The sequence below is a fragment of the Vicia villosa genome, linkage group LG3 (genome assembly GCF_029867415.1).
Source record: "Vicia villosa cultivar HV-30 ecotype Madison, WI linkage group LG3, Vvil1.0, whole genome shotgun sequence".
NCBI lineage: Eukaryota > Viridiplantae > Streptophyta > Magnoliopsida > Fabales > Fabaceae > Vicia > Vicia villosa.
In genome coordinates this window covers 73,519,400-73,591,488 of record NC_081182.1, presented here as the reverse complement: position 1 = coordinate 73,591,488, position 72,089 = coordinate 73,519,400, and the positions used below count along the sequence as shown (strand labels likewise).

Genomic DNA, 72,089 nt, shown 5'->3' with positions numbered 1-72,089 from the left:
CTCCATATAAAATTTCAAATCAAACAGAACAAGTTTGGTCCTTCAAAACATGATTAGGTCAACAGTCGATCCTCAAGGGCAAAACAGTCATTTCAAGTCAAGATACAGTCAAAATTCAAGATATTTGGTCAACAACATCCCCATAATCCTAAAATCACCATTTGATCAAGGGTTGATCATGATGATGCAAGGAAAAATCAGAAAAGTCAAAAGTCAAAAGTTACTATTTTTGGCATGAACTGAAAAAGTCAACCAAACTTTGAAAATTCACCAAAAATTCATACTTCATCAGAAAAATTCCCACCAAAGCTCATTTTGAAGGGAATTCACTCCTCTATCCAATGGTACAAGAATCAAAGCTCATAGGTCAATGGTTTAAGAATTATGGCCTCAGACATTACAGGTCCTTTTCAAAAGTCAACAAAAAGACATTTTTTTAAAAAGGCCATAAAATAAAAATGGAAAATGATTTTGATATGAGACCAAAGGCATTGGATAAAGGACTCTCCAAGGTTTCCAAAATGCCCTAGAACACCTCAATACCTCAAAAAAATGAGGAAGATAGACCTTGTCAAAGTTAGGCTATTTTGGAGGGAAAAATGTGAAGGAATTCAAAAAAATTTACAAGTGGGCCTAAGTAACTTTGAGTCAATCTTGATCCACAATCCATCTAGAACCCATAAATCATTTGCCACGAATTTATGTGATTTTAATTAATTTTATAGGAATTTTATTCACTTAAAATTCAATAAAATTAATGAAAATTAAAAAGATTTGAAAAGAATTTGTTTTCAATCAAATCCAAATCACAATCATGCTCCATTATATATATATTTTCGTGCAAAATAAGTGTGAAGAGGAAAGATTGAGATTAGAACCAAATTTGGAAGCTTCTTGAACAAAATTCTCAATCAAATTTTCTCTAATGGCAATCTTTGATTCAATTAGATTCCTTCTATAATTGTTGACCTAACTCCTTCTAGTATATATACACAAACAATTCAGATCACAAGGAGATGTTTTGGCAGCCTCAAAGAACCCTAATTCGAGTTCATAAAATCTCAAGAAAAGTGAGATTCGGTTTTGGAGTTTGAGGCTAATTCAGAGGTTCCAAAGCATTGCAATACATTCCTTGAAGGTAACTGGAGGTGTTTGGATCATTGAACGCGATCATTACTCTCAGAATCAACCTCTCAAAGCCACGGTTTGCATCATTCAAAATTTACTCGATTAGCATTACTCATGCATCATCATCAATTTTAATTCATGTATTCGTGTTTAATATTGTGTATTGATCGTTTCTGGAGAATTTGGCGTGTTATTATGCTATTATGAATGTATCACCATGTTAGGGTTCGAAGATCCAAATTAGGGGTTTGTAATACAGGTAAAATTAGGGCATGTGATTGACATGGACAGATTCGTGAGGTCAAGACGAGTTGGACTGGACCCTCGCGAAAAATTTCTTGTTTCCCTAGATGTTATTCGCTATTTTTCAGGTGTGGAAGGATGGACTTTTTATAGCGCTTCGAAAAGAAGAACGCTGTAAAAGCGTTTCCTGCAATTTTCCAAGGAAGGAGACGATTAAGTGTCTCCCCCAGACTGGCTAGTTTGCGCGCGCGGGGGAGTTTCAAACTCTAGGGATCTGGCGTGTTAAGAAACACGTGATAGCATGGTCCCTCATCATCTCGGCCGTTCAGCACAATCTCAGATTCATCCCACGCTCCAGAGGCTGCGCATCTACCATGGACTTCCTTGAGCGCGCAACACTGGATTCAAACGCTAAGTTTTCCAATTTTTTCTTTTTTTTTATTATATAAATTGTTTATTTATTAATATATCTATATATGTTTGTTCTTTTAATTTTTTTTCTCTTTTCTCTTTTCTTTTAATTCATATTTTGTTTTCAAAAAATATAATAAACTTTTAATATTTATACTATTTGTTTGTAAATTTATTTTTAATATTTACACCTTTATTTTTTACAATTAATAATAAATTTAATAATAGTTATTAAAATTAATTTAATTCATATTTTAATTCATTTAAACTCCAAAATTCATAGAAAATTATTTTTTGATCCCGATTTAATTAATTAGGTCGCAAGACCAATAATTAATTAAATCATTTGTGTTTTCTTATTTAAAATTCGTACCCTGATCAGGGTTTACAAGATCATGCCATACACTGATTTTATTTTATTTTTTTTTTTATTATCAGGGTTAGCCATATAATTCGCCTCGAGTGCGCGCCTTCAACAAACCTCGAAGATAAGTGTGCTGCTTTATTCAATTTTATTTATCTCTTAAATTGATTTATTTTTAAGGTTTGCCTTGCGTTCACTTCTTGTTCTGCCTTGTCTTTTCAGGGTTGCCTCCGAGGTTTCCTCCGACTCTAACCATATCAGATCAAATTTCAATCGAAGCTAAGTATTCTCTATTTTTTTTTTTTCATTATTAATTTATTTATTTATTTTTTTTTTAATTTTTTTTTTTTTCTTTTATTTTTATTAATCCTGAGTACCTTCGGATTAGCCATACACTCACCCAGTTTTTTTTTATTTTCTTTCTTTCAGGGTTTGTGGATTGCCAAAGCTACGAGTTTGGTAACCCTAAAATTTTACCCCTTTTATTTTTCTTTTATTATTACTTGTATCAAACCCTGATAAGGGATCCACTGGTTACGATTTCCCGCCCCCTTTACTGCTTTATATTATTATGTACTGCGTGGTTAGTAAAATAGGGAGTGCAACTCTAAATTAATTAGAATAACTAAACACAAGATAATATAATCTGAATTGAATCACATGATTGGTGCACACACGCACGCTTTTGGGTAACCCTCTCTGTTGCCTGTTGCCCGTTGCCTGTTGCCTTCGTTTTTCTGCAGAATAAGCCATGTCCCTCGAATTCGAGGATACCTCAGCCGTGTTGCCTCGATAAAAAGGTCACGACCCTAATGATGCTGCCTTCGATACACAAATGACCTCGACCCTCGGATGTTGCCTACGGAAAAGGCTGAGGTATCTTCTGGCTGCCTACGAAAAGGCTTATTCTGATCCTTGCCTTAGACTACCTGCCCTTCTATGGCATGGGACAGTCTTATGGCAAAGGATATTTCGATGACCCTTAAACCTCCAAATGAAAGGCTTCCTGCCCTCTTATGGCAAGGATAGACCCTTTCGCTCTGAAAGGCTGAAAGAACAGATTTCTCAAATATAAGGTAAATTGCTCTTAAATTGCTTTGCCTTGCTCTAAATATTTTCAAATATTCTTTCTCAAAATTCTTCAATATGGCTACGCTCATTTACGAGCTAAAGTCCATATCTTCTTCTTCTACCTTTCTGAAACAAAAAGAGCAAATCAAGTTAAGAGCCCATGGATAACCATGGATGCAAAGGGTGCCTTACACCTTCCCTTTGCATAATTACCCCCCGAACCCTATTTTATTTAAAAGGTTTTTCCTGTTCTTTTAGCCTTTCTAATTAAATTTGGATAAAATAAAAGTCGGTGGCGACTCTTGCTATCCGCAACATTTCGATTATAAAAGTCAGTTCACCGTATTACATAGAGCAACATGTCAGACAAGATGTCCTATGCAGAAGTCATTCGACATCATGACTGTTATGGACTAGGCTATTGGATAACATCAAGATTCAACAAATGCAAAATATTCTGGGAATATTACGCAGGTCTCTGTGGTGTGGTTTGATAGGTCTGGAAGATTCAAGTCAGAATCAAGAAGAATATTCACTTTTTAGTTATGGAGATAATTTATGAAGATTTGATAGAAGACCTATTTTTATGCAGAATCTTTTGCATATTTGTAGCAACTGATATGTTGTGATTTTGAAGCCCAAATCCAGTTGGGAAAAGATTATAAATAGAAGCATTGTAACATAGAAAAGACACGGGTCCAAGATGTAGAAATACCACAGCTTTATCATTTATACCACTCTATATGAGGGTTAGCTGTTTTTTAATCCACTAAGCACATGAGTTAGAATGTGTTCCTTGAGTTGTAAGGTTCTGTTATGCGTTCATAAGCTGTTAAGTATTGAATGTATGTGTGTCGCTTAGGTATCATTGATACAGTTATCTAAGTGTGTGTTGCTTATGTTTCAAGCTATTATTCTTGATCAAAGCTTTTAAGCAAGATCAAGTATTTGTTGATTAAGGGAGTCTTAATAGTGTATTGTTTGTGATTGACAATTATGGTCAAGGGCCGTCAATATCAGTAACGTGTGTCGTTAGTGTGAGACATCACTGCGATGATTAGAAGTGATAGGGGTTTCTCTGATCTAGGAAGTTCTTAGGTAGAAGTTGCACTGGGTAGGAATTAAGTGATAAGTTGTAAATCGCAGGTTGTTTAGCTTTGTATTGTACTGCTAATAGTGGATTTCCTTCCTGACTTGGTAGCCCCAAGAGTAGATGTTGTTGTACATCGAACTGGGTTAAGAATTTTGTGTGTTCAATTACTTCCCAGCATTGTTGTTAATTCATGAATGTCTGTCTGTTAAATGTTGAGTCTAAAGGCCATAATTTCAGCCCTTTAGGGGGAGGCTTCTCCAGCCCTTTAGGTAATCTGGTCGCCATGATATCTACAGATAGTGGGCCTCGAGGCTCTTCATCATTGCTTGAACTAGGAGAGCGGGCAGGAGACCCGCGATGTTTGCGGTCCCGTCAGGGAGACGGACTTCTTGAACGATATTTGGGAGGTGTTCTCCGAGTTTTTTCCCGGGGGTTATCTTTACTTTTCTTGGATGCCGGGGATAAATGATTATGGTGAGGACAGTTGCGGTCGCGCTTCTTGACTGTTGGGACCTCTTGCTCCCCTCGGTTTGAACAATGTTCCCTTGGCCGGGGAGAAGGACTCCGAGAATGTCTTCGGTGCCTCCGCGAGGGAGATCTTGATGGGCGAGTTCCTTCTAATGCCCTGATCCTCTCTTTCTGCTGGAGGATCAAAGAGTTCGTCTTGTTGATGGCTTCGAACAAGGCGGCCAGAACGGGGTCGGTGTTGGCCGACACAGGGATCTGCTGACAGGATTCTAGCATGCTTTTTGAGATTTTCTTGGCGTTGCTAGTGTTGGCGTGGATGGCACCAAGGTCGCGAGCATCATCTGATGAAGGAGATGCAGTGTCACCATCCCTTTTCCGAGGAATTACGTCCTCCAAGAAAGGGTTGATGAGGTCGAGGTCGAATTTACGCTCGGGAGATATAACGCTGGTATGAACATTGTGGTCATCATTGTGACTGACCATAATGTGATTGTTGAATATTGCTTTGGTCTTTGAATGCTAAGGAGAAAAAGACTGGGAGAGCAAAGTATTCCCACAAACGACGCCACTGATCTTACAGTTGATCAGAACCAGAAGGTGGGCCAGCGTCTCTGAGCATAATGTTGGGGATGAAGAGGTGGGGGTGTACCTACAAGGCACTCCGACGGTCAAGTAACTAAGAGCACAAATGCATTTTAGTTTTTTAGGTAAATAGTGTTACTATTGAGAGAATTACTATAACAGAAAACAGTTGGAGTTTAACAGAAAACAGTTGGTAATGGAACCAACTCAATGGAGAATTATATTGAATCTGTTAAAATCAGTTCACAAAGAGATGGTACATTGTTATATATATTGTGCTATCCTGAACTAATAACCAATGGATAAACCAGTAAATCTCATCCATTGGATAAGGAGCAATGTGAGCCACTAGATAGTATGCAATATCTCAATAGCCTCCCTCAAGCTGAGAATTATAGATGTCTATCATGCCAAGCTTGGAGATGAACATGTTGAACTTAGGATCTGCCAAAGCCTTAGTGAGAAAGTCAGCAAGCTGTTCTTGTGTAGAAATTGGAAGCAATCGAAGGGTTCCATCTTGTACCTTCTCTCTGACTAGGTGACAGTCAATGTCGAGGTGTTTGGTTCTCTCGTGGAATACAGGGTTGGAAGCAATGTGGAGAGCACTTTGGCTGTCGCAATAGAGAACAGGTTGTCTCGTGGTCATGATATGCAGATCGTGAAGTAAGTGTAATAGCCATATCAGCTCACAAGTGGCAGTGGAAAGCGCTCTATACTCAGCCTCAAACGAGGATCTAGAGATGGTTTGTTGCTTCTTGGCACGCCAAGATATTAAAGATGATCCAATGAAGAAGCAATAATCGGATATGGATTTCCTGGAATCAAGGCAAGCGGCCCAGTCAGAGTCTGAGTATCCAAGTAACTGAACTTCAGAATTCCTTGGGAATAGAAGGCCTCTGCCAGGATTATGCTTTAAATATCGAACAACTCTGCACCCAGCATTGAAATGAGTCATAGTGGGAGCGTGTAAGAATTGGCTTAATTGCTGAGTTGCAAACGTGATGTCAGGGCATGTGGTATTGAGATATAACAAGCGTCCAATAAGTCTTCTGTAAGTTGCTGTGTCTTCAAAGGGTTTGCCATTGTCATGGTGCAACTTCACAGAAGGATCAAGTGGACTGTTAGCAGGCTTAGATCCCAAGAGACCTGAGTCTTTGAGTAGGTTGAGGCAATACTTCCTTTGGGAAATTGTGATGCCACATTTGGAATGAGCAACCTCCAAACCCAAAAAATACTTGAGAATTCCTAAATCCTTGATTTTGAATTGATGGTCAAGGATGTCCTTGATTCTTTGGAATTCAACAAGAGAGGTACCTGCCATGATTATATCGTCTACATATACCAAGAGTGCAGTAAAATCAGTTGCAGATTTTAGTGTAAACAAGGAATAGTCAGCAGTGGATTGTCTATAGCCTTCCTTGATTAGAAGGGAGGTTAATTTCTCGTACCACTTTCTGCTGGATTGTTTAAGGCCGTAAAGGCTCTTGAGTAACTTGCAAGCCTTGTTTGGTTTATCACACTGCACACCATCAGGAATTGCCATATACACATCCTCTTGCAAATCTCCATGGAGAAATGCGTTATTAACATTCAGTTGATGGAGGTTCCAGTTATGAATGGAAGCAAGAGCTAGTAACATTCTAACTGTTGTGAGCTTCGCTACAGGACTAAAAGTGTCAAAAAAATCAAGTCCTTCAATTTGGTTGTAGCCCTTAGCTACCAATCGTGCCTTATACCTCTCAACAGTTCCATCAACCATGTGTTTGACTTTGAAAACCCACTTGCTGCCTATAGGTTTCACATGAGGAGGCAAATCAACAATTTTCCAAGTACCATTCTTCTCGAGGGCCTCTAATTCAGATTTCATGGCCATTAACCAACATTCAGACATACTAGCTTCTTTGTAAGTTTTAGGTTCAGTATGCTGAGTAATAGATGTGGAAAATGCATGATGTGCAGGAGACAAATGAGAGAATGAGTGAAAATCAGAAATAGGATAGAAAGTACCTGAAGACTTTGGTTCATGTGAATCATTTGAGACATTACACACATAATCTGCTAGATAAGAGGGTGGTTGTCTCTGTCTAGTAGATGGTTTACTTTGGGTGGGTGATATGAGGTCAGTGGCATTAGGGCAAGGTGGGGAAGGGTCTGAGTGAGATATTGAAACTGGTTCTGTAGGTACAAAAGGCAGAGGTGTGGGAATTGATGTGTCAGGAATGTTGGTGGGGGAAATCTTAGAAGGAGAATGATAAAGCCAAGTAGGTGGCTTAGAAGTAGGGTTGTATGGAAGGATGTTGTCATGATGTTTGGTGTTTCTAGATACAAATATTTCTCTGGTGTTTATATCAAATAAAATGGAACCTTTCATGCCCATTTTATACCCTAGAAATATGCATTTTCTGCCTCTAGGCTCTAATTTGGTTCTGTTAGCATGTAAAGTGGAGGCATATACCAAGGAACCAAAGACTTTTAGTTCATATAAATCAGGTAATTTTTGATGCATTAGAAAGTATGGGGATAGGTTATTGAGGAGAGGGCTTGACACTCTGTTCATAATGAAGACAGCATGTGAAACTGCGTAGCACCAGAATTGTTTAGGGAGATTAGAGTGGAAAAGCAAAGCTCTACCTATGTTTAAGATTTGTTGGTGTTTTCTCTCCACCCTACCATTTTGTTGGGGGGATTCAACACACATTCTTTGGTGGATTATACCTTTAGATTCATAGAACTGAGGCATCAAAAATTCCTGTCCATTGTCTGTTCTAATGGTTTTGATGGATGTGTTATGTTGTGTGTGGATTAAGTGGACAAAATTCATGACATTTTGTCGAGCTTCAGACTTAGATTTCATGAGGATTAACCACGTGTATCTACTGAAATCATCTACAGCAATGAGAAAATAAGAAAAACCATGGACATATTTTGAGGCAATAGGACCCCAATTGTCAAAATGAATGAGATCAAAAAGTTTAGAAGCTTTATTAAGACTTGTATGGTAAGGTAAGTTCCTATGTTTGGCCATGTGACAAACATCACATACACCTTTGTGATCTACAACAATGAAAGGAAATTCAGAATGTAACAAGGCTAATCTAGAATTGGAAATGTGTCCTAACCTAAAATGCCATAGCCCATATGGCATTGTCTGGTATAGTGATACTATTATGTACTGAAATTTGTGTTGCAGTCTGTGAACTCTTATCTTGCAGATTGAGGTGGTAAAGTCCTTCAATGAAATCAGTCGAACCAATCGTCTTCAATGAATGAGGATCCTGAATAAGACAAGTAGAATTTGTAAAATTTACAATACAAGGCATATCATGACACAATTTTGAAAATGAGATGAGATTCAAGGAAAATTGTGGGACAAAAAGAACATTCTTGATGCAAAATAGACGAGTGAATCTAATGGTACCAATCTGCTTGGCAATAGCAAAATTTCCATTAGGTAGTTTTATGTGAACAAGGTTTATGTCATGAATAGAGTGAAACTAATGGAGAGATCCACATATGTGATCACTAGCCTTAGAATCAACTAGCCAAGTATCAAGAGTAATGTTATTGACAGATGGTGAGGGGATAGAAATGTTACCTGTGTTAACAACAGATGAATGACCAGCTGAATGGACTGAGCTAACCTGATTAGAGGTAGGTGTGTTCAGATTTGAAGCCTGAAGAAGAGATACCAGAGTGTTATATTGCTCAGTAGTGAGCTGAGGAGGAGCTTGAGGTGCAGACTGGGATTCATCTGCAGATTGGATATTATCTGAACTATCTGTGTTGATATTATGGGCTGTGGAATTCGAGTTTCGTTGCAGATGAGGAGGAACTCCATGTTTTCGATAGCAAGTATCAATTGTGTGACCAGTTTTTCCATAAAAGGTGCACACCTTTTGTCCATATCTCGAATTTCGTGGATTGTGCTTCCTATTATCAGCAACATTGACAGAGATCTTGGAGTCATCAGATGAACTTTGGATAGGGTTAAGCTGGCGCTCATGTTGAATTACCATAGAGAAGATCTTGTTTAAGGATGGTAAAGGATCAAGAAGTAAGATTTGAGACTTAACCATATTGAATTCTTCATTCAATCCAGTTAGAAAACGGATAACATATAAAAGATCATGATTGAATCTAGCCAATCTCATAGCATCGCAAGAACATCTAATACGGCAACTACAGTTAGGAATTGGCATATATACTTCTAATTCCTCCCAAAGAATCTTAAGATGCGAAAAAAATTCAGTTACTGTGCGATTTTCTTGCTTCAGATTGTATATTTCTTGTTGGAGCTCTGAGATGCGAACAAGATCTCCTTGTGCGAATCTTTCTTTGAGATCGTTCCAGACATCGATTGTGTTTTCCATGAAAACGATGGATTGCCCAATGGATTCTGATACTGAGCGCATGATCCATGAGTGAATGAGCATGTTGTAACGTGTCCAAGCGCGAAAAACTCGGATCGAATGTATCAGTGGGAACAGGGATCGTTCCATCAACGAAGTCGAATTTCATCTTCCCTCCGAGAGCTCTGCGCATTGATCGTGCCCAACTGTGATAGTTTGAGCCGTTGAGAACTGGAGTAATGGATATTGAAGAAGGGTCGTCGCTGGGATGAACATAGTATGCGCTTGTTGGATCTGAAACGGAGTCGAGAGAGCCACCGGAGTTGACGGTGTTGCGAGGTGGAGCCATGGATCTACAGGCTCAATGATACCATATTGAGAGAATTACTATAACAGAAAACAGTTGGAGTTTAACAGAAAACAGTTGGTAAAGGAACCAACTCAATGGAGAATTATATTGAATCTGTTAAAATTAGTTCACAAAGAGATGGTATATTGTTATATATATTGTGCTATCCTGAACTAATAACCAATGGATAAACCAGTAAATCTCATCCATTGGATAAGGAGCAATGTGAGCCACTAGATAGTATGCAATATCTCAATAGTTACCTTTCCCTCTCAAATGAGAGTGTTTTTATATTGTCCCCAACGCTTGGCCATTGGTCCACGTATTGGGCTGGATCGAGGATCTAGGCCCAAAACGCGTGACTGCCAGGATTCTAGGAGTATATTTAGAAATTTTGGGAAGCTGCCCGATTCTAACCGTTGACCGAACAGAGAGGTACTTCTGGGAGGCAGAGGTGCCTAGTTGAGCAGAGGGTCGTTTGTCCCCGAGAGGGGAGCATGGTGGATGTCTTGCTGCTGGCACAGATGTAGATCTGGCCGAGGGCAATGACAGCATGCTGTCATCGGGCCAGATGGAGGCGTGTCCTCGGCAGAAGGGCAGAAAAAAAAGGGGCTTCCTTTGCCCTTAGACGATTGGGCCACGACTATTGGGCCGATCTGGTTGCAGAAGTGGGTTGGACTACGCCTAGTTATTGGGTTGACGCTGGTATTCGAAGCTTGTCACCCAAATTCTATGACCACGGTTGTTTTTAGGAACCGTGATGAAAAGTTTTTTAATAAAATAAAATAAATCAAATGCGTTAAAAATGAAATATTACTACGATGACAAAATGATTGTGGTAATATAGTGTTATCAAATGTATATTTTATAGTAGTGATAGAAGGTCATAAATCTTAGTAAATTCTTCCCAAATTAAAGAGATTGAGAGATTAATTAAATCATCGATGGATTTTATTTTCAAAATCCTATTTAAAATTGTCATGGCTAACTCATAAGTGACAAAAAAGATAGAAACCCGACTCAACTGAACCCCCCACATAAGATAAGAGATCAGATTAAAATTAACAATCACTCCTTATTTGAACATATTCTCTCTAAAAAGAGTCTATCTTGCAAAAGTTTGCAAGAAAAAACCACTATTTTAAAAGAGTTACAGTTGATCCAGATCATGAGACAAAGAAAAGGTAAGAATATTCAACTTAACATGGTAGACATAATTCACATAATTTCAATTCCAATTATATATCTCTATCTTAAGAGAGAATAAAACCATATAAAACACAGAGAAGACTATCAATCATAAATAACTCATGGAAAAAGAAAAGTTCTCCTCCACATAAGATTATTTAACTTCATCACGAGTCAATGACTTTGAAGTCTAAGTATATACAATCCAGTAAACCTTTCCATAATTAATTGTCTATGATATGATATAAATATATTTTGTCTTCATTTTAGTATTATTTTTTCAACCATTGAGTCCACTTTTCTTGCCGTTTAGATAAACAAATCGCTGTACTTATCTCTTTGAGACATACTACTTTTTAGCATAATTACAATGACGTCTCTGATTTGGCACCATATGCCTAATATTAATGATTTTTAATCATTTTTGTTTTATCATATAGTTGATCCATGTGTACTATATATAGAGAGAGAGCATAAATAACAAATGTTAAGAAAACAACAGAATAATACAACATTACATTAATTTAAATAGTACTACGTAGACGCATGGCTGTTGAAAATTCGATTTAATAATTAATGATAATGTCGTTTCTTAATCTGCTTCCAAATCCATGTGTGCAGGAATATTACATAAATAAATACTCCATAAGTAGATCCATAAACACATTTTTTCTTCGTTGTTAACTTGTACAAGCCACTTGTTATTATAGCTTAAGAACAAAGATTAGGTAATAATGTATTTGAATGACTTACTTGTGGGGCTGGAGTCTAAATTTATTTAGCGATATAGTCAGAATAAATAATCAAATTATATTAAATAAAATGAGCCATTTGCAATGATACTTCTCCCCACAAAAGTCGACCAAATATTTTTAAGAAAGAAACTGACAAATTTAGTACTTAATTATATATTTTGTATCAATAATTAACTCTGTATGATGTTACAGATAATTTGTTTGAAAACGCAACCACCGGATATTATTTAAATTTAATCATTCTTAATTAGTATCTGATAAGTTATATATATCGATACTTTCATTCAATACATTATGGTATTGGAGAAACCTTGAAGAGCATGATCAAACTTTTGAAAGACCTCTTAATCCCATAAGTTGTATTTTCAAGAGGAAACAAGAATATGATAATGCAACTATGGCTAATAAACAACACAATGATGAGGTAGGCAGTAATAAATTCATGGGGTGGAAGCCACCAACTAATGATATGTGGAAACTCAACACTGATGGGGCTTGCAAATGGGGCCAAGAAGCTGGATGTGGTGGAATCGTTAGAGATAGCAGTGGCATGTGGCGAGGAAGTTTTTCAAAATACTTGGGGAAATGCAGTGCTATTGTCGCTGAATTTTGGGGAGTGTTTGAAGGGCTAAAATATACCCTCGCAATGGGATTTCGAAGAGTGGAAGTGAATGTGGACGCGTTAATAGTTGTTAGAGCTATTGAAGACGGAGTTATCGGGGTAGTGGATTGTGTTACAATTCTAAGGAGGATAATAGAACTCATCGAGTTACATGAGTTGGTTATTATATCGTATGCGCCTAGATCTACAAATATGTGTGCAGATGCTCTAGCTAATAGGGGCTGTTTGGATAAGAGAGACTCGGTTCATTCGGCGACTCCTGATTTCCTCTGGCCTTTGTTGGCAGCGGATTCGTTAGGGATCAGTGGGATTTTTGTTGATCCCGTTTAGTGTTTTTCTTGTTTGGGCTTAGGCCCTCCATTGTACCAAAAAAAAAAAAAAAAATATATATATATAAAATGAGAATGTTTTAGATAAATAGTTTAATTGATGAAATGTTAATTAAATTACAATACAAAATAAAAAACAGTTATTTAAATTAAATACATTGAAATACTACTATGGAAAATACATATACTCATGGGATTCAAGCGTTGTTATGTAGAATGTTGTCGTAAATGCGTTACTTTCTATCACAGTTCTGGAACCATTTTAGTATATTGGAAAGTATGCACGCTATCACAACTATTAGTTAAATCAATTGTTGTGATAGACCTAGAGGTCCCTGGTTCAATTTTCAACAGCGACATTTTAGAACACAATTCATCACGGTTACATTAGATAACCGTTGTGTTAAGTACCCATGGTTTATTAGATAACCGTTGTGTTAAGTATCCATAGTTTATTATATACTACGTAGATTGCTTGTTTTTTCGTACACCTCATTAAAGAAATACAACCATTCAAATTGATGAAGAAGTGTTTTCCTAATTGCATGCCTCTCACCATTCATTTCCTGCTCTTTAACACATAAAATGTGGTTCAATGGTATAGTTCCTTCATTGCATCGATTCCTTCAATTCTAGTTTAATTTGAACAATATCAATTTATTGACTAGGATACCTCATTGTCGTTGCTTATCATCGTAATTGTTATGATAATTTATCATCATAACAATCACGATGATAAGTGACGACAATGAGGTAGACTCAGTCAATAATTAGATTTTACTCAAATTAAACTATAAGAGAAGATATCGATGTATTAAAGGAATCAGGTTATTGAATCACATTCTAAATGTTAAAGGACGTGAAATAAATTATGAGATGCAAGCAATCTGAAAAATATTTATTTATAAAAGTTGGTTTTCAAATATGACTTAATTTTCTGATTATAAGTTTCTATATCAATTTAAATGAATGTATTTTTCAGTGAAATGTTAATGAAACAAACAATCTACATAGCATATAATAAACTATACTTCATCTACTCTCAACCTGTATAAGAATTTAATGAACAAAACATTGGTAAGTCACAAGAAGCCTCTTTCTTGTGACTTAGCAATGTCGTATTCTTGTTTTGATCAGAACATTTGTCAACAACAACAACATACAACAACACAACAAAATACATGTATAAAAAACATACATTTTAGGACGCACCTTTTATAGAAACAAACAATCTACATACAATATAATAAACTCAAACAACATCATACAACAGAACCATATATTATAAATTTGTGAGCAATGAAAAAGATATATTATAAATTTCCAGGACGCACCTTTTATTGAAACTAATTGTGGAATAGGAATCAATTCTGAAGTTCATCTAGTTTATGAAGTAATGAAAAAGAAATATAGGGAGGAATAATCTTACACAACAGCTTCATACTTCATATATTTCTTCTCATTGTATCTCAAACTAGATGAAGTTTGTTGCCGCTGTTGTTTCTTCATTAACTAAAATGTGTTGTTCTTGTTGAATGAAGAAACAACAAGAAGTTTGCTACCGCTGTTTGTTCATTAACTAAAATGTGTTGTTCTTGTTGAATGAAGTAACATGTGAAAACGCAAATTTATTTTTCAACAGAGTATGAAAAACATCTTGTTTGTAAAGTTGTGAAGAAGAAGTACAAGGTGGATGAAGTTTTTATCATAACTTCATGCTTCTTGTACTTTTTCCCATAGCTACACAAATAATATGTACCGTAGCCAAAGTATGATCTTTGTTAAGGTAGTGAAGACGAATCTGAAAAAATGAGAATAATTAATCAACAAAAACAATATGCAACAAACGAGATAATGAGGAACTATCTAAAAATAAGATGTAAGAAGAAGAATATCTTAACGTATGAAGCATGAGATTCACGGCTAATGGTGAAGTAGAAGAGAAAAAATGGGTGTTAGGGTTTCACTGTGAATAAGTTAGAGTTAATTCGCTTATATATGAATAAATTATTTCACAACGGTTATCTACCAAGCGTATTGATAAGTATTTATATATTATAAATATATCCAAACGGTGGAACGTACCAACCGTAGTCATATCCCTTTAAGTTTTTATTTAAAAATAAATAAAAAAGAAATGACGCACCTTAACATTAAAGGAATAATATATATGATGACACAGAGGTTCGAACTCATGAAAGCTTTATGGTTTTACCATGATTGGGTGCTCAACCATTGTTATATACAATTAATTTTTAATCAAAAAACAAAAATAATATGGTAGCGCCTTATTTTAGAGATGTCACCACGGTGTAGTGAAGAACCGTGGTGACCATGGCGTTGTTGTTTATGCGTTTTGTAGTAGTGAAAGCTGTCATTTAATTTTATTAAAAAAACAATAAATCAGTTTCGTCAATAATATATTCTCTTATTGTTTCATCACGAACACTCCAAATAGTCCAAACAGTAGCATGCCAAATCATAAAGGTACCCCTAACCTCGACCCTACCACCTAAAGAGAGAATAAACTAAAAAAAAGCAAATAATTCCTAGGGAGAACCATCTACCACCTCAACCATTTAAAGATTCTACATTACACAGACGAATTCTATTTCAAAAGCAACAAATATATGAGAAACTGACTCAACCAGACTCCCACTAAAGAGACAAGAGAACCCAACTAGAGCAACTATCACCCTCTGCTTAAACAAGTTCTCTTTAGAAGGGAACATGTCTTGCCAGAGTTGTTAAGAAAAAACCACCACACTAGATGGAGTGCAACTAATCTTATTGAAGGGTAGGATCCATTTTTAACCGGATAAGATAAGGTTGGAGAATTATTATAATATCCATTTGATTTTGATAAGAAGAGGCATTAATCGTAAAGACACTATCCCTAGTGTGATTCCAACATCATTTAATTTTATCTAGGGAAAGAGTGAAGCCTTGGAGGATAGAAAGTAGATTTACGACTACTAGTTCCTCATGAACGAAGAAATTCTCTTTCACCTCAAATACCAAATAAGATCCACATCTACCCGCCGACCCATCTCTCCAAAAATATCCTTAGGTTAATGGTAACAAGTCTATGAAATCTAATCTTTATAGGGATTTGTCCAGCCCAAGGATCCTCCCAGAAAAAAATCTAAAGACCCGGTCCCATTTTCTTAAAGGTATCATCCGCAGACAAATTAGAGCGGTTTTCTTCTTTGGACCCTATGAGAGACCCTCATTTCCACCAAGAGGAAGCATAACAGAAACCCAAAAGCACCATAGAGTAGCGTCCACCTCTATTTCTCCAAAAGTGCTAAGTTAACGAAACAAAAATCCCTAACTCCCAAACTACCTTTATTCTTATGTCTACACACATCAGACCACTTGACCCAAGAGATATTAAAGTCTCTCTTTACACCTCCCCAAAGGAACCTTCTACAGATCCCAACAATCTTCTTCCAAACATTGACAAAAGAATTAAAAAAAGAAAGAAAAAAATATTGAGATAACATGAAACACATGATTAAGGAAGATCAATAAATCCCTCAAACTAACATACATGTGCTTTCAAGAATTGAGCCTCTTGGACAACAAGCTAACTAGAATTTCCCAGTAGCTTCAAGGTGAGAATTATCCCTGGAAACCCTGTATACTTAAACGGAATAGACAGAAGCTTACAAAGGAGATGTTGAATTGAAAAATACAAGATCTACATTAATTCCTATCAAGCTACTCTTAGAAAAATTAACTTGAAGGCTCAATGCTATCTATAAAACGCATAAGGATAGCCTTAATACTCCGCAAATTCTCAACTGATGGATAAACTAAGATAAGGATATTATTTGCATAATGAAGACGAGATACCACCAAACTAGAAAACCGTATCGTTAATTCGAAAAGAAAATCTAACTCAACAACTCTACTTATCAAACACTAAGACCTTCTATCACAAGTAAGAAAAGACAAGGAACTGGAGGGTCACCTTTTGTTTCAAAACTCTTAAAATACTAATCTCTTAGGTTGGGAAACCACTCACCAACATCACAAGATTTCCAGTAAACACACAAGCTCTCACAAGATCTCCATTTATCATTAAACTCAAATATGATAAGCATGTAATTTAAAAATCTCTAACTAACCGAATCATAATTCTAAGTCGGCTTTAAAAGCAAGACATGATTTTCTATCTTTTTTCGCCAAGTTAATCACCACATTCACTGTCACGACACCAAGAATCAATAACCTTTCTTTAAAGAATGCAAATTGGTTTGAAGAAATAAACTTATCCATTATCACCCATAGTCTAAACACCCATAGCCGCCAACTTGTATAAAAATTAAAGACATAAGTTATTTAATGTATTTAAAAAAAAATTTATAATAATGATTAGGTAAAAGTATTTTTTGTGTGTGTAAGATATATTTATAGAGAGAATTAAGGGTTTTCCAACCCGATTACACATAGAAACGAGAAACCCCGACAAAAAGATAGATTACAAACCAATTAAACTTATGAGAGAAATAACAACAGGTCCTTACTAAACTCGTAAAAAGAATAATTGAAATGTGTAATTTTCCCGCAAAATGACCACTTCCATACCAAAAGCTTTATATTCCAAGCGGTGTTGTTAAAGTTCCAAACATCATTCCGGAAACAAACTCCGTTCCTCACCAACCATAACGTCCATAAAATGGCTAGCCAAACTACTCCTAACTTACTTTCCTTAAGCTTTTTAAATCGAAAAAACAAGTGTCAATCCATAAAATGCGATAAACAATCTTCCTCCATCCTATCCAATTTACCGACCCAACAAGTATTGATTTACATTATATTTATTAATCAATAATAAATGCTATAAAAAAAATTTTAAAAAAAACTTTAAAAATAATGTTATTATAAAAACATAAACTGATTTTTTTAAAGGATAATTTTATAAAAAAAAAAATCAATTATCAACAAATTTAACATCATTTTTAACTTTTTTTTTTTAAATTTCAGTGATTTTCTCAAAAGGATCCTATATCTAGAGCTACCTAATATATTTTTTTCAGTGTTATTAAAAAAATTAATTAACTTGACTAAACATTATAAAAAAAGGTATGTTTAGCTTTCAAAGTTGAATTCTTTTACCCTGTCTATATTTCTTATACAAAAAGCAACACACAGATTAAATCCATAATCAATTGTCATTTGACACATAAATTTGACTTGTTAGCTCAAGATTAAGGAAAAAATACAATCACTACTCTCTAAAATATGACACTTAGCTACTCAATAAACTTAATTAATATTTAATATACCATTTCCTCATGGACCACAGAGAAAAGAATAACTTCAACACTTTAAATATTGTTCATTATTCATTGAATTGAATTATTTTGTTGCTGTTGTTGTGAAAGTAATAACTTGACACTTTCTTATTTCCCTTCAGCCATTCGTTTATTGTGTCTCCTGCATGCTTAGGATCAGAAAACAACACAGTTTGTTCTTTATTTTACTTGAGCACTAAATTCAAATTACCAAGCTCAGAAGAAAGAGTGTAAACACGTTTTCTACGTACTACACTACTACTACTATAACAAAAAAGCAACTGTAGTGAAACAGAAATGCTAGATACAAGTTTATAGTACAATAGACATGATTTTAATTATGGCACACATAGTACATACCAAATAGTTGAAGTTGAAGTTACACTACCAGACAGTAGTAACAGACTCTAACAGTATTATACCATATGGACCTTGGTGGCAAAACTTCAGATAAACAGTTTATATTACTAGTATTATTTTTATCATAACCGTTACCATATATATATATGCACATGCAAAATAGTTGTATTGTATTGGACCCCCACAAGAGCCTGTGTAGCAAGCAACCAAGCAAGCAACAAAACAACAGAAAAAGTTCAGTACTAAAAGCAAGATACAGAAGCTTATAACAACACCTTTCCAGCTACTCTTTTTTATTATTTCTCTTATCTTATATAGATTCTTTAATTAAGTTTTTTTTTCTAAAGGACATGCAAATGAAACCCTAGTTAGAATAGAGACAACTGTATAGTAATTAATTCAATTCCCTTTCTAGTAATTTTTTTTCATTATATAAAGCTTAACTTCACTCACACCAGTCATGTTTCATATAACTAGATCTCATTGTTAATTAGCTTTATTACATACTTTAAGCACTTTTTTTTCTTCCAAGATGGAGGAATCTCAAAATTTGATATGGATGAAAAGGAAACAAGTCTTGAACAACAACAGCTCTTGGGAGGAAAAAGCTTTTGCAGAAGATGCAGCTAGGATACTTGGTGGATGTATATGGCCACCAAGATCTTACTCATGTCACTTCTGTAAAAGAGAGTTTAGGTCTGCTCAAGCTTTAGGTGGTCACATGAATGTTCATAGAAGAGACAGAGCTAGGCTCAAACAATCTCTTACCAACCCTAATGATTGTAAGTCGATCTTCATTATAATTATATGAAAATAATTACTAGTTTTCTATAAGCTAAATTGTTTTCTAACGTTGTATTTACAGTCACAACAAGTAGAGTTTCAACTACATCTACACAAGAAAATTGTTTTCAGATTCAGCCCAACGTGACGTCGATTAGATGGGGGAATTCGAATAGCCACATGGAGTTTCATGATTCTGAGTCAAAAGGGCTACTAGTTCATGCAAGGGAACAAATTTTCAAAGGCTATGGTTATAATGATTATGTTGAAACAAGTTTGTCTATGGGACAAAATAATTCAATGTTTGGCCAAAATTTGCAAACTGATGATTTATGTGGGGACAAAGGCATAAGTTATAAAAAACCAAAGACAGTAGCTTCTGTTTCTTCTTCACTTCCTGTCTTGCTGAAGCCATGTTTGAATGATAGATGTTTAACTTTTCAGTCAGCAGTTGGAATTAAGCCTGGAATGGAAGACTTGGATCTTGAACTCAGGCTAGGGAAATTAACACAGAAAGTTTAGCAGATAGGACAGATATAAATTGTAATGGAATATTAACTGTCACTGTTTTAATTTGTCCTTTTTCTCTTCTATTTTATTAGCTGGAAAGGTGTTGTTATAAGCTAGCTTCATCATATTTTCTTAATTATTTGTCTAATCAAAACCTTGAAGAGAATGATAAGATTTCATTCTTTTCATGAAATGTTTAACTTGAATACTAATTCTACCTCTAGTTACATGTGACAGTCTTATCTTATTTTATTTGTTGAATATGTATATGTGAATGTGATCACTTTGATTTTCCATTTTAGAGTTTTTTTGCAGTTATATATCTATCTGCATAAATTATACTATATCTCTAGTTACATGTGACAGTCTTTAGGCTAGGGTTTCAGAATGAAGGGGTAGGCACAGAAATGTATAAATAAATATATTCCGGTAAACCAAATTGATTTTTTTTTAATATTAAAATATTTCTCTATTATTTTTCTGGTTCTCAACTATGTCTTCATTGCCATATATTTGATGCCTTCAGTAAATTGCAAGTAAATTTAATTAGAGAAAAGGGAGGAAAGAGTGTTCGGAAAGAGTGTTCTGTTGGATTATAAATTTGATTTGATCCATTAGATTAATAAATTGTTAGGTTCATTTGTTGGTATTAGTGGTATAGTCTAAAGAAAGAGAGATATAGAAGTAGATTAATAGAATAATAATAATAATAAATGTAAATAGTAGAGAGAAGTGTGTATAACTCATGAAATATCTTGAATAATTTATAGATGTATGTAGAACTCTTCCTTGAATGCTATAAATAGCAAGAGCTTATTATTTGTAAACCAAGCTAGTAAACAAACTTGTAAAGTATCATTTCAATAGAAATTATTATCTCAAATAGTCTCTCCTTTCAATTCGTCACAAAATCTCAATATCGCTCTTTTCCTTTTCCACTAAGGAGGCATTAGAGCTTAGGTTTTTATAAGAGCTCTCTATATGGTCATGGAAAACAATGGAGCAACATCCTTCCAAGTTCCACTTCTCAAAAGAAGTATTTATGATAATTGATGTATTAAAATGAAAGCTCTTCTTGGAGCACGCGATGTTTGGAAGGTTGTTGGAAAAGATTATAAGGAAATACAAGATAAGGATTCTTTAACTCAAACTCAAAAAGATATTTTAAAGGATTCATGAAAGAGAGATAAGAAGCTTTTTTCCCCATCTACCAGGGATTGGATGAAGATAGGTTTGAGAAAAATCTCAAATGCAACAGCTACTAAGAAGGCGTGGGAGAAGCTCCAAACATCTTGCAAATGTGATGACATAGCAGTGTGTCTCCAAACTTTAATAGGTGAATTTGAATCCTTATATATTAAATAATTAGGGTCTATTTTCGAATATTTTTCAAAAGTTATCACTGTTTCAAATAATTTAAAAAGGAATAGTGAAAAGTTAGAAGATGTGAGCATTATAGAGAAGATACTCCGCTCATTAGACTTCAGATTTGAGTATATTGTTGTCACAATCGAGAAACACAAGAAGAAGAAAGACTATGACAATAGAGAAACTTCAAAGATCGTTACTAGCTTATAAGGAGAAACACAAGAATAAGAAAGAGATCACGTAAAAAATATTCAAGGTGTAATTAAAGGATAATGAAGAGACTCAAAGAAATAAGAGATGCCAACAGAGTCGAGGTAGAGGTCAAGGACGAGGTCGCAGTCGAGAAAATTTTGGACGTGGTAATTGGAAGAGCTTCAAATTTCACTAGCAATAGATATGAGAGAGGAAAAACCTCAATAAGAGGATGTGGAAGAGGATACATAAACACTAGGAGTCATAAATATCAAAGTCAATGTTACAATTGTCAAAAGGTTGACCATCAGGCTTCAAAATGTAAATATTTCAAGAATAAACTTGAGGAGAAGACCAAATTTGTGGAAGGAAAGAATGAGAAGTTTGAAACAATATTGCTAGAGAATAGAAATAATGAAGAAACTCAAGAAAATTCACGGTATCTTGACATTGGAGCAAGCAACCATATGTGTGGAAAAAGGAGCTTGTTTGTAGAACTTGATGAATTGGTCAAGAAAAACTTGTGTTTATTTTTAGAAGTAGAAATCAGAAGTATTTACTACCTTCAAGAAGTTAAAGCTATTGAGGAGAAAGAAAGTGGTTGAGAGACAAAAGCTATACGAACAAACTGAGGAGGTGAATTCACTTCAAAGGAGTTTAAAAAATTATGTGAGGATAATGGAGTTATACATTAGTTCCAAGACCCGTCCCTCCAACAAAATGGTGTTGCAGAAAGAAAAAATAGAACGATTCTTAACAAGGCTCAAAGCATGCTCAAAAGTTAGAAATTACCAAAAAGAACTTTGGGCAGAGGCGGTAACATGTGTAATATATCTATCAAATCTATCTCAAACTAGAAGTGTATTAAGAAAGACACCGTAAAAAGCATGGAGTGGAAAAAATTCTAGTATCTCACACTTGAGGTTCTTCGGGAGTGTATCTCATTTTCACACTACAAATGAGAAAAGAACCAAACTTGACGACAAAAGTGAGAAATTCATCTTTGTCAGTTAGGACCAAAGCTCAAAGGGCTTCCAGTTGTACAACCTAAACAATAACAATATTGTAGTCAGATGGTATGTGGTCTTTGATGAAGAAGAAGAATGAAAATTTGGTACTCACTGAAAGGAATATAGTCTCTTTCCAGAATTTGAGGAAGAGACATTTAGAGATATTCAACAAGAGTCTCGCTCACCAATGTCATCCATTTTTGAAGACAATACAGACGAAAGGAACATGAAACATACTCAAAATCTGCAAGATATCTATGAAAATGCATAGGCATTATCATCGGGAAGGATTAAATATCTCTATGAAGAAATTGAAGGTACAAACAATCCCACATTATTATCTTTCTGCAAATTATGAATCAATGAGTTTTGAAGAAACTCTAAAAGATTAGAGAACAAAAAAAGAAATGGAAAGGGAAAGAAAATCCATGTAGAAGAAGGATTCATGGGACCTCTTTTCACTTTTGAAAGAGCATCATGCTAGGAGTGGGAATAAAATTTGCATGTCAAGTAGGAATTTCAAGAGAAAAGTCAAAAGATATTGGACAAGACTAGCAAAAAAAGACTGCATTAATAACGCTAAGATCGACTATAATAAGGAGTTTTGTTTTTTGTAGTCCGTATGGATATCATAATTTCTCCAAGATTTAAGCATAAGATAAGAATTCATCAGATATGTGTGGAGTGTGCTTCTTTGGATGGAGTCCTCGAGGAAGAAGGGTAAATCGAGTAACTATTGAGAAACAAGGTGAAATGATACAAAGATAAAGAATTCAAGATAAGGAATAAATTTTATGGGAAAATCAAGTTTAAGACAGTGGTGGGGTTGGATTATAAACTTAATTTGATCCATTGGACTAATAAAGTGTTAGGCCCATTTGTTGGTATTAATGGTATAGTCCAAAGAAAATTATGGAGAGATGTAGAAATAGATTAGTGGAGTAGTAATAATAATAAATGTAAGTAGCAGAGAAGTACGTAGAACTTTATCTCTCTCTCTCTCTCTCTCTCTCTCTCTCTCTCACTACTACAAAAAACACATCTAACATCGAACGTGAAATACAATTGACCTCGGCTACGGAAGCGAGGTAACAAAGGGCATCATGAAAAGCTACCACTTAAGACCTAGGTTATTTAAACTCCGAGGGGTAAAGTTATCTGCACGCGGGTTTGATCCCCAATATCTACAGTTTTATTATTTTCAAAAATGGATGGTGCACCCAATATTTGCACTCGGTGTTTTGTAGAACCGAGGTAATATCTCAATGTTGTTAGCTCAGTTTTATGGTAAAACCGAGGGATTAAATTTTTTTTGGTACTGTCGTTTGCACCTGTATTATAGAACCATATTACAAAATATAGAACCATATTTTACAGATTCCTGAAACAGAAACATTCTACATTTTTCCAATTTCTCAATTTGAAACATTGTATCACAAATATTTATTGATTACACCAAATGCAAACCCAAAATGACACACACTTTATAATGTTACATCAAAACTAAAACAAATGATTAACCAACAAAAGCAATAACCAAATGATTAACAAACAAAAGCAATAGCTAAAAACTTTACTTATTATTTTTTCCATATCCCCTCTTTATGATCACGACTAATGGCATGCACATCATCTAAATAATTTTCTTCAGATGATTGACGTACATGTGTTGCTAAACAAGGCGTCTCATAGTTAAAATCTTGATTTTCATCAGTATTAATGGGAAGATGTTTTCGTTGAAGAATAATTGACCATCTAGTGTTAGAAGGATCAGTGACATAAAAACTTGTTTGACTTGGGTTCCCATGATGAATGGGTCATTCTTATAAGTTGCCTTTCGAATATCAACCCGCCTAATTCATTGGTTTCTACACCAGTGTTATTCTCAATCCGCTTGCACTTAAATAATGACACTTTAAAAGAAACATAGTCAATCTTCAAAATCACCTCAATGACCCCAAAGTATGCTCTAGATGCTAGTACAGGATTGTTATCTTTGGAACTAGAAAAGTACATGGATTCAGCCTTAACCATAACCCCACTATTTTGTATGGTGCTACAGTCATTTTTTGATTTTGTATAGAATAAATATTTACTAATGTTGTAGGAACTCCAAGTAATTTCATTAAAATTAAGCATACATGGCAGCCATTTGCAAGTATCTGATGCATTACTCTCTTTAGAAATGCTTTCATTAAATCAAGTTATGAAAGTTTTGTTATGCTCTGTTAACAACCATTTTTCATTCCTACGGGGGAATTTTTCCTATATAAGACTTTTGTGACTAGTCAAGTAAGGTTGAACTTCACTAAGGTTGTTCAATATATACAAATGTGCTTGAAGAACTACTCTTTGATCAAATGTCTTAACATTTAAACCTTGAACACCACTACCATCATAAAATCCATCATGACGAGACTCAGGAACTTTCCTATAAAGTTCGCTTCTGACAAATAGTTTGTACAAAACTCAATAGCTTATTTTGTGATGTACCTTTCTACAATCGAAGCTTCTGAATGGTGATGATTCTTTGTATACTCTTTAAAAACTATTCATGTAACGCTCTACCTGATAAATCCACCGTAAATAAATTGGACCACAAATTATAATCTCTCTTACTAGATGAACAACTAAGTGAACCATAATGTCAAAGAATGACAGAGAAAAAAACATCTCTAATTGGCACAAGATAATTGCATATTCTTGTTCGAAGTCATCAAAATTTCCAGGATCAATAACTTTACTACATATAGCATTGAGGAATAAGCATAATCTAGTTATAATTACCCTCACATTTCTTGGTAAAATGCCATGGATAGACACTGGAAGAAGTTGTTGCATCAAGACATGACAATCATGAGATTTTAAGCCAACTAATTTGTGATCATTCTCTGACACAAGTTTCTTCACATTTGATGAGTACCATTGGGGAACTTTGATACTCTACAAACAATCACAAAAACTTTTTTCTTCATTTTTAGACTGAGTGTGACATGTTAGGGGAAAATCGGTTTTATTTCCTACTTATTTTGGTGCTAACTCTTGTCGTATACCCATCACAGCCATATCTTCACAGGATTTCTTAGTATCTTTTTTTCTTGCCTTTAATGTTTGAGAAGTGTTCCAATCAAATTATCACATACATTTTTTTCCACATGGATCACATCAAGACAATGTCGTACATCAAGACTAGACTAGTATGGAAGATCAACGAATACTGGCCTCTTTTTCCAAATATTTTTCTCTAAGAGCTTCTTTTGTTTCTTTGCAAAAACAAAATTAATGTATTGTTGTCTTTTATAAATTTTCTTCTCGATTAAGGGCTTTGGAGCAATATCAAACTCTTGCTCTAAATTAAAAGCCTTCCGCAATCTATGATATGGATGATTAGGTCTTAGAAATTTTTAATGCCCAAGATAAAATGTCTCTTTTCCATTTTTTAATTGGTGGTGACATGTACCAACTTCACATATATGACACACTTTATGTCCCTTGACGTTGTACTCAGACAAATTCCATATGCATGAATGTCATTGATTATGCAAAACAACATGGCACACAACTTAAAGTTATCACTTGTATACGCATCAACAACATTAACACCTTCCTCCCACAAAATTCTTAAAACTTCCATCAATGGTGTAAAGTAAACATCTATGTCATTCCATGGTTGTTTTGAATGTGAAATCATCATCGATAGCATCATATACTTGCGCTTCATGCACAACCATGGAGATAGGTTGTAAATTATGAGAAGTACAGGCCATGACGCATGGTTAGTACTCAAATTACCAAAAGGGTTCATTTCATCAGTGGCAGGTTCGAGCCTAAGGTTCCTTGTTTCAAGGGTAAAATCTAGAAACAAGGAATCAATTTTCTCCATTGCACTTAATCATCTACATGGAGAATTTTTCCATCACATGCTCTTTCAGCTGCATGCTATCTAGTATTCTTTATATCACTAACATTAGCAAACAATCTCTTGAACCTTGGAATTATCGGTAGATACCACATCACCTTGGCAAGAACACTCTTTCTAGTTACACCATCATTGCCATCGACACCATTGTCCTTATGCTTGTAGCGTGACTCCCCACACCTCGATCGCTCCTTCAAATTTTCAAACTCTTTCCTATATAAGATGCAATCAACCGTGCATGTATTTTGACATGGTCCAAATCCATTGGGAACAATATCTTCTTGACCTCATAAGTACGGTTCGACAATGTAATACCTTCGGTAAGCATTTCTTTCAACAATTCAAGAAATTAAGTGAAACTTTTATCCATCCACCCACATATTTCCTTATGATTAAATAGTCTTAACACAACTGACAATCTTGTAAAACTTTTACATCCGGGATATAACGAATCTTCCATGTCTCTTTGCAAAGTATCTACTACATTAGCTTTCTTGAAAGCATCGACTACAATATCATAAATCATCTCTTCTAGAGTATCATTCATAAATTCTTCATCTTCAACTGTACGTGACAGAAGTCTCTTTTCCGTCCCTTCACCATGCCATACCCATTTCGTGTAATTTTGAATAATTTCATCATAACCACAATGATTGAATATAACATCCCTTGTATGTTTTTTCGTATTATAATATTTTTTACAAGGACACCAAAAAATTTCATTATTGTCAGGACGATTTTTTTTCGTGAAATCAAGAAATTGTATCACTTTATTCTCATACTCTTTACTTAATATATTGGCTTTCATTAGACTACGATCCATAATCACATAAAGCTTCTTAAAATAAAATAAAAATAGTACACAGCCAACAACAAGAACAACAGTAATGGAGAATAACAAGAAAAACAAGCATAACATACCGGAGAATAATGGTGAGAGAATTTTTTCCTTCACTAGGGCTTTTGTCCTCCTTGGAGAATAATGGTGAGAGATATATTTCGTTGGTTGGAGAAGAAGTTTTCGTTCTCTAAGGCTTCCGTCCTCATTGGAGAATAATGGTGAGAGAGTTCTTTCGTTGACTCGAAAAGTGAATGAGGTAGACACTAAGGGAATAAAAAATATAAAGAGTATTTATCGTGGTTTTACTAAAAACCGAGGTAACATATCTGATATAAAATCTATAAAAAATAAATGAGCTTTTTTGGTTCCAAAAAGAATAAAAAAATTAGAGAATTTTTATCTCAGTTTTAAAGAAAACCGAGGTAACATATTCGATGTAAAATCTATTAAAAAATAAAGGCGCCTTTTTGTTTCTAAATAAAACAAAAAATTGCAAGAGCTGCAAATTGAACCATAAACCCTAAGCATATATTTATGTCGGTTTTTGATAAAACCAAGGTAACCGATTAATTTTTTTGAAAAAAAACAAGACGTTCCCATTACATATACCATCGGGTTTTTAGTCTTCGTGGTGAAAGCTTAATGTCCAGATTAATACCACTACACCAGTTAGTGAAGAAGTACCTCTAGATGACATTAACCTAAAAGGAAAAGAAGAAACTATTGTCTAGATTGAAGATCTTCAAGATGCAGACACTAGAACGGATGAAGCGATCAATACCTCACCATAAAATAGCACAATACATTAGTCCAGAAACCAAACAAATACATTAGGCATGGATCAACAAAATACTATTGAACTAGGCTCAAATCACATAAGCAATGACATCACCAGCAACTACTTAGTGTGTATCAGGAGTAAAGAAAGTATTCACAAGCCAAAGATACTTTACATTGGGCTAACTAAGACCTGCATAGACACCTTAGAACCTGTTACTACTAATGGAGGTCTTATAAAAGCTTTATGGAAAGAAGTTATGCATACTGAATTTGAAGAAATGACGTGTAATCACACTTTGACATTAGTACCCTATCAAGGCCAAGAAAGGAGGAAAATACGTCTAGTAGTAGTACCGTCAGGATCATTCTCTCAATTGCACTCCATCTCAACTAGGAAATAAAGCAACTAGACATCAACAATGCTTTCCTAAATGTCCATCTCAAAGAAACAATATTCATGCATCGATCAGAAGAATATATAGACTCAACCAAGCCAAAACACATATTCAAATTTTCTAAAGCAATATATGGACTGAAACAGACACCACGAGGAGGATTTTATAGCCCAAAAATGCACTACTTCATTGGGGTTTTTCAAAATACTAAAAGTGATTCATCTATGTTCATCCTCAATGGTAAAGATCATATTACTTACTTCCTTCATATATGTTGATGTTATCATTGTCGTAGTAAGCAACAAAAAATTTCTTCGGGCCTTCATCAAGCATCTCAATGTTGTATTTTTCAATAAAATATATAGATGACTTGCACTATTTTATACGAATATAGGTTCATAGAGATGTAAGCGGCATGCATTTCAAATAGTCTAAGAGTGTGTTTGGATGAGGCAATTAAGAATTTTCAAGAAATTTAAAATTCTAAGCAATTTAAATGATTCAATTGAAATTCATTCAATTTTAAATTCTTTTGTTTGGATGAAGTATTGAAATGATTCATTGTTAAATTTTTTTGGTCATTTTCATCAATTTTAAAACTTTTGGGTCAAATTTGAAATATAAAAAATAGGGACTAATTTGCAATTTTTGAAAATTTTAAGGGACCATTTTGTAAATTTTGAAAATTTTTAAGGACTTATTTGCAATTTTATGAAATTTTTTGGGATAAATTTATAATTTTAATAAAATATTGGACTATTTTGTAAATTTAGAAAAATTAATAATAAATAATTTAACACTCAAGTTATGGAGCAATTTCAAATTCTTTACTTTTTGGTGTCATTTGAAATTCTTTAAATTTAACTTGATTAAAATACTTCATAAATTTACATCATTTTAACAATTCTCCATATTTTTCATCCAAACAATGGATTTTGGTCAAATCATTTTCAATTCCCTCAAAAAATTACTTTCCCTCATTAAAATGCTCCATCCAAACACACTCTAAGTGTATATGTGAATTGATAGAGTAATTCCACGTGGAGAATGTCTCTTGTCCAACACATATGATCACATGGAAGCAGTTCACATTTGTGGGAGAAAGAAATGCAAGATCCAATTGTGTTTAGACAGTCTATAGGAAGAGGATTTCAATACTTGACAAACACAAGGCCTATCATAGCCTTTTCTATAAATAAACTCAGTCAGTACATCTGTTCACCAAGTATTGATCATTAGTAAGGGATAAAAAGAATCCTAAGGTGTCTCAAAGGCACTATCAATCATTGCTTGCACATTGGTCCATCCACTAACTTGGACTTAGCATGATTCCCATATACAAATTTGGCTACTAGTGTCAATGACAAAAAGTCTATGGTTGGTCAATGTGTCTTTCTTGGTGAAACACAAGTTTCTTAGTCCTCAAGAAAACAAAAAGCGGTTTCAATATGAAGTACATAATCAGAGTACAGGGCCCTGGCTGATTTAGCTGCTAAAATAACATGGACTCGGTCACTACTCACTTAGCTCAAACATCTATTACCTAGAAAATATATTCTATGGTGTGGCAACTTAAGTGCCAATGCATTAACTTCTAATGCAATTATGCACACACGTTTAAATTACATTAAAATTTCACTACATTAAAGATCAAGTATTACAAAATAAAATTGTTGGAGCATATGTTGCCGCAACATATTAGATTGTTAGTTGCCTCACTTATAAACTATTGAGCCACACATGATTCAGTCAACATACCGACAAACTTGACGTGATTCCCTCACATCAGTTTGAAGAGATGAATTAGACAATATCTCATGATTGTGGGATCATATCATTGACAGATTATGGAATTGATTGTACAGATCTGTAATTTACAAGTCATCTACTAGTATTATTAGTTCCTATATTGGAACACTATCATTATGGTTAACATAATTCTTATATCTTGATGACCAAAAAACTATTGTATATATGTATACATTGTCATCCGATAAAATACATAATCAATTTATACAAATTATTTACTTTTTAACTCTTTCGAAATAGTATTACTTCTTGCTATCACTATGCCAAATTTGTCTTTTAGCAGCACCCCTACGAAAGCGCTTTTAGGAAAAAGTCCTGCTATATGTTTCGCTAAAAACAAAATTAAAAAACACGGAAAAAAGCGCTCTTAAAGGGGGGGTTACGAAAGCGCTTTCAAAAAGCGCTGGTAAAGGCATGGGTACGAAAGCGCTTTTCAAAAGCGCTCTTATAGAGGGGTTATGAAAGCGCTTTTAAAAGCGTTGCTATAGGTGTAAGGCTACGGAAGCGCTTTTACCCTAAAAAGCGCTGGTAAAGGCATGGGTGCGAAGGCGCTTTTCAAAAGCGCTGTCATAGCCTTTTTAAAATTAAAATTTTAAAAACAAAATTATACTAACGCGTTTCATAATCCCTAATTCCTCTTTCTCTGCCATCGCTGCCCAGAAAACTCAGAAAATCTTTCACTGCCATCGTTGCAAACTGCAAACTTCACGCATTCAACTTCGAATCTGCAAACTTCACGCATTCACGCATTCAACCGTCATCGCCCTCACTTCGAATCTGCAGAAACCAATCTCCCACAACTCGCGCACAGAAGAAGTCAAGGAGAGAAGACGAAGGAGATATTGATTCTGAAGAAACGTACAGGTTTTTCCATTTTCATGTCAATTCTTCATTTACGATTGTATGCTGATTCTGTATGCTAATTATGATGTAATGGGGGTTATTTAGGGATTGACTGGGATTAGTTCTTGACTGGGATTAGGGATTGCGGTATTTCTGTAGTTCTTAAAGGTATTATAAGAAAATATAAAATAACAGCATTAAAAACAATTTACCAATTGTAATGATGTATGAACAATAAAATAAATAAACAACATTTCGATCAACTTCATCATATGCAGTTCATCATATGGATTGTAAAAGTAAGACTAAGGGCTTTCGGGTAGTGACACCACTCACTAAAATAAGTTTAGGAGTGAATTGTACTAGTTATTATGAGGGAAACCTCAAATGCAGTTAAATAATATATGCATATCAATATAAATGTGCTACAAAGACTACAGAAGTAAATAGACATGAAGTGAGAAGAGAGCATAAAAGCTGTATAAGAGATTCAACCTTGCTAAGCAATTAAAAACCATTCAATGATACAAGATATAAATACTCAAAATCTTATCAAAAACAAAATTTTAGAAAGAGGAAAACTCCTGTCTCAGCTATTACAGTAACCAAAATATTAATCCCAAATTCAAATACACTAAATTTAAGAACCTTTAAAATGACCAAACCCTTTAGGAATATATTTTCTAGATAGTGGTTATTTGTGATTTTATACTCTTCAGTTAACTCCTGTCTCAGCTATCCATGTCATTTTATACTCTTCAATTAACTTTTTTATTTTATATTTTTCAGGAATATCTTTACTAGATAGGGGTTACTTGTGAAGAGTGAAAGTTTGATCGTTTTCAAGAATCTTACATAGTGTGGGTCTAGAAGTTGCTTACTTTCTATACAGGTAATTAATTGTTCTCTCTCGCCAAAGTAATATGTTGCATTTTATTGCTTCGGACTCATTCCGTGTATACTTTGCGTTTTGACAGAAACGCATTATACCGTTTTGTGCCTTAATAATTAGTTGTTTCTGTTTAGCTTAATTAAGAAATGGATAAGACATGGATGCATTCAAACCGATTGTCGAAAGATTACGAGAAAGGGGTATGGAATTCGTTAAGTTTGCGGTTGCGCATGCTGAAGACCCGATTCGAATGACGTGTCCTTGCTTGGGTTGTTGTTATGGGGGTCAGGTTGACGGGGATCAGTTGGCATCACATTTACTACGGTTTGGAATTGATAGAAGTTATACATGTTGGAATTTGCATGGTGAGAAAAGTAACGGGAATGTTGAATCGAGGTTTAATACGACGTATGCTTCAAACGACGATTGCACAGACACATACGATTATGATCGAGTCGAAGAGATTGCAGAAGCGCTTGAAGAAGATCTTGAGGATTGTCCCAAAATGTTCGAGAGGTTGGTAAGCGATGCAGAGAAACCGTTGTATGATGGTTGTACAAAATTCACAAGATTGTCTGCGGTGCTAAAGTTGTACAACTTAAAGGCGGACAGTGGATGGTCGGATAAAAGTTTCACAAAGTTATTAGCCCTTATGAAAGATATGCTACCAGAGGATAATGTTCTTCCCGATCGAACGTATGAGGCCAAAAAGATGTTGTCCTCTATTGGCATGAGCTATGATAAGATACATGCATGTCCAAACGATTGCGTTTTGTTTCGAAACGAGTATGCAGCATTGAATGAGTGTCCTAAATGCGGTGCCCCTCGATATAAGAAAAAGTTGTCTCCGGAAAAAGTCTTATGGTATTTTCCTATAATTCCGAGATTTAGACGCATGTATCGTAGTGAAACCGATTCAAGACACTTAACTTGGCATGCAGATGAAAGAATTATTGATGGAAAGTTGCGACATCCGGCAGACTCACCATAGTGGATGAAAGTTGATAATGATTATCCTGAATTTGGAAAAGAAGCAAGAAACCTTCGCTTGTCATTGTCTATTGATGGAATGAACCCGCGTGGTATTCAAAGTATCTCGCATAGCACCTGGCCTGTGATTCTTATGATTTATAACCTACCTCTGTGGCTATGTATGAAGCGTAAGTACATGATGTTATCTATGTTAACTTCTGGGCCTAAACAACCAGGGAATGGCATAGATGTATACTTGGCACCCTTAATCGAAGATTTAAAGTTTTTGTGGGAGAATGGTGTGGAGGTTTACGAAGGGTATAGGAAAGAAAGTTTCAACTTGAGGGCGATGTTGTTTGGAACAATTAATGATTTTCCAGCATACGGAAATCTATCAGGGTACAACAATAAAGGTAAAAAAGCGTGTCCTGTTTGTGAAGATGAAACCGATACGACACGATTGGATCATTGTCAGAAGAATGTCTTTCTCAGTCATCGTAGATTCTTAAATTCTAATCATCACTACCGTGGATGGAGAAAAGCATTCAATAGAAAGGCCGAACAACGTACATCCCCGCCTTTTTTGACAGGTGATCAAATTTTTGAAAAGGTGAAAGATGTGAGCACTCAGTTTGGCAAGCCTTTTGCACATTTACTTGTCAAGGGTGGGTGGAAGAAGAGGTCAATTTTTTTTTGAACTTCCATATTGGAAGTCGTTGTACGTAAGACATTTCCTCGATGTTATGCATATTGGAAAAAATGTATTTGACAGCGTTATAGGTACGTTACTCAATATACAAGGAAAGTCTAAGGATGGCCTTAACATAAGGAAGGACATGGTAAACATGGGAATGAGAACTGAATTGGGACCCGTGACGAAAGGAAGACGAACATATCTTCCACCTGCTGTTTACACTCTATCTAGAAAGGAGAAGAAAACATTATGTAAGTTCCTCAGTGAAGTTAAAGTTCCAGAAGGCTACTCATAAGATATTAGAAGACTTGTGTCCATGAAAGACCTCAAGTTAAAGAGTTTAAAGACGTATGATTGCCATGTTATAATGGAACATTTTCTACCAATAGGTATACGTTCTATTCTGCCAAAAAAAAGTAAGAAGCGCAATAACTAAACTGTGTTTTTTCTTCAAGTCAATTTGCAGTAAGGTGATCGATCCCGCGATCTTACCAACATTGCAAAAAGAGATAGTTTTTACTCTATGTGATCTTGAAATGTATTTTCCTCCCTCGTTTTTTGACATAATGGTTCATCTAGTCGTTCATCTTGTGAAAGAGACACAATTGTGCGGACAAGCTTATATGAGATGGATGTACCCTGCTGAACGTTATATAAAAATATTAAAAGGGTACGTGAAAAACAAAAGTCGACCGGAGGGTTGTATTGCCGAACGATACGTTGTTGAAGAAGCGGTTGAGTTTTGTACTGAATATCTGTCAAATGTTCAATCAATTGGACTCCCCAAATCTCATATTGTCGAAAAAAAAGAAGGAAAAAGGCTAATTGGAAATGAAGTTGTGACAGTATCAATGGTCGAGCGGGATCAAGTGCATTTGTATGTTCTGCACAACGAGATTTAGGTTGAGCCGTATGTTGAAATGCACAAGGTTGTTCTCCGAGGTTTAAATCCGAATAGAAAGGAGAATTGGATAGTACGAGAGCACAATCGAAGTTTCATACTGTGGTTTAGGGAACATATTTATTCAAAGTATCGTTCAGATTCTGCTTCAGCAACAGAAAGGTTGATATGTTTAGCATATGGTCCAAGTATAGTTGTGTTTTCTTATAGCGCATACGCAATTAATGGATACACATTTTATACCAAAGAACAGGATGATAAAAGTACTATGCAAAATAGTGGTGCAACAAGTGACGCACCAAGTTCGTAGCGTACCGCCCAAGGAAAAAGGTCCTCCGAAGGCCGTGGCAAAAAGAGGTGCTTTTGTGCCTCGATACCAGAAGACGCTCGGAACACTTGTTGATATGTCAGATTTGACGACAGGTTGTATCCGTGAAATTGCTATGGATGAAGCTGTCTTTGGTATTGAATTTCCCGTGCATGACTAGAAGAAATGAAAGAGATTTTTACGCAAGACCAATTAGGCGTCAGTAATGTTCACTCATACATCCGGTAATTCGACTTATTATTTAGTTAGTTGAACAATTTATTTACACATTTCAATGAAAATAGTCTAATGTTTATTATGTTTTTATTTAAGGTTGTTGTGTGACAAATGGTTGCGCGGGACTGAATTGTCAAACAGATTTCATTTCGTGTCTTCCTCCCATTGCAGTGGACAGACAATTGCTACGAAACCGGATTCAGTTAGACAGCCCTTAGTCGATAGATTCATGAGGTCCGACAATACAGAAAGCCTGTATCTCTGGGCGTATAATACCCGACCAGTGGGGTTAGTTTTTCATTCTTGGTTCATCTAATCTTTGTTTCTTTTGCGTAGCAAAACTTTCATATAAACTTTTGTTTTAATTTATAGAGCACACTGGTTGTCGCTTGCTATCAACCCTATAAAAGAAGTGGTATATTTTCTGAATTCGGTAGATGGTAAGTGGACAAATTATCCGGCTATGAAGTCAACGATTGATACGTAAGTGAGATCGTTCTAAATATTAGTGTATATTTATATATTTAATTATTTGTGAGATTGATCTAAATATATGCTTCTATATTTTTGTTAGATCAATACAAGTGTTCCGAAGTCAAAGACACGCACAGGTATCCCGGACTAAATCAAACAACATTACTTGGATCAAAGTGCAGGTACATTAATTTTCACAATTTTGCTATTAATAGTTATGCTACTTGATAAAACAAGACTACTAAAAAATCTTATTTGTTTTTCTATGTAGTGTCCGCAACAGCGAAACAGTACAGATTGCGGATACTTTGTTTTGAGGTTTTTGAAAGAAATCCTTCAAACGAATTAATTAGAGATTCCAATCACGGTATGGATTTATAACTTAGGATAATTTCTTATAAATTACAGGTCGAACTGGGAGGCTTAAAATATAGGTTGCACTTTAAAATACTACATTTAGCAACGACAGCGCTTGTAAAAAACGCTCTTAAAGGCCTGCCTACCAAAGCGCTTTTTAATTAAAAGCGCTGCCTAAGATAAATAAAAAAGCATTAAAAATAAAAAAGCGCAACCTACGAAAGCGCTTTCTGAAAGATGCGCTGCTATAGGGGATACTACCAGAGCGTTTTTATGGAAAAAACACTGCTAAAGGGGGGCTACGAGAGCGCTTTTATGAAAAAAGCGCTGCTATAGGGGAGGCTACGAGAACGCTTTTGGCGTACCAAAAAGCGCTGTCGTTACCTACGACGCATTGGCTTTGGCAGCCCTTTTAAGCGCTCTAAAAGACCAAAATAAGCGCTGTAGTAACCTTTGTACGGGGTAGTGTATTTTTGTCTCCCATTACATGGAAGTGAGCGTTGTGGTTTTTGAGGATAATCCAACTTTAAATATAATTTTTTTCTTTGATAAATCTCTCTTCCTATTATTTTCTCACTTCAAATTATTATTAGTAGTAGTAGTGTATTATTATTATTAGTAGTAGTATTATATAAGTTCCTTTTCCGCATCTCTCAAATCCCAATAATCAATAGTACGATGTGAGAGGAACTTTACTTTAATAAAGGAAAAAAAAAAAAATAGAAGAAGAGAAGTGACAGTAACTGATAGTTATAAGTCACTTCAACTACGTATATTCCAGGTAACTAACAGTACTAACAGGGCACAAAATTATGAAAAACCATTTTTTACCTAGATTTATTCACTCACTTACTTCCTACACCTCATCATTCCAATAAATTCCAAAAACCAACCAATCAACCACACATAGTAATGAATTAAGTATAGAAAAGACATCACATCATTGGCTTTAGCAGCATGTCATTGTTTTTACTCTTGTTGTGATATATATCCATATCCACCTATGAGGATATCTTATTTTCAACCTTTCTTTCTAAGGAAATTTCATTGATGAAATGTATTGACTTCATGTTCTTTGCAGTTTTTTCCTTATATTATATTGAAATAGACACAATAATGTGGTCCTGATCTAACTCAAAAGTCAAAACAATGGTTCTATTTTCTCTCCTTTTTTTTAACCATTATAGAACTATAGGACACTGAAATTGTTCATAGGTATTGGTTTTGATTAATGTTTTTAATTAATGCAACATTTTAGCTTTGGCATTATCTGATTCTGGCACTATGTGATGCTCACATGGGGTGATGTATGTGTATTTATTATGGAATTCAGATAGGTATATTCTGATATATTAACTATTTTGCCTTATTTAGTGTTCTTTTATGTATGTAGTTAAGACTTTCCATATAGCTATTTTCATCTATTACCGACTTAAAGAGAGAGAGTAAAAGTATCTGGCTGGCTGGCACAAGTGTGTCTATGCATTAGGAAATTTTCTAACTCTTAGACCATGTAGAATGGTTTCAACACTCAACATCCACTTTTTCAACTCCCAACACTCCACATCATTTTCTCTTTCTTCCACCTAATAACTCAACACCCATTCAACTTTTACCCTCTCCAATGGTTTTTCACTCAACACCCTACCCCACCACTTTTTATTTTCATATTCTTATTTAAATTTTATTTTTATTTTTATGATTACATAAAATTATAATTATCGATTAAAATTAAATTAAAATAATAAGTACTTAATAGTTGGGATTTTGAAAATTGTTGGGATTTTGGTTAAATGGAAACTTAGCAGAATTTTGAGTGTTAAAATGATTATTGAGATCCATTTCACTAAAAAAAGACACTTAACTTCAAAATAAACACTAATAGAAAGATAATAATAAGATTAAGATAGTGAAAAACTTGGTTTTTTTTTCTGTGTCCAAATCAAATGAACCAAGTCTCTATTTATAGAGAAAAAAAATCATGAATTTTGGTAAAATAAAAAATAAAAAAAAATTAATTTGCAACGAAATAATTGAGTTCAAAGTATTAAATAGATAAAAATCTGGCCAGTCAATCAGCCGCTGCCACATGCGCCCCTGCGTCAGTGTACATTGTGTTGAGTTTTCTCAACATCTTTCTCCTCCAACACACACTCAACACTACTCTAAACACCCATTGCACATGATTTTGCCATGTTGAGTTTAAATAAACACACCCATTGCACATGGTCTTAGCAGTGAAAACTGTTGTAGAATTTGATCACCCATGTAGTTTGATTCCATTTTCTTGTAATCATTGATTTTTGACCTGCAAAACAATAAACAATTATATAAACCTGAGGCGTGTAAAAACACTGTCCTTAAGGATTTATCCGCCTCATAAGCGCAAATCCCCCAGGATTCAACAGGTTCTTCCCAGATTCTCATTTTAAATCTGAGGTATCAGAACAACAAGAACTACTCTTTGAGATGACCGGAAGATGTAATCCAAAAACAAAAGAGCAACAAAAGAAAAGGAAGAATAAAAGAGATTTGGTTAGATTATCACGTTAAAGTATTTTATTTTTCCTACCATTTCTAAAAGTAAGAGAGTAGACATATATACATATAAGAGAATAGTATTTTTTGGCTTGGAGTAAGTCAAGTCAATATTATAATAAACTCATTATGGACCACATTAATTTTGCTTTAAATTATAAATTAAATAATAATAATAGTAATTTTCTTTAAAAATATTTTATCTTATTTTTCACTTAAAATTGAGATACAAACTATTTAAAACTTTTGAAATATCATCAAAATTTACAACAATCCCCCACATATTTCAAAAGTTATTAAAAGTTGTATAAAAGAATTTCATGGATTAACATCATGGATGTGATGCATCAAACTAGTGTAGCAAGCTATATGAACTAGTCCTAGAATGATAGTACTTAACATACAGTGAAATTGGTGTAGCAAGCTATATGAACCAAAGACACTTTATGTATGTTAGAGGTCTACCACTCACATCACACCCCCACGGTTCTTGTTGTTGACGCTGTGGTGCGCTAATAGGCCGTGCCCGTGCCTGGTTATTTCATGAGTGCTCTAGAGATTTCGCCAAGATCTCATACAAGCGGCCCCACTCAACACTCACATAGGTGATTTCATCAAGTGTATGCTGCAAATCATACACCACCTATAAAGGATATGAAATTCATTAAAAGCTACATAAGCTTATCCTCTCAATAATGCAGTGTCTAGCACTTTCTCAATTTACACCATAGGAAAAAGACACAATCAAAAATTAATTATATAATTTTTGGTGCTAGCAGAACTAACAAGTGACTTGTTCTTACCCATATGAACCTTTTTCATGGGATCTCCAATCACAAAGGTTGGGTTCCCATCACTTATTAGTTTCAATTGGCTAAGTCCAATTCCCCTCGATGTGTCACAAATTAATTTCTTCCCAGGGGCTTCGTCAATGGATTGACCAAGATCATTCTGATCTAACTTCACATAAATTGAGAATATTATCTCATCTTTTAGTAGCTACTTTATACACAAATGAAGACACATATTTTTTCCCATAAATAAATATTGACTAAGACGTCTCTAAGTCAATCAATCTCATACTTTTACTCAATAAACTTGATATCCACAATTAATCTTATTCAAGTTTATAAAAGTATTTTGATTTCCACATTAGATTTATACAGGTCTGCTTATATGATCATTAAGCGACGCCACTATCAATAATAATAAATATAAATTTACTATTTAAATATTTATCTTACAGGTCTGTTTTCGAGCGTCAACTTTTCATCAGATTAAAAAATAAATAAATATACTATTAGAAGCATAATCAATTATCTACATTGTATTAATTTAATACAATTGTCCATCTCAATATAATATGATAATTAACATATTCTTTTCAAATATTTTATGTGATTAAAAATCATCATAAAAAATTTCACATAACTCATTAAATAAATTAAACACTAACCTTCCAATAAATTGAATTTCTTTTTTCACTCCCGATAGAAACGATAACTAGTCAACTTTAATTTTTAACCAGTCAAACCACAAGTGTACTCCTTCATTACACATTAACTCAATAGAAATGAAAAATAAATTACACACTAATTCAATACAAAAATATATTTATTCTCATATAATCAACTTTATTAAGCATTTTCATACTATGCTAAAATAATAACAAATATCATATGTAATAATTTATGATATCACAAATATTTCATGATCCTGTCAAATATAGATAATTTCATTTCTATTTCACTTGGTCTGTCATCAAATCATGTATATCTAAAATTACTTCATGATTTTTAGTAAAGTAAAACTAAATAAAATATGTCAAATATTACTATTCATACATATTTGAGTATATCAAATTAAGTTCCCATAATATAATTATTATATATATGCCCCCACGATAAAATATATTTTCGCAAATTAAAAATACACATATTAATATATTTTATTATCACAAAAATATATGTTATAACAAGAATATCTCAATACTAAGCAATTAACTCAATTAATTATTTATTTTAAATAGTATTACACTCTATTTAATTAATATAATTAAGAATTAAACACAAGATTCATCACTGAAATATAATAAATGAGTAAACAAAACTCCACAATCACAAATAGATATTGAATCCTCATTAAGTCACTATAGAAATAAAAAGACTTGTTTTTTCTTTTATTTTTACGGATCAAAACATCAATAACAAAGTATTCTACAAATAAATATTTTAGCAACTGTATAATTTCAATCAAAACTTATATTCATTTTCAACATTTTATTTTAAAAAAAAAACTCTAATAATATTCATTTGTAAAATAAAGTTAGATGCATATCGGCAAAATAATATATAATAATTATGCATTAGTGTATGTAATAATGATACCAACATCGTATTATTCCTAATGGCATGCTAATGGCATAAAAGAAAACATAATTTCTATAATCTCTAACGTAAAAGAACATTTCTATTTAGTAAAATTTAATAATATTATATTATATAGTTAAGACAGAATAATAGCTTATGATAAATGTTTAAGAAAAATAAATATTTTTAATTTAGTTACCACACATCATTCAAATAAATAAATGAATAATTATCACCAAATATTAACAATACTTTTTTTCTTTCAATAACAATACACACATACCATTAAATTATGTTGGCCATAAAAAATACTGTAATTAGTTCCAGTTAAACTAATTAAACACGAATTTATTTATATAATCTATATCATATATCATAAAAAGTAATCATTATTTTCGCATAAGAATTTTTTTTTTATTCACACAATTCTTAAGCAATAAAATAAAATTATTGAGGAAGAAAAACTTACGTGATTTTTACAGAGTCAAATATTAGAGTAATCCATTATGCCATCATTTTTTTTTTCACAAAACCAAATGCTCGTCAAAACTCTTTATGTCTTTTTGACTATTAACAAAGATAAATCCTTAAGATTGTTGTAGAATTTGATCACCCATGTAGTTTGATTCCATTTTCTTGTAATCATTGATTTTTGACCTGCAAAACAATAAACAATTATATAAACCTGAGGCGTGTAAAAACACTGTCCTTAAGGATTTATCCGCCTCATAAGCGCAAATCCCCCAGGATTCAACAGGTTCTTCCCAGATTCTCATTTTAAATCTGAGGTATCAGAACAACAAGAACTACTCTTTGAGATGACCGGAAGATGTAATCCAAAAACAAAAGAGCAACAAAAGAAAAGGAAGAATAAAAGAGATTTGGTTAGATTATCACGTTAAAGTACTTTATTTTTCCTACCATTTCTAAAAGTAAGAGAGTAGACATATATACATATAAGAGAATAGTATTTTTTGGCTTGGACTAAGTCAAGTCAATATTATAATAAACTCATTATGGACCACATTAATTTTGCTTTAAATTATAAATTAAATAATAATAATAGTAATTTTCTTTAAAAATATTTTATCTTATTTTTCACTTAAAATTGAGATACAAACTATTTAAAACTTTTGAAATATCATCAAAATTTACAACAATAAAACAACTTGACATGCATTATGTCAACATAATTAAGTGTCTCTGCATTAATGGTTGTGAATGACAATTCATAAGCTTATGTGTTCTCCTTCCTCTATTGTTTTTTTTTTCATCCTAGCTTACCTTATCCAAGTTAATATTTATATATCATGCTATGAATAGAGAATTTATTTGATATTCTTTTTAAAGGGAAAATAAGTAGATCTTTTGAAAAAATGGAAATAGGGATGGGAGAGAGGGTATATACACGTGAATCAAAATGAATTAGTCTATGTGATTGTAGCTTTTGTTGTTTTGTAGGAACCTATTTACCTAGACATGTGAACGTGCTGCATGATTGAAATTCCTACATGAATATGAACCACTATCTCAATTCAATTCAAAAGAGGAATTGCTAAATAAGTAAGCAAGTCACTCAAAAGAGAAAAATAAAGAGAAACTTTGATATTTTAAAATTTTGTTGGTTTCTTCATAAATATATTTTATTTTATTTTGATAAAAATAATATAACTTAAATAATTGGATATTGAATACTATATTCAATAAAATTTTAGGAGAATGAGGAAGCAATATTTTAAAACTAAATCGAATCGGCTGGTCGAATTAGGAATCAGAAAGATCACCGATCTGGTATGATTGTTGGAACAGAGAATAATTGAACTAGTAGGAACCTGTCAGAATAAGTGAAAATCGATAAAATTGGTGATCGACGATTTTGGAAAATCAGTTGATTCAATGCTTGCTTTTTTTCTTTTCCTCAGACAAAACGATGTTGTTTTGATACTTTTTTAATTAAAATTAAAATACATAAGAGATTGAAACTTCAGAAATTTCATTTTAGTTGAATTGGAAACGTTGAGACTGAGATTTTAAAATAAAAACCCTAGCCTCTTTGCTTCCTGCTGTCGTTCACGTACGACCTCTAACACTGTTTTTCTATTAGCCTCGATGAGTGCATCCTCTTCTTTTATATCTATTTTCTCTCTGAGCACTTCCTCTGCCTTAGATGATCGATGTTTTAAAATACTTTAGCAGTTAAAAAAAATTTCATTCTTAGTTTAGAGTTCTTATTACTTACTTTTTGTTTGATTTTAATATATTTAACGAATGAATTTGTGAAATTATGATATTTTCAAATTTTTTGGTGTCATGATTTTTTTAGAGGTCGAGTCATCTGTTTCGACCAATTTAATAAGTATATAGTTTTATTATAGAGATTAGTTTATTCAAATGAGATATAGCTTTATTCAATTTAGTCTTGTCGTTCGATCAACGACCTAGTGATTTAACCAATGAACCAGTGACCCAATATCATTATTGATTTGATGACCCGTCCAGTTTTTAAAACATTGAAAAAAAATGACTTAAATGATCGATAGATACACACAACATTGTATTTGCTCATTTATTGTCTACAAGTCACTCCATGATTCTTGCATTATGTTTATAGCTGTAAATAGGTGGCAAATAACCATAAATAGGTGGCACACTAATTACTTTCTTTAATTCAATTATTTGGAAGTAAGTATTTCATGGTATCGGCCATTTTTGCTTAACAACCACTACAAGAAAAGTTGGATGTAGCCATGTAATGTTGCGACGTGATTATCACGTGGCTCCAAAAAGATAGTTGCGACGTGATAATCACGTCACTATCAGGTTTTAATAATAAAAAAATAAAGCCAACGTTGGCACATGGGGTGTCAGAAATTTTAATTTAAAAAAAAGTTGCGAAGTGAAAAACACGTCGCAACCTTTAAATAAAAAAAAGAAAAATGTAAACAGATAAATTAGTCTGACAAAGGGGGGAATTCCAAAGGGGGGAATTTCAAATTTTCATATTTTTTTGTTGCGGCGTGTTTTTCACGTCGCAAACGTGTTTAGAATTCCACGCCAACAATTTGACTGACACATTAATTATTGTGTGGGTGTTGCGACGTGATTTTCACTTGGCAACCTAGACACGTGAAAATCACGTCGCTAATATTGATATAGGTCTTCGCGTCTTGCTCCTCTTCCCAGAACCCCCTTTCTGCTTTTCTCTTCTTCCTCTTCCCCCAAACCCTCTTCCTCTCTTCTTCCACTTCCTCCATAATCCACCATTTTCAATCCTCTATTTTTGTTACAATCTCCCATTTTCAGGTATGCAACCAATCTCCACTTGTTCTTGTCCATTTTTTTTTTTAATTTTTTTGTTAAGAAACTGATTTTGATTTAATATGTGTAGGTGAAGATTTTTGATTTTGATTCTAAGAACTCACTCATTCTTCAACTTCATTAAGGTATGCTTTTTTCAATTTTATTTATATAATTTTTCTGATTTTTTTTATGTGATTATATATATAATTTGTTATAGTTTGTGATTTTTTTATGTTTTTTTAGATGATTTTTTTTATGTGATTTTTCTGATTATATATATATATATATATATATATATATATATATATATATATATATATGTTATAGTTTGTTATAATTTGTGTTATATGCTATAATTTGTTATAGTTTGTATTATTTATAGTATGTATTATTTATTTTTTGATGTGATTATAGGTTAATTTGTAGTATAGTTTGTTATAATTTGTAGTAGTTTGTAGTATAAATTGTAGTATAATTTGTTAATTTGTTATAGTTTGTTAATTAATAGAATGTTATAATAATTAGAATGTATATTATTTGTAGTATGTATATATATATATATAGATTAATTTTTAGAATGTATATTATTTATTGAATGTTAATTTTTATGTGATTATATAATAATTTTGTAGAATGTAATATTATTTATAGTATGTATAATTTTTAGAATGTCATTATAATTATAGATTTTATAAAAACGGAAATATTATATATAATATGTATTATTGTTAGAATGTATATATTGTTAGAATGTTAGAATGTATATAATATTTTTAGATTGTTATAGAATGTATATATTGTTAGAATGTATATGTTGTTAGAAAATTATATTGTAGAAAATTATTTACTTATAGTTGATATAAGTAAATGACAGTCGTACACAAAAAGCTATGGTAAGTTATTTAAGCTATCGGTATTATTTTTTAAGCTATTTGTATTATTTGGTTAAGCTATCGGTATTATATTTGGTTAAATTATCGGTATTATTTGGTTAAGTTGAGTATTATATTTGGTTAAGCTATCCGTATTATATTTGGTTAAGCTATCGGTATTATTTGGTTAAAGTTGAGTATTATATTTGGTTAAGCTATCCGTATTATATTTGGTTAAGCTATCGGTATTATTTGGTTAAAGTTGGTATTATATTTGGTTAAGCTATCCGTATTATATTTGGTTAAACTATCAGTATTTCTTTAAGCGATGAATTGTGATGTATTTGGTGGTGATTGTGAAGTGCCGATAAAGTGTTGATATATATGAATCAAATTGGTGATCAAAGTTAGAATGTATGTGTTATAATGTATGAGTTAAATCGGGATTATTATTCTGATTTATTAATTAATTCCGACAGGTAGAATGTAAGTGTTATAATGTATGAATTAAATCGGTATTATTATTCTGATTTATTAATTAATTCTGACAGGTAGAATGTATGTGTTATAATTTTCATGTGGCATGTGACATGTTGTGGCGTGAAAATCATGTGGCAACTAAATTTGTGGCGTGAAATTCATGTGGCAACTAAATTATATTTAACTTTTTTTTTGTATGTGTAGGATGATTATCAGGCATTGCTTGTACAATTTCTGACTGCTAATCCTAAGTATACTCCAAGACCGGGAGAGCCGCTTCATCCAGATGTAGATTTTTATCTTTGGAGTAAAGTCATTGGTGGCAAGGGGCCTAACGGGTGTTTTTTTGGTGGTGGAAATTTGGCAGGCACCTTGAGATCTGATGATAGAACTCTATATCAAAGAGTTCTCGACGGGGAAGGAGGTTCACGTCCTGTAACTTTAACAGATGAACAGAGAGACACTGTAAGACAATTGGCGATAAATGAGGTGAGGCGTGAGGCGGCGGAACGTGAAGCGGCACTGAAAGCCCAAATGGAGGCCAAATGAGGGCAATGCGGAGTGAGCATCAGCGGGAAATGGAGGTCATGGCGAAAAGACAATCGGATATGGAGGCACAAATGCGACAATTTATGCAATCCTTTGGTGGAAACCAAAATATGGGGAGTTCTGCGCCGACTGATCAGGAAAATCTAAATGAGGATGAGTTTCCCGACCCGGATTGATTGTTGATTTAGTTTAGTTTTTATTTTGTTGTTATAACTTTTAATTTTGAATTTGTGTAAACTATTAATTAAATTATAATTACATTATTTAGTAATATTAGATTTATAATTTTACTTTCTTAATTTTAATATTAGATTTATATTTAGTTTATTGAATTAATTTATAAATTTTAATATATTTAGTTTATTAATTTAATTATATATATATATATATATATATATATATATATATATATATATTTATATATATTTGGTTTTTTCAAAAAAAAAAATATTAGTGACGTGATTTCCATGTCACTAAGTAGTGACATGAAAATCACGTCGCAACTTTACACATATAATTGCGCTTTTCCAACTACTCTAGGTAAATTTAGTGACGTGATTTGCATGCCACTAGGCAGTGACATGTAAATCACGTCACTAATAAAGATGCTTTTACTGACCCAATCCTGCTACGTCTGCTCTGACTGCAAAAGCATTAATAGTGAAGTGAAAATCACGTCACTAAAAGTTGCCACCTTGCCTCCTGCGACGTGAATTTTCACTTCGCAAATATTGGTTTGTGATGTGATTTTTTGGTTAGTGGCGTGATATTCACGTCACTACTGAGGCTTTTTTTTTGTAGTGAACATCCTTCAATCCCCAAAATATCATGTCTTCCTCCACCACATCTGAGATACAAATCATTTCCAGTACTGGCACTATTATTGAACACACATGCATCATTCAATTAGAACAGCTAAAACTTTCCTGCATGGCACGTTTAATTCAATGCCCTCTTAATATATATGGTACGATCTCATCGATTATGTCGATGGTACCATATCATGCACAATATAATCGCTGGAAAAGATAGGACCAACTAATACCCCATGATATAGTTTCATCAGTCGAACCAAGTGTCATAATCATGATTGGAAATCTTAAGACCTCAAAACAAGCATGAGATGTACCCAAAAAAATGTTAGCAAATAAAACGTGTGCTCGAATAATGCATCTCAAATAACATCTCTTTCGATTCACAAAAGGGTCGCAATCAATATATGAATACCTTAATGACATTAAGGCTCATTCAAGCCTCCCTATTTAAAATATTTGTAAATATACTCTATAAACTCCTACTCACTCACTTCATTTTTCAAATCTTTTTCATGTTCCAAATATATCTCGAAATTTTGTTGTGAATCTCTTCCTTATGCCAAACTTATTATATCTCCGTTGAATTCTTTTCTAATTATTTTCTGATAAAAGATTTGTAGACAAGAGCACCTTCTAAAAGGACAACATGACAATGATCTCTACCATATATTTCTCCCATTCACCATCATTACCTCAGATATTTACCGCAAAAGCTTCCACTCACACTTTATAGCTTCATATATAAGGGCATCCATCTCCTAGTATTATGAAACATCATCTACCTTCTTGCAAAATAAAGACTTCTAGTGAAACTTGCATTTCATGTAGCAATGTTAAATTCACAAGTTACATTTTTCTAATTCTAGTATTACAACAATCAAACCCCTTGAGAACATTTATACTGATGTTTAGGAACCGTCTCATATAAAATCTTTAGATGGTTTCTCCTTTTATCTCGTACTAGTTGATCATTTTACCATGTAATGTTGTATCCATTAAAAATAAAACAGAGATGTCTCTATTTATATTTTCTACCTTTAAAAATACAAATACTGTTGAAAAATATTTTAATATTCCTATCATTTCTCTCCCCTTCCATAATGGAGAAGAATTTGCTAAACTTAAATCATTCCTTAATAACCATGGAATTTCTCACTTCAAAACACTTCCACATACCCTAAATTAAATTCTCCATCAGAAATGTGTGATTGGCACATAGTTGAAATTGGAAAATCACTTATTCATTGGCAGAACTACGTACCCTCTCAATATTGGTCTCTTGCATTCAAAATTGTTGGATATTTTATCAACCAGTTACCAATTTGAATCTTAAATGAGGTCTCATTTTCAAGTATACACAATAAAGAGACTCATCTCTCTCCCATCTTCTTTCTTTTGGATACTTAATATTTCTATGGTTACGCCCCTATATGTCCAACAAACTCCATCCAAGATCAACATATTGCATCTTCTTAGGTTATGCCGACTCTCAATATAGTTACTTTTTATTTATATCCAAAGTCCTAAAATAATCTATACTTCTAGACATGTAACATTTTTATTACATTTTTATTTACCCCACCTTCTCACAATCATCATCAATTCCGCCAATAACTACACCTTTACCTAGCTTACCTCTTCAGACAACTATTTTGATAACCCCTCCCATTTCTATACCTCTTCCATCACCCGTTATGCAAGAGACCTCTATACATTTGGTTCCATTAGAAGAAACAATATTGGACTCTACGTATTTATCATGTAGTAATAGTAACAATCTCCCCTTGGGATATGTAACTTCAAATATCATAAAGAATCTTTGGTCTATGAAATTTTCCTCCTTCATTGAAATTCTCAATCTTGAACTTGACAAGAAACCTCGAACACATCCAAATAGAATAAGGGGCTTGCTCTCATGCCAATTGAAATTCTATTCCTTAGGGGGCAGATGTTAGACTAGATGTATAGGATAAATTGTCCAACTTGTTAATTCAATTTTAACACAATATGATAGCAACAATCATTTATTATAAAAACAATAAAGAACATAAATAAATATTGACTAAGTTCGGTGCAACGTATCCTACATCTGGGGGGCTTCCACCCTAGAAAAGAAATATATACTCTTCAATAAAATTAATACAAAGTATCTTAGATGAACAAGTATGTGTTTAATGCCCCTCTTCTTAAGTCTATCCTAGTGTCTTTCTATTTAGCACTCCCAAGAGAACTATTTCACTCTCAATAGGCAGAAGGCCATATGGACTTACTCTAAACTCTTCCATTTCAAGGCCACTTTCCTACTACTACCCATGAGACTTTGTTCTAGACTCCCCTTAAATATGAAAACTCTCTCACTTTCACTCAAATACTCTCCCAAGTGTTTAGACAATAACAATATGATTGATAAGATGAATCAATAAAAAACTACCACAAATACTTTGTTCTCAAGCTTATAGAATTAGTATCTATGAACAAAGTATTAAACTCAACTAACAAACCAAACTCTATGTCTTAAGATATGAATGCAGACGCTAGAGTGGTGCACAAACTATAACACAAACAAAGACTCAAAAGATAAATCCTAACACAAGGAATCTTTAATACTTGCACACCTCAAACGTTAAGTTTGAGTCTCCTTAAGTGGAAATGCTTCTTTTGGGATTTTCTAATGGGCATTAGCATCTTTGATCTCGTCCATAAATATAGGAGATTTTGTTTTGATTTGTTTCTTAACAGCCTCTAAAAAAATATTTGATTTGTTTTTATTTCAAATTTAAATCTCCAATTTAAATTTATTTGATCACGTGTAATATACTCAAACAAATATACATAAATGCATTGCTAAAAGATAGAAACAGATTTGATTGAAACCCAACCAGAAATTACATTCAGAATAACATCCATCATGGTCTACTGTCAACGGCCAAATGTTGCACACATGCTGGATCAGTCAGTTTAACATATGTCCTTATGACATAATTATGAATCTTGAACAAATAAAATAAAACCTTTATTTGATATGAATTATAATTTCAACTTCTCAAGTAAAGGATTTAGAATAAATCTCTTGCTAAAACGGAACCACGCCTTTAAATCTTGGATTGAAGATCTTCTCATTAGTTTAAATCCACATCTAGTAATTAAAACAAATCCAATCAAATCTCTTTCATGGAATATTGGGTTAATTAAATCTTTAGCATAATCTTGGATAAAATTAAACCAAGTTTATCTTCAAAGCATATCCAATTAAATCTTTTCTTCAATGCAAATCCAATCAAATCTTCCAACTCCAAAACTTTTTATTTTATTCATATCTAATTAAATCTTCTTCAATCTTATGGATTAATACAATCTTTTCAGCAAATTTTATTGAATAATATTTGCTAAAAGATACAACAACAAATCTTCCAGGAATCAAACATCAAAATGCATAGATTCACTCGTAAGTCTTGGTTTGCAGACTGAGGCCAGTTGTTCCCCACACATGCTGGAACATCTTATCCCACATGTTGCCTCTACACAAAGTTCATCTTGTACTTATGTTGTTTTACCTAATGTATCCAATCAAAAGAAACAACATGAGCCAATCGTACCTTGATACTTTCTTATGTCAATAGGAACACCGGATTGGGGTTGATCAACATAAGTGTTATAACCCATTGGTGTAGCAATCTCTTTTGCAATTTTCCCTAGAAAATTTCTTCAATAGTTCTTTGCAATATTTGGATTGATTGATGAAGACACCATTATTTGATTACTTGATTTGTAGTCCAAGAAAATAGTCCTGTTTACCCATCATAGACATATAGAATTCTCCTTACATCATCTTTTAAAATTATTCACAAAAGTCCTTATTTATTGATCCGAATATGATGTGATCAACGTAGATTTGAACAATTAAGGTGTGATCTGTGATCTTCTTGATGAATTATGTTGTATCAAACTTACCTTTGCCAAATCCTCATTCACATTTAGAATTGTTAAGTCTATCATACCAAGCCCTTGGTGCTTGTTTTAAGCCATAAAGAGTTTTCCTCAACTTATATACATGTGAAGGATTCTTGAAGTATTCAAAGGCAGAAGGTTGTTTGACATAAACTTCTTCATTGATGCATCCATTCAAGAATGCACTCTTGACGTCCATTTGGTATACTAAAAATTTAAAGAACACGCATAAGAAAGTAATAATCAAATAGCTTCTAACCTTGCAATCAGATCAATGTTTCGTCAAAGTCGATTCCTTCTTCTTTATTATATCTTTGGGCCACCAATCTTGACTTGTTTAGAACAATTATCCCATTTTCATCAAGCTTATTTTTAAACACTCATTTTGTGTCGATGATGTGTTTACCATTAAGTCTAGGAACAAGTTCCCAAATTTTATTTCTTTCGAATTAGTTTAATTCTTCTTGCATGGAAAGCATTCATTAGTCATCCTCTAAGGCTTAATTTACCTTTGAAGGTTCTATTTGAGAGACAAACGTCATGCTCAAGCAAGCATCCTTGAGATTGAGACTAGTATATACTCCTTTGCTCATATCACCAATGATATTGTCGATTAGCTGATCACAATAGGTCATCCAATATTAAGGAAGATCATTTTGGTTTTGATCTTGTTTAAAAAACTTCATCTTCATGTCTGGATTTTTCAATATCATAATCTTTGATATTGTCCTCAATTGGTACTTCTACTAAATCATCATCATCACAAACAACAACTTTATCCTCCTTAGAGGGGTTAGATTCATCAAAAGAAACATGCATATACTCTTAAGCAACTATAGTTCCTTTATTGAAAATTCTAAAGGCCTTACTTGTAAGAGAGTAGCCAAGAAATATACCTTCATCAGATTTTCCTTCAAACTTACCGAGATTATCTTCGCCATTTTTTTAAAACAAAGCATTTGCATCCAAAGACATGAAGATGATAGATGTTTGGTTTTCTTCACTTGTAAAGCTCATATGGTGTCTTATTTAAAATAGGTCTAATGATTACACGATTACTTACATGATATGTCCTGCATACCGCATTCGTCCAAAAATATATTGGTAGATTTGATTCACTAAGCATTGCATTTGAAAGTTCTTCTAGAGACATATTCTTAATTTCAATCACACTATTTTGTTGTGGAATATGCCATGTTCATCACAAAATTCTTCAAATGATGGATTTTGAAATTCTCTGTCACAGTCACTTCGAATTGACTCGATCTTCATGGATTTCTCGTTTTGCACCAACTTTGTATACTTTTTGAATGCTTTGAATGCATCACTTTTATGAACTAAAAATAAAGTCCAAGTAAATATAGAAAAGTCATCAATAATTACTAAGGCATAAGAGTTACCACCAAAGCTTCTTAACCTTGAGGGACCAATCAAATCCACGTGTATCAATTGAAGAGGCCTTGTAGTAGACACCAGATTCTTTAGCTTGAATGAGACTTTGGTTTGTCTGCCCTTTTAACAAGCATCACGCAACCTATCTTTGATAAATTTTATCTTCGATAATCCAATGACAAGGTCATGCTTGACTAGTTTATTCAAATGCTCCATATGAGTATGTGTTATTCTTTTGTGCCAAAGCCATGCATCATTATTGTTACTTACCACAAGACACTTAAATTTCAAAGATAAATCGTCCAATGATATCATGAAGATATTGTTGATTCTTTTTCCTACAAGCTTTATTTCATAAGAGACTTCATCTTCCATAATGCATTCATCTATGGTAAAGTTGATCTTGAGTCATTTGTCACAAAATTGACTAATACTTTGAAGGTTATGCTTCAAGCCTTCAACATCGAGAACATCATCAATTGTAGTAAATGAAGGAGTACCAACTTTGTCAATACCAATAATCATTTATTTGTTGTTGTCTCCATATGTGACATATTCTTTTGATTTTAGAGTAAAATTGTCTTGTTTCCGGTCATGTGCTTGAAGCACCACATGTTGGTAGTGGTATTCAAACACTCATCTTGGTCATTATCATCTAAATAGTGTGAGGCCATCAAAACGATGTTTGCACATTCTTTCATTTCCAAATTAAGAAAGTATAACTTAATTTGAGCCTAACTACTTCATTTTTTTTGGGCATAATGGGGTGACTCACTCACTCAAGTATTGAAAGTGTAAAATTTGAATGTGTCCAAAGATTCTAAAATTTAAGAACTTTTATGACTTTTCAGTGTGGTGAAATATCAACTCGAAGGGTGAGAAAAGTAATACCCTTTTATGGAATGTGTAACAGAGAGATGTATACAGAGAATTTCCTATATAAAAAAACAAAAAAGTAGTTAGGCCCAAATTTCACTACTCGAGTGGCCAGAGTGGAATTGAAGCATAAACCGCTACGTTTGATATCTGATAAACTAACACTACACACGGTCACCCTCCTCTCCCGACAAGGACACAGAAAAACAATGGCGAAGCCAGAGAGCACAAGCAGAACCTCAAGATGGTCCCTCGCCGGATTCACAGCTCTAGTCACTGGTGGAACGCGTGGAATCGGGTTTGCTTTGTTTTCTTTTCAATTTTTTTCCCTCATTTTACTTTTTTTTTTCTCTGATTTTTATGCACACTCTTTTTTCTTGAATTAAATTGAGTTCCATGATAATGGGGTTTACTTAAACAACTCAAATTTACGATTTTTCTCGGTTTTGAATTTTCTGGGGTTTGGTTTTTTACCATATAGGCATGCTGTAGTGGAAGAACTGGCTGAGTTTGGTGCCACAGTGTATACTTGTTCTAGGAATGAAGAAGAGCTTAATAAATGCTTAAATGAGTGGAAAAATAAGGGTTTTTCGGTTCATGGATCGGTTTGCGACGCGTCGTCTTCTTCTCAAAGAGAGCAGCTTATTCGTCAAGTGGCTTCTGCCTTCAATGGCAAGGTCAACATACTTGTAGGTTATTTCTTACCCTTCTGGATCAACTTTTGATTTGAGAAAATTATTCGTATAATACAAATATTCGATTTTGTTGAAAATGTCATGTTCTTGTAATAATCTTGTGAGCATAGGTAAACAGTGTTGGAACGAATGTGAGGAAGCCAACAATTGAGTATACAACCGAAGAATATTCGAAAGTGATGGCTACGAACTTGGATTCTGCATACCATCTATGCCAACTGGCGTATCCTCTTCTCAAAGAATCTGGAAATGGAAGCATTGTGTTCATTTCCTCGGTTGCATCTCTCACAAGTGTAGGTTCTGGAACCATCTATGCGGCGAGTAAAGGTAACACTATGTATAATCGTTTGCTCAAATATGACAGGGCGTAAACCATTTTGAAAGCAATTTATTTACTAATGCGATTTACTGTGATGTTTTCTTCAGCTGCAATCAATCAGCTGACAAAAAGTCTTGCTTGTGAATGGGCAAAGGATAATATAAGGAGCAATTGTGTTGCACCCTGGTATACAAAAACACCACTTGTGGAACATGTAATGCTCTTTCGCACCTTGAGTTATCCGTTCCGAGGCCTTACCATATTTTTTTTATAAAGAATGGTTAAGTCATATGGAATGATAATCTTCAAATGACAATGTTATGTACGTAACTTATGTTGCTAATTGTTTACCTTTCTTACAGTTAATTGCTAACGAAGAGTTTGTGAATGAAGTACTATCTCGAACACCGATAAAGCGGATAGCAGAAGCACATGAAGTGTCTTCCTTGGTGACTTTCCTTTGCCTGCCTGCAGCTTCCTACATCACCGGACAGATTGTTTCTGTTGATGGAGGATTTACTGTGAATGGCTTTCAACCCAGCATGAGGATTACCTAAAGCAAGAATGTCATTTTTATTTTCAGCATTTGTTTCCATAACATAATAATGGTATTCATCAAATTCTGGCTAGAGTGCATGGCTTTCAGTTTGTCATTTATCATTTATCATTTTATTTTTTGAATGGTATTCTTGATCATGTTCATCTACCATGACTCGTCTAGGAATGAATAAATGGAACGGAAGCCACCATGACTCATCTACCAGAAGTCTTGCCTGCATTTTTCCTGCAGAGATCAATATACTCTTGAACAGATTCTGGTTCTTCATATTTCTCTTGATGTTACTCCAATGATTCTGCATGATTCTGTTGAACAGATTTTTAATGTTACTCTAATATTTCTCTTGAACAGATTCTGCATGATTCTTACATGTGTCCTCCAATGACTTCTATGGTTTTAAATTGTGGTTATAGTTATGTATTGCAATAAAAAGGAGGAAACACATGTTGATGTGGTTTCTGTTGCAGTGAGACCACCTTTATATTGAAATTGCAACATTTTAGTTGTCACTGCCTGATTAACTAGTGGAGATAACTCAGATTCACATGGGGTGATGTATGTGTACTTTGTGGGTGGGATTTTTTTTTATCTTTGAAATCTCTCTGAAAATCTATGTTTTAGTAAAATAATACTCTCGAATTTTAAAATTCGAAGTGTGTTTTTTAAATTTTCGAATTTTAATTTTAAAATCCTCTTTAAGACATGAATCTCTTCTTCTTTCATTCACTTTAGCATTTCAAATGTTTTGATCTATAAATTTGAAAATCATAACTATTTTGAATGGATGCATGTTTATTTTCCTCCTAGGTTACTAGTATAGTCCAGTTTCTACAACTTCAGAACACATAAGAGCATTTCAAATTATAGAATGTAAACATATTTTTAGGAATGCATTCAAATTATATAATCTGAACTATGGGTGTTCAAAAATATGATTAATGGAATTGTATATTTGAACTGAATTGTATTGCATCTTAAAATAACTAAATCACTTAAATGATTAATGAATTGAACTATTTAATCTAAACAGTTTAAAATCAGTTCAGAATCAATTTCCTTTTATAAACTAATTTAATTATATAAATTAGTTTCTCATAAAAAATAAAAAATCAATTGAGTAAAAACAAATTCTTAAACTAAAAAATAATTTTTTTCTTTAAAAACAAATTCTTAAACTAAAAAATAATTTTTTTTCTTTAAAAACAAATAAAAAAATTTGGGTAAATATTTTCCTTAAAATGAAAAAGCTCCACAATAATAATACACCTAAGGGGTGTAAGTCGATCAGAAAAAACCAATTAAACGGGTAGTATAAACCAAACCAACCTGAAATAAAACCGATTATTTATGGTTCGGTTCTGAAACTGAACTGAGCCCATAAAAACCAATGTGATTTGGTTTGGTTTAGTTATCGGTTTTAGTTTGTAGGAACCGTCAAATCAATGAACCAAACCAATAGAAATAATTATGTTCTAAATTTTTTATTCTAACCATCATTAAGTTCAAATTTTGTATTGGTCCAACCATATTCCATCTTTATTTTCACTTTCTATCTTTCAACAAAACACATCTTGAACAAAATCAGCGCCGATTTTAGACCTGTGCAACCCGATGCGTTACACAGGACCTTAAAAAAATGGGGCATGCTATATGATACGACGTATTTATTTAACGAATTCCAAGAATAATGATGTGTTTGATTTTTATTAGTGGGTCAAACAAGTCACTATTGCCTTGTGTGGACATCATGGGGGTGTGGTATTACAGATACAATATATATATATATATATATATATATATATATATATATATATATATATATATATATATATATATATATATATATATATATATATATATATATATATATATATATATATATATATATATATATATATATATATATATATATATATATATATATATATATATATATACTTCGTCTGTTTCGTCTTGCATTGGTTTCGTACCGTAAAGCAATTTTCTGAAAAATGAGGGGCCTCAAATTTTTGGTTTAGCTTTATAAATCATACTATTGATATATTATATATTAATAATGTTGAAACTCAATATTGTAATAACGATTGCAGCGCAATGGCATATGCGTATTGTTTCCAAGTCGTGGTTGCGGATTTGATCATTGTTGCTTTAATTAATTTTTTATTTAAATTATTTATTTTACTAAAATGCCTAAAAAGTTGAATTTGAGATTCGAACCCGAGCGATGCAACATTAAAATTTAACTTCTAGTAAATATATAATCAATTGATAATGATAAACCTTTTTTATCTCATTTCTTTAATATAAATTTTAGATAATACTTATTTTTTGTAATTAAATATTTAGTAAATAATTATATTATTAAATTATTTATTATAAACCTTTTAGGATAAGAAATACCAAATGGTTTGATTTTTCTATAGAAAAATATATTTATTAAATTTTATTTTATAATAATATATAAAAAAATAAAAATTAATATTATTTTTAGTTAAGGCTTATAATTATATATAGATATTAAATTAATATATTTAAAATATTTTCAAACAACTTTTAGATTAGCTTAAAACAATATTTATAAGATTTTATAATTTTAATGATTTGATTTTCTTCATGCTACTACTATATCAATTGTATTAAATTTTGGAGGCCCTTATCATAGTGTCTCAAAACAACTTTGTCAAAAATACAATTTTTTTAATCAAATAAACACTTTTATTGATGGATTCAAAATCTATTACAACCATGTGATCTCAGGGATCCAACAATCCAAGCTATAAAGAGACCAAAAGGAAAAACTTAAGGCAAAATAATTCTACTTAGAGGAACTCTAAGCTTAGGCTTGGCTCAACACCGATACACCATGGCATTAATTATCTTCGAGACGACTACTTTATGGCACATTTTTCCCCCAAAACATGTTTGATTCCGAAACCTCCAACACTCATACATCGTCTCAGTAAACGCACATTGAAGAATCTTTACTTTCCACCCTTTCTTGTTGCATAAGCTAATCATCCAAAGCAACTCCATCGTCCACTCTTCAGGTTAGTGTGAGAATTCAAGCCATCTAAGAACACTGTCCCATATTTGTTTCATCTCAGCACAACCAAACAACAGGTGATCAAGAGTCTCAATGTTCTTACAAAAAAACACATTCAGTGTTAGCTAACATTCCCAGCCTGCTCAACCTTGCTTTTGTGGGCAACCATCCATGGCATGCCATCCATAGCACCTGAATAACTCTTGGCCTAGCAACATTCCCAAACATTACCTTCCTCCAAGGCACATCTGAACCCAAGTCCTTAAGCATTCTGTACACCTTTCCTGTACTAAACTACTATTAATTCATAATCCTATGCCAATCCCGCACATTGCTCACCTCTGATTTAAGGTTCAGAATGTATTTCATAATCCACGAGGTTGACTGTTTCATAGGAACAATCATGATATTTGCCCCCTTAGAGTAGTAGTTGTGGAGCCACTAAATCCACAGGCTACCAGCCTTCTGATGCAATTTCCACAAATTCTTCAACATACTAGCTTTGTTCTAGTCCTGCAACTCAATAATGTTGATTCTGCCCTTGTTACGAGGAGAACAAGCCTGTTGCCACGAATTAGGAGATTTTCGAGTAACCACATATTTACCTGCCCACATAAACGATCTGCAGTTTGCCTCAATCCTCTTGATTATCTATTTGGGCATAGGCATGCACTGCAACCAAAAGTTACTAACAACAAAAATCACACTATTAATTAATTGAATCCTACCTACCATACTCAGTAAACGGGCGCTTCAGAGATGAATTCTACTCATAATAGAATAAACCAAAGCCATACATTTATTAATAGTGAGTTTCCTACTACTAAGAGGGATACCTAAATACCTAAGAGGGAGGGGGGCCCTCCTCAAAAGTAGTGGCTCTGAGGATATATTGTTTCACCTCATAATCCATATTCCTAAAATAGGCAAGACACTTTGAAGGGTTAACATGTAATCATGTGGCCTCAGCAAAATCCTTCATAGAATTCAAAGCTAAATTAATGGATCCACTATCCCCTTAGTGAACACCAATAGATCATCAACAAAACTTAAATTCACAATTTTCAATTTCTCACACTTCGAGTGGAAATTAAAATTGGGATTTCTCCCCATTTTCTGTAGAATTCTATGGAAGTAGTCCATTACCAACACAGAGAGGAGGGGGGCATAGGGTCACCCTGTCTTAACCCTCTCTTGGCTTGGATAGAATCAATAACCACATGATTAACCTTGTACCTGTAAGAGACTGTTTTAACCATGATCATGATCCACTCAATGAAAATATTTGGGATGCCCAATTCAACAAGAATGTCTTCCAAAGCTGTCCAATCTACACTATCATATGCCTTATGAATGTCCATCTGGATCATGCATCTGGGAGGCACCCTCTTGGAACTGTATCCCTTGATCAATTCATATGCAAGAAGCATATGATCTTGGATATGTTGACATGGGATAAAATCTGTTTGACTCACATCTACAATACTCCCAAGAAATTTGCCTAACCCGTTAGCCAAAATTTTAGATATCAATTTATACAGAATAGTGCAACATGAAATGGACCTATAGTCTTTCACCATAAAAGCATTAGCATTGTTAGAGATGATGGTAATCAAGGTACTATTGACATCTCTGTACATTCTTTTATTGACAAAGAAATCTTGAATTACAGCAACTACATCCTTCTTGATGATAGGCCAAGCAACTTTGTAAAACTGAGCCCCATACCCATCCATACCTGGTGCAGTCAGGTTATTAATCTTCTTCAGGGCATAGTGGATCCCCTCTTCAGTAACCTGGGCAATTAGCATCCTACAATGTTCAACACTAAATTGCTTTCCCTCCCTCAACACAACAATGTCAATCTTCTACTTCATAGGATGAGCTTCACCAATCCGTTTTTTGTAGGAGGTAAGGACTTCCTCTTTAATTTTATCCCGAGTGAGGAGCCTATTTCCATTATAATCCTAAAGCATACTAATGTTGGTTTGCTTGTGTTTACTCTTAAGGATGAAATGGAAATAAACACTATTACTATCTCCAAATTGAATCCAGTCAATTTTCGCCCTTTGTCTCAAAAGATTCTCCTGCATGTTAGCAATGTTCATCACTTCCTGTACCTTTTGTTTGACCAGGATGATCCTATCAACATTCATCTTATCATTCAATAAGTCTTGTTGAGCTTTAGGAAATTTTTTTCTAGCTTTCTCTAGTTGCTTACCAATACCAAAGAAAGGTTTACTTCTCTCTTTGATCACCTTTCGCAATCTCTGCAACTTCTTCCACACCTTAAACATGGGTCTACCCTCAATGTCTTGACTCCAATCTACCTCCACTGATGCCAAGAGACCATCGGTTTGAATCAGAACATTAGGGAAACGAAAACTCCTCACCACATGTTGATGCTGCACATTATTCTTCAAGCACAGAAGTGCATGGTTAGACACTCCTGGTTCCAAGACTTTTAAGACTGAGTCAGCTTGCATTTGGTGCCAAGGAAGATTGTCTATAATTATGTCTATTCTCGAGTAAATGATATCATTACTATGATTGTTCGACCATGTGAAATGGTCACCACTACTATCTTTCTCAAATAAACCCACTCTATCCATCATCTCTATAAGGTCCATGTATTCCAACTCCTGCATAGGGTTTCCTCCAATTCTGCCATGTACTATCATCACATTGTTTTAATCTCCCATCAGAAACCAAGGTCCCCTATACTCTAAGAAATATTATCAATATCATTCCACTACTATTTTTTTCTCTAGGGTGTTATATTCATAAATTGTTGTACACCACTCCTAAAACTCACCAGTCACCTTATAAATGCCAAAATGTAGCAGTTGATCAATGTTCCTAGCCACTTGAATACAAACTTTGTTGTTGTTCCACATGATCCATGGTCTCCCATTCTCATGGTTATTATAATTATCCACAAAAGACCAATGGGTTCCCAACTTGCTTCTAACCCCACTAGCTTTATTCCTCTTAACTATAGTTTCAATTAACAGGGTGGAGCTTATTGAGACAGGTTGTTATCTCCCTACACTTCCCTGACCTATTCAACCCTCTCACGTTCCATGAAACAATCATAGGACATGGTTTGTACCCATTATAGGAACCTCTCCAAACCTTAGTGGGCCAAATCCAACCCTCTCACGTTCCATGAAACTATCATAGGACATGGTTTGTACCCACTATAGGAACCTCTCCAAACCTTACTGGGGTTCGAATTCCCCTCGCCCCAAACTTTTGATTTATTTTGCATTTTTCACTAAGTTCTATATTTTCTAAACTTGGATCATCCTTCTATCACCACGCACATGCAGTCTAGTTGGCCCATGTTTTGTGCATAGAATGATATGGCGTGGGTTCAAGCCTTGGCTCCCACATTCACTTTCTTTTTATTACTTGTTTTTATAAAAACTTCAAAAAAATCATAAAAAATAGTAGATTAATATTTTTAATCCCTTATTTTTTTTGTGTGATTTATTTATTTTGTGTATTTTCACATTATATTAAAAAATACCAAAAATATTTAATATTCATTTATTTAAAAATTAATTCAAAAAACATGTCCTTTGTGTTAAGAAAATCAACTAAAAATCTTTTGTTTTGATTATTTCTTTTATAGAACTTTGTGAATGTTTTGTAAATATTTGTTTAGGGTTAGAATAGGATGTGTTTGACTTCTTCATGTACCCTTAGACCATTTCTCTTAAAGAAATAGGTATTTAATAATTAAAATTAATTAGGTTTAGGTGTTTATGTTTAAACCCTAATTTCAAAAAACCCCAGGTTTAAAACCCTAATAAAAAAGAACTATGTTGATCTTTGTTCATCCATGATTAATTAAGTTTGATATCTTGTACATATATACTTGTTGATTTAATCTTTGTTTTGTACTTAATTGTTATTTTAACCAATATCTTGTTAATATTCTCTTATGTGTTGTTCATCTAACCCCATATTTATTCATCATATCAATCATTCATCATTCATACATGAATTTGAATCCAAGGGTTAGATACATCCATCTCTCTTGTCTATTGATTATCATACTCACTTGTTTGTTCTTGTGTCAGATGATATCCCACACACACACTTGAGGTACCCATTGTTGATTGCTTAAGTTTGTTGTTTTTGTTCAAAAGGATGAGAATGATATTGACTAAAATTGTCAAGGTACTCAAACTCCCTTCCCAATATCTTTTATCTTGTGTTTAAAAGTATTGTTAAAGCTTTTACCTTGTCTTTTAAAATGGTTTTGTATTGTTAAAACTCAACCAAACCCTTTTGTTTTTTTAAACCTTGGTACTAAGAGGAGAATTATTCCCGGTGAAACTACTCTTAGTCCATTGACCTTTGTATTGTTAAAGCTAGGTCTTTTGTTTTAAAACCTTGGTGTTAAGAGAAGAATTATTCTTGGTGAAACATCTCCTAACCCATTGACCTTGTATTGTTAAAGCTTGGTCCCTTTTTATTTTAAAATTGTTAAGTATTGTTAACGCTTAACCCTTGTAAACTTGTTAAGTATTTTAAATCTTAACCTTCTTTTAAAAACTTGTGAGTATTTTAAAGCTCACACCCAAAAAGATTTTGGCCACTTTGGCCCCTCCTTTTATTTTCCTTTTAAGAGGAACTACAAAATCTCTGACTTCCCTATTGTTAAAGGGGTATGTAGGCCTAAGATGCGATGTCTTATCGAGCTCACTTTCAAAAACTTCTTTTCCCATCCCCACACTCTTTTTTAAACAAGTTTCACATAGGATTTTCAAAATGAATGTACAAACAAAGACAATAACATTTTCAAAGAGGTTCCCATGGAGTACCATGGATATGAGGGGTTCTTAAAACCTTCCCCTTGTATAACAAACCCCCTTACCCAAATCTCTATTAAGTTTATTAGTTTTGATTTTAAAAACTTCTGTGGGTTTTATTTGCTCTTTCTCCCATTCCTTTTTGAAACAATAAAGCGTGGTGGCGAATCTGTTTAAAACAAATGAGCTAAGTCTTTCCCATGACTTTAGTCTCACCAATTTCACCGCTACAAAAAAGTGGCGACTCTGCTGGGGATACTGATCAAATTGTTGGTGTATCTTTGGAATGGTTGACCCAATCTTTGTTTTTGTTACTATCTTTGTTTTTTATACTTAACCTTTCATTTTGTCTTTTATTTTCCTATGTGTATACTTGTTATTTTATTGGGTTGTATTGGGAAAGGGCTTGATTCCCCTTGTGGTGAGACAAATCCTAACCCAGATTTAGAGTGTACACTTATTATAGGAGACTGGTATAGTCATTTTGATCTCGAGGGAGTAGTCCCTAAGAAGTCAATTTGAGATCCATCGCTCAGTGGAGGCCTATTTGGAAGTAACTTTGTTAACCATGTAGTTGGGAATACATCGTTGCATTCAACTAGGCTGTAGAAGATGGGGACCTAGAAACCCTTAACCAATCTTGGCCATTAAGATGTAGAGTGGAAACTATGTCTGATTCATTTTCAGAATAGTTTTTACACGAGGCTACGCTCAGATGAGGTTATCTTGGATTTTTTTTCAAATGAGTATGTTGATACAGAGTTTACAATCTCCAAGTTGGGCTACTTGAGTCTGGGAAACAATAGAACATTGATCTATAAGTACAAAATAACCATAGTACACACCTTTGGGATGGGTAGACCTTTGGCTCCATGCTCGTGACGTTGAACCCTAAAACCCATGTTTTTTCTATGTTTGCATTCTTTCATCCATGCATTTTAAAACCATTATATCTTTCAAGGATTTAAAAGGAACCTTTTTGTTTTGTAAACATTATAGGAATGGAACTTGAAAGAAGAAAAACCAAGAGGTACATTTTCAAGAGTTCAAAGATAGAATAGTTAAGAAAGTTGGGATCTTTAATCCTAAGAATTTCTATGACAAGTATGATCTTCCTATCCTCATCGGACCTCATGATTTTGATATCACTTTTCAAATTATGGATATCTATCTCGCCTACAGTTGTTTGTTGGGAAGGCCTTGGATTCGCAGTGCTGGAGCTGTCACCTCCACTCTCCACCAGATGCTAAAGTTTGCTGTAAGTGACAAGTTGATTACTATTTATGAAGAACAAACTATGTTTGTTAGTCAACTATCCTCTCTTCCCAATATTGAAGAATTTGAAGCTCAATTCCAAGCTTTGGAAATTGAGATCCTGAATACGGCAAGAAAGCTAGTGTGTCTATTTCATCCTAGAAAGATGCCCAACAAGTGGTTGCCCAAGGGTCATATGAAGGTTAGGGGAAAGTCATTGAAATTCCCACCAACAAGAACAAAAGTTGTCTAGGATTCACATCCTAGAAGTCAAAAGGAAAAGAACCTGAGTATGGAAGCTGCATCAAGACTCTGCATGAGACCTTTCAAAGTGCTGGCTACATCAACCTAGATAAACAAGACATAACTGCTATCATTGAAGATGTTCCAGAATGTTCAAGCTTCGTGACGCGTAGAGAGGACAACTCCAACTGGACTTCCGTCTGCATCTCTTCCATTGTTCATGAGTTTAAGTAATTTTCTGTCTTTTTAAAAAAAACCTTTCGCTCTGACCAAGGCGAAAGAGTAATGTGTCGGCTGTTTAAAATAATTCCTTTTGTTCTGCTCAAGACAAAAGTGAGCTTATGTAGGGCTTTGTTTCAAATCATTAATAAAAAACAATTTTTGCTTCCCTTTTGTTTATCATTTATCTTTTTCTGAAAATGGTAACATCTAAAAAACCATAAAATCAATCAAAATTTGTTTTTCAATTTTGCACATACACCTTTTTCTTTGTTCCTAAAAAGCAAAACATAAATCATGTTCAGATTATCTCTTGATAAACCCGCTGAAAACAATGATCCTAGGCCCCCTCCCAACTTTGAATACCCTATGTACAAAGCTGAGGAAGAAAGTAGCAAAGAATCCCAGAAGATATCTCCCGTCTACTTGAGCATGAGAAAAATATTATTGAGCCGCATAAAGAGCCGTTGGAAGTAATCAATTTGGGTACTGAAGAAGAGAAAAAAGAGGTGCGAATTGGGGCATTGTTAGAAGCAAGTGTCAAAAAGAGAATGGTTGATTTGTTGAAAGAATATGTGGAAGTCTTTGCTTGGAGCTATCAAGATATGCCTGGGTTGGATACCACTATTGTAGAGCACAAATTAACGTTGATGCCAGAATGTCCGCTTGTCAAACAAAAGTTGAGAAGAACTCACCCATATATGGCAGACAAGATCAAAGAAGAGGTACAGAAGCAAATCAATGTCGGTTTCCTCATCACATCAGAATATCCTCAATTGTTGGCCAAGATAGTGCCCGTTCCCAAGAAGGATGGAAAGGTCAGAATGTGTGTTGATTACAGAGATTTAAACAGAGCAAGTCCAAAAGATGATTTCCCGCTACCCCACATTGATATGCTGGTGGATAGCACTGCTAAGTTTAAAGTCTTCTCATTTATAGATGGATTCTCAGGTTATAATCAAATCATGATGGCACCTGAAGATATGGAAAAAACAACTTTTATCACACCCTAGGGCATGTTTTGTTACCGTGTAATGCCATTTGGTCTGAAGAATGCTGGAGCAACTTATCAAAGAGCCATGACGACTCTCTTCCATGATATGATCCACAAAGAAATTGAAGTTTATGTGGATGACATGATTGCCAAGTCTGCATCTGAAGAAGAACATGTGGGGCACCTGCTGAAGTTGTTCCAACGTTTGAGAAAATACAAGCTGCGTCTGAATCCAAGCAAGTGCACATTTGGTGTCCGCTCTAGAAAACTATTGGGTTTCATCGTCAGCCAAAGAGGTATTGAAGTCAATTCCGACAAAGTCAAGGCCATTCAAGAAATGCCTCCTCCAAAAACAGAAAAGTAAGTTAGAGGATTTCTTGGACGATTGAATTACATCTTCAGATTTATCTCTCACATGACTGCAACTTATGGACCAATCTTCAAGCTTCTCCGTAAAGATCAAGAGTGTAAATGGACCGAAGAATGCCAGAAAGCTTTTGATGATATCAAAGAATACCTATTTGAACCTCCAATTTTAAGCCCCCCGGTGGAAGGAAGACCTTTGATCATGTATTTGACCGTACTCGAAGATTCTATGGGATGTGTCCTGGGTCAGCAAGATGAGTCTGGTCGAAAAGAGTATGCCATTTATTACTTGAGCAAAAAGTATACCGACTGTGAAACAAGATATTCACTGCTCGAAAAAACTTGCTGCACTCTTGTATGGGCTGCTCGCCGGCTAAGGCAGTACATGTTGACTCATACGACATATCTCATATCCAAAATGGACCCAATCAAATACTTATTTGAGAAACTTGCTTTGACTGGAAGAATTTCCCGCTGGCAGATGTTATTATCAGAGTACGACATCCAATATCGTAGCCAAAAAGCCATCAAAAGAAGTGTTTTAGCCGATCATTTGGCCTCTCAGCCTATTGATGATGATCAATCCTTACAAGACGACTTCCCAGATTAAGAGATCATGTATTTGAAATCAAAAGATTATGAAGAGCCTTTACCTGAAGAAGGACCTGATCCTGAATCCAGATGGGGTTTGATATGTGCTGGAGCTGTTAATGCTGATGGTCGAGGAATTTGGGGCAGTCATTGGTATGCCACAAGGTTCTCACGTACCATTTACTGCAAGACTGATGTTTGACTGCACCAATAATATGGTAGAATACGAAGTTTGTATCATGGGACTACAAGAAGCCATTGATCTTAGAATCAAGATTCTGGATGTGTATGGAGACTCTTCTCTAGTTATTAATTAGATCAAAGGAGAATGGGAAACCCGTCATCCTGGTTTAATTCCTTACAGAGATTATGCCCGAAGACTGCTAACCTTCTTCAACAAAGTTGAGTTCCATCACATACCTCGCGAGGAAAATCAAATGGCAGATGCATTGGCCACTCTAGCTTCCATGTATCAAGTGAAGTTTCCAAACGAAGCTCCTCAAATTATAATCATGCATCTGGATAGGCTTGCTCATGTATTCACTATTGAAGCTGTCACAGATGACAAGCCGTGGTTTTATGACATTAAAGTCTTCTTACAAAAACAAGAGTACCCACCTGGGGCATCTAGCAAAGACAGAAGAACTTTGAGAAGATTGTCTTACAATTTCTTCCTGAATAGGGATGTGCTCTACAAAAAGGAATTTTGACATGGTATTGCTCAAATGCATGGATAGGCACGAAGAAAACCAATTAATGCAGGAAATTCATGAAGGATATTTTGGCACTCATGCCAATGGACATGCAATGACAAGAAAGATACCGAGAGCAGGTTACTATTGGATGACAATGGAATCTAAATTCTACAAATATGTGAAGAAGTGCCATACGTGCCAGATCTATGCCGAAAGATCCATGTGCCTCCGACACTTCTCAATGTTATCTCCTCCCCATGGCCTTTCTCTATGTGTGGAATTGATATGATTGGATTGATTGAACCAAAGGCTTCAAATGGAAACTATTTCATCCTGGTCGCCATTGATTACTTCACCAAATGGGTCGAAGTTTCCTCTTACGCCAATGTTACTCGACAAGTGGTAGTAAGATTTTTCAAGAACAATCTCATCTATTGCTACAGTGTACCCAACAGAATCATTACTGATAATGGTTCTAATCTGAACAACAGGATGATGAAAGAGTTATGTGGTGTGTCATACCCTAATTTTTGACCCCCCTGAGATGACATATCTTCAGGATTTTCATCAGGGCAAGACAAGTACCCAGAGCAGTCATTTCTCCATCTGGTACCTAATCGAGGATGCTCAAAGACAAGAAAGCTCAGGCAAAGGATCAATCAATACAAAGATTAGTTTCTAATACAATCATAGGGCCCAAGAACTTCATTTTTTCTCATCTATGATTGATTAGACATCCAGTCATCTGAGTACAGGTTTACTCAGGTCACCAGACTAGGGTTTTGAGCCTATCAAGGACTGAAATCAGGGATCACATTTGGGAAACCCTAAAAAACCTCAGAGGGTCATTCAAAGACATCAATCATCTTCAAATAACTCATATGACAAGATCTACTAGACATCACACTTCAATTCAAAGTCTACAGTCATTATTTTCACATGGTCGACAAATTAGGGTTTTGACCTAATTCACCAAGATAGTTGACTTTTGATCAGGGCATGAATCCAAAACTCAAAACATGATTCAAGGATCTCTACTACCTCCATATAATCCATTTATATCATCCATTTGGGGAGAAGATCTTATTTCTACACAAAAGCCCAAAAATTCACTTTGTCAGGAAAAGTCAACTGTGAAGGATCATCATTGACTTTTAAGGTTTTTGGTCAAAAAATGACTTTCAAAGATCAATATCATCAATATATGGATGTCAAAGTCATTTGGCCAAAGAAATTCAAAGAAATTCATCAAGGAGCGAAAAGTCGGGAATTAGGGTTTTTGAAGGCATGGTGAGATCTCAAAATTTCACCTACACAACTCAAAAAACTTCCAACATGAAAGTTGTAGATCTTGCCAAATAAAACAACATCTTACAAGGGAACTTTTTTCAAAAGATCAACCATTTATGAAGTTTTGGAAATTTTGGAGTTTAGGTCATAAACACTTAGAAATTTTTCTAAGTGTTTTAACCTAGTTTTCTTCCAACTTTGGCCTCATTTTTCACAAATTTCCCAAAGGATTCTGAAGAAGACATAAACTAATGATTTAAAGTAGATGTTTAGGGCTTTCCAAATTGTGTTCAACCTTCTCAAAATTCAATTTGAGCTAAGAGTTATGCTTGTTCAAAGTTGGCCTCATGAAGTGAAATTATAGGTCATGCATCATTTTGGAACTTTGAAGTTTTGTGCACATGACCTCAAATACAGATGCTACATGACCCATAATACATCTGCAAACATGCCATGCATTCATTTTCACCATGCCATGATAATTGAAGAAGATTCCTAAAACAAGAACATGTGATTATGTAATGATTACTTTTGAGAATTTATGGCAAATTGATGAATCACCCAAGGAATCTTCTCACCAACCAATTAGAGCTCACTTTGCATCTGAATTGTCCCCTAAGATCAGATAGAATCAATGGATAGGGGAGGTGGCTCGAAAATGCAATGATCACACTTGGATATTCTTTGAAATTTCTTCATGGCTAAGAAACCAAACTTGCTTCACTAAGCAAGCTCACTCTCCCAATCAGTACTGAGACATTTGCCTATAAATAGAGGCCTCATTCTCATTCAAAAAACACACCAAAGCAACCATATTACTTGCTTTCTCTTTCTCTTCTCTTGTTCATTGTTTTTCAAAGTTCTTTGGCAAGAAGAATCGATTTCTTCAAACCAGAGCTTATCTTTGGGAAGTGAGCATTCTAACATCTCAAGGGAGGTCATTTGAGGTGATCCAAGCACCTGGATCACTTCTGTAGGTGGAGGAACACCATTGTTGCTCTCACTTTGGAGCATCTGCAGTTGGAGGTCCATGGAGTGATTCAGAAGGTTTCAAGGCAAGCCAATCATCCAGACACACTCCTCAGGTCATAGTGAAGCTAACCAGATGGCTGCAGCTCATCTGTAACTCGAGAATCAACACCCTCCATGTTCACTTGAAGCTGAAATCGAGGGAGGTCCATAGAACAATTCAGGAGGTTTGAGGTCATTACAAGCATTCAGTTAGCATCACTGAGCCACAAGGAAGCTTTTGGGATCATTCATACAAGCCCAGTTGCTCTCTATCATCCTCACGATCTCCATTTTCAGAGGTAAGTTTCTGAACTCCCTCTCTTTAATTTAAGTACTCTTTGTGAAATAGCTCGATTCTATCTTGTTCAGCATCATCAGAGGATTGAAAACCCTCTATCATCATCCATTTATCTTTCAGTATAGTCATTTAATTTAATTTTGAAATTTTAGGGTTCTTCACGATTTCTGGTAAATTAGTTAGATGTAGTTAATGATAGTTCATGTTAGTTACATATTTAGAATCGTGAGTGAATTTAGAGCAAGTTTCATGTTTACATCGTTGCAAATGGTTGAGAAACGAGTAAGTTCAGAAATTCAAAAATGGAGAGCTTGAGGTTGAAGACGAAGATGGTGGTGGCGCGCAAATTTGAATTCTCAGGGGAGAGTTTATTTTATTTTGAATGGTGTGCGTTTTATTAACGACTGAACAACTTGCCCCAGTGGCCTCCCATACGCCCTTAGTACCATCATGCCTCAAGTCTGGGGTTCGAATCCCCCTCGCCCCAGACTTTTTGATTCTTTTATTTTTCAAAGATTTACAACTTGTTTTGAAACATGACCAAATGAAGGCAAGTCACTAACACCAAGCGCGCCTTGGCCCAGTGGTATAGTTTTGAGGAAATGACCTCAAGGGCGTGGGTTCAAACCCTCCAAGGGCCAAAACTTATTTTTTAACACTAATTTCTTTCATTTTTCTTCACAACTTCACATATTTATTTAACCTATCAAACTAATTCATTTTCACTTCATTTTTCACATACTTGTTATTTAATATATCTATTTTGTGAATAATAAAAAAAAATCATAAAAAATATTATTTATTTCATGTATTTTTATTAGGTTTAAAATAGTTTGTTTTAGGTGTTTTCTTAAATACTTTAATACATATTTTCACTTTGTTTTAACCTAAAACATTTTGTAAATAAAGTTTATGATAAAACCCTGATTGTTTAGGTCTTAATTAAGTAAAAAATCTTTATTTTTACTTTAATTAAGTTGACTTTTGTCAATTTTCAAAACTGTTTTCAATCTCTGATTAAATCAAATGATTAAGGTTTTCAAACAACAAAACCTTATATCATTTCAAATCATTTCCAACTGTTTTTATCACCAGTACTGCAAAGTACTGGGCCTCTAATAGAGTGTAAGTCCCAAAAACCTTCTCTTCTTAGCTTGTTTTCAAAACTGTATTTTCAAAATCTTCTTTCTGTTTTCAAAACATTCTTCTGGTATTTGAAGGGCATTATTCCCGGTGAAACTCTTCAGATACCTATGTGACCTTTGTCCATCTTCACTTCTTCTGTTTTCAAAAAAACATTAACTGTTTATCATATACATTCAACTGTTATCAACAAAACAACAAAAATACTGTTGAGGCTCTGTACATACTTCTTCAAAGGCCTCCACTCCATCCAGGTTAGGCTTTACAAGCTTTCAATTTACAGTCTTTATTTAAATTACTGTCAAATATAAACTGTGCATATATTAGTTTAGAACTACGTTTGAGTATAAACCTTAGGACAGTTAAACTATATATATATATTATAGGAATATGGCCTAGGATTGAGAATGTCTTCCCGGTGAAGGCTCTTTCCTAATTAGAGATCTGTAGTTCAAACCCCCAAGATGAATTATTCCCGGTGAAACATCTTGGCAAAAACCTTAGAATCCAAAAAATAGGACACATCCACCCAAAGAGGAATTATTCCCGGTGAAACCTCTTACCCATTTGCTTAGAGCCAAAATAAGTTCAAAACTACATAGCTTTCTCTTGTGCTATAACAAGGACCCTCGATTAGCCTCCTCTTGGGCTTTGTACAAGGACCCACAGGCTTCTTAAAAGCATTTCCAGCTTCCTCTTGAGCTTGTATACAAGGACCCATCAGGTTTCTTATAAACATAGGAACAGGTCTTTAGCCACCTTTTAGCCTACCCTGGTGAGTTTCTTCCAATTTAAACCAGACTTTAAACAAGCTAAGTTTGTCTCAATTTTGCATTGAGTACACCTTTTGGAATGAGAGACATGGACAGTCTCTGTCACCCTTATCTTCATCAATCTTCCTTAGCAGAGTCTAGGATCCATGCTTTGGGTCATCCTCAGCATTGAGTCAGCCTTCATCTTGGGCTTTAAACAAGAAGTCTCCACTAGATAATCTTTCTGCCAATCTTTTCATCCTTTAATAATTAATGGAGTGCTACCCAAATCATTCATTTCAAAACCCCTGGAAAGGGTTAGCCTCCAAAGTCAATTAATAAATAAAGATTCATTTCTCTTAGGAGATAATTCCCCAAAAGAGTCAAAAACCCCTGGAAAGGGTCAGCCTCCAAAAACATGATAAAAGTCAGTCTTTTAATAGACAAATTCACCAGCTGAGTCAAAATCCTTGGAAAGGGTTAGCTTCCAAAGAAAAACAGTCTTTCAATAAATAAAACCTCCTCAGTAGAGTCAAAACCAACAAAAACAGTTAGCCTCAACCTTGGGCTTCATACAAGGCACCCAAACAATAAAACTCCCCTGTCAAGAGTCAGCCTCAACCTTGGGCATTGTACAAGGCAGATAATAGAGTCTCCCCAGTGAGTTCTTCATCATTCAGTAGCCACAACCTTGGGCTTTGTACAAGGCAGATAAACCATATTTTTCATGTGTCAAAGATTCCTAACACTTAGGAT

General features: G+C 34.0%; 2 protein-coding genes across 3 annotated transcripts; both read left to right on the top strand.

Moving 5' to 3' along the window:
- Nucleotides 1-18,356: 18,356 nt before the first annotated feature.
- Nucleotides 18,357-20,623, top strand: LOC131661876 (probable transcriptional regulator RABBIT EARS). The gene is made up of 2 exons (XM_058931521.1): nucleotides 18,357-19,397; nucleotides 19,481-20,623. Exons 1-2 carry the CDS (start codon nucleotides 19,148-19,150, stop codon nucleotides 19,918-19,920), a joined length of 690 nt encoding a protein of 229 aa, XP_058787504.1. The 5' UTR covers nucleotides 18,357-19,147; the 3' UTR covers nucleotides 19,921-20,623.
- Nucleotides 20,624-53,146: 32,523 nt separating this feature from the next.
- LOC131661874 (tropinone reductase homolog At5g06060-like) lies at nucleotides 53,147-55,100 on the top strand. 2 transcript variants are annotated; one of them, XR_009301289.1, is made up of 6 exons: nucleotides 53,147-53,336; nucleotides 53,520-53,727; nucleotides 53,844-54,060; nucleotides 54,160-54,266; nucleotides 54,415-54,660; nucleotides 54,774-55,100. XR_009301289.1 is itself a non-coding variant. In XM_058931519.1 (5 exons), the coding sequence occupies exons 1-5, from the start codon at nucleotides 53,248-53,250 to the stop codon at nucleotides 54,607-54,609; spliced, it is 816 nt and encodes a 271-aa protein (XP_058787502.1). In that variant the 5' UTR covers nucleotides 53,147-53,247; the 3' UTR covers nucleotides 54,610-55,100. The 2 variants fall into 2 exon arrangements, 1 of the variants encoding a protein (XP_058787502.1); XM_058931519.1 differs by having other exon boundaries at nucleotides 54,415-55,100.
- Nucleotides 55,101-72,089: the final 16,989 nt, after the last annotated feature.

Coding starts and splice junctions, on each gene's coding strand:
- LOC131661876 (XM_058931521.1), top strand. CDS start 19,148: ATGGAGGAATCTCAAAATTTGATATGGATGAAAAGGAAACAAGTCTTG. Junction 19,398..19,480: donor TCTTACCAACCCTAATGATT/GTAAGTCGATCT, acceptor TTGTATTTACAG/TCACAACAAGTAGAGTTTCA.
- LOC131661874 (XM_058931519.1), top strand. CDS start 53,248: ATGGCGAAGCCAGAGAGCACAAGCAGAACCTCAAGATGGTCCCTCGCC. Junction 53,337..53,519: donor GGTGGAACGCGTGGAATCGG/GTTTGCTTTGTT, acceptor TTTACCATATAG/GCATGCTGTAGTGGAAGAAC. Junction 54,267..54,414: donor AAACACCACTTGTGGAACAT/GTAATGCTCTTT, acceptor CCTTTCTTACAG/TTAATTGCTAACGAAGAGTT.